The sequence below is a fragment of the Peromyscus leucopus genome, chromosome 3 (genome assembly GCF_004664715.2).
Source record: "Peromyscus leucopus breed LL Stock chromosome 3, UCI_PerLeu_2.1, whole genome shotgun sequence".
NCBI lineage: Eukaryota > Metazoa > Chordata > Mammalia > Rodentia > Cricetidae > Peromyscus > Peromyscus leucopus.
In genome coordinates, this window is record NC_051065.1 from 152,655,847 (window position 1) to 152,707,298 (window position 51,452).

The following is a 51,452-nucleotide window of genomic DNA, read 5'->3' on the forward strand; positions in this document are numbered from 1 at the left end:
ACTATGTAGTCCAGGCAGGCCTCAAGGTTAGTATTCTTCTGCCTCAGTTTCCTGAGTGCTAGGACTATAGGCAGATGCCACACACGGCTTCTGGGGTTTCTTCTCAGCAACCACTGATGTAACGGCAGATAGAGTGAGTACTCAGTCGATGTAAGCTTGGACTAAAGGTGCCAAAGCTGCCAATCTGGCATCACGATTCTTTAACATTTCAGTGAGGTGCCATTTATATTTACTCTTATTTAGTACCTTGGAGAACTTTTGTCTTATCTTGGAAATGTAGCAGTGCTGTGCACTTCATCACTTGCTAGAAGTTTCCATGCTCCAAGTCTCCTAGGAGGGAACTCTATTGCATCTTTACACTCATACTCCTGAGCTGGGTGCTCACACTTGTGTGATAAATAGCATGACAAATCCATGTACTAGAGACACTTTACACAGGTAGCTAATCGTCACACAAGCACTTACCCTGCTATCTGGGAAGAGAGCTGACTAGTGGGAGGCCACATGCCTTCTGCTCAAGAAAGGTCGGTACTGAACATGGAAACGATCCCTACAGTACTAGGAGGCAAAAAGATTGGCCTCTTCAGGAAAGCATAGGCTAATGGAATCTGTGACCAGATGAGTTGTTTATCCCGGGGCCAGGCAGGAGTCAGGGGGAATCAGAACTTTGTTTACAGTTGCTCCAAAATGACATGGGGAAGAGTGAGATCTTAAAGTTGAGAAGAGACGGGGTATTCAGTCAGCAAGCCTGTCTTAGAAGTAGGTGGTCCAGACTCTTAAAGTTTTCTCTTACGGCATTTGAGGGGAACAACTGGGTTAAAGATATCTCAACAGCTGTCAGCTAATAAAGTCAGTGATTGTGATTAGGAACAAATATTCTCCCCTGGAATGCTGCTTCTATAGGATGCAACCTCACAGTCATCTCAATCATCCATCTACTAATACATTCATGAGTTACAGTAAGCATGGGTTAGTTGCCTGCTGTCTGCCAGCCATAATCCCAAACACTTCCAATGCAAAATGGCATTTAATTTAGAAATAAAAACATCATGCAGCTGGTTTAAGGAAGCCACTCAAACACTTGCCCTATCCCAAACTCCACACATCTCAGTGGACTTTAGACAGTCAGAATGGCCATTCTGAAGCTATGGAGTTGTGCTTAGGATTTTACTTTCACAAGCAAACTTTCTTTTTTCTTTCTTCTTGTGGTTCTTGCTCCTTCAATAACAAAAAGTTGAATTCACTTATCCATTATGAAAAAGGGGAAAGATTTTAAAAACCAACTATGATGGAGCTGAAACTAGGCTGGGGGGCCGGGGGGTGGAGTATATGTGTGCCTTAGATGTTCTCTTCTGTGTCTTGTGTCCCTTTGCCTTCATTCCATGTTTCTATTTTTGAATTAACTAGAATAAAGTGACTTTTTCTAATTGCATCTAATCCTCACAGTTTTAGGGAACATGTATTATTGTTATTGGCCACTAAGCAGATGAGAAAACTCAGAGTCAGAAGGGCTAAGTCCAGGGAGTCTGCCAAGGCAACCCTGTAAAGAAAACAGAACCAGAGCGGAACACACACCAGAGCTGCCTCTTGGCACCACCCCATTCTACCCAGACACCCTTGTACTGCTAGCCTCTCACCTGCTTGTGCTAGTATTCCTGGTGGACACTGCCTTGAGAATACTCCCCCAGCAATCATTTGGATAGGGGCAAGAGTTGGAGAGGTTTTGTTTTTGTTTTTTTACTCATTAAAAATCATACAATTCCAGACCTTAAAACCGCTTACCAGACTGTCTACTTAAACTCCATAATTTAACATGTAAGGGAACTTGGGTCCAGTAAAATGGAATGGCTCACCCAAATGCCATTGGCAGGCTAGGTTCGTTGACTAGGGCCCAGCTCCCCTGAGGATGCTCAGACAGCTCTGGAGACCGATTGGTCCCCATCATAGCGCCCCAGAAGAGGACCCTGCTACACATTGCTGTTCTCCAAGTCTTATGGCAGAGATCTTTACAAAGCCAATCTATATTATTTGGCTTGATACTCCGAGTCCCTGCAGGAGCTTGCTTTTCATCCTTCATCCTTTTTTGGAGGTCCACAGGCACTCGGTTTTTGTTTGTTTGTTTTTAGATGAATCCACGGTCTCAATTGTGGAGCTTTCTGTGCCAGGCATAGACCAGAAGAAGGAGGAATGGGCGTGTCCTGGCTGTAAAGGGCGAGGCCAGGCCCTGGAGGGCGGGGCCTGGCCGTGGAGGGCGGGTCCTGGCCATCGAGGGCGGGGCCTGGCCGTGGTGGGCGGGCGCGCGGTGGCGCCCCACCCTCGTTTCCCTCATTTCCTCGCACGCGCCGGAAGTGGCGGTGCTCCGCGGCGGCGCGCCGGGCCGGCCAGCGCAGGGCGCTGGCCAGGTGTGCAGTTCCCCAGGGGCGGCGGCGCTGAGCGGCGGGCGCGGTGAGTACCGCCCTCGCCTGCCGCGCCTCTGGGCGGCGGCCGGTCCCCTCCGACGAGCCCTCCGGGACGGGACGCAGCCGGGCGCGGCGCTTCCCTGACGCGCCCTCCCGAGTCTGGTCCGGTTTCAGGAGCCGGCTGCTGCCAGAGACCGTTGGTTGGCGTGTCAGTTACGGTTTTTTTTTTTTTAAACCTACTCGCCATCGTCTCGGCTGAGTGGCTAAACTTTTTACTGTGGGGTTAAAAGCGTCCTCTGGCAGCAGCCCTCCTGGCTCTGATAAAAATGACCTCCTTTAAAAGATGCTCTTGGAGTAGGAATCGGTGACCCCCCGGAGCCTGGAAAAACGGGGAATTGTCAGAATGACCGGATAGTTTGGAAAATTCCTGCATTTCTGAGCAAGTGGCTGTGTAATTTGTCAAACACCACGGCGGTGCTTGTGTCTGTGGTGATGGTATTGGCAGCATGACAGTTGGATTACAGATCCAAAGCTTTTCCCCTTAAGCTCTTGTTAAATCCTGGAGGTGTCTTTAGCCTGCTTTTGAAACGTGTGTGTGCAGTGTCTTGACAGTACGTGTCGTTGAAGGCCCCTGGGCCTTTAAGTCCTTGTAGATTAAGGCTATCTTTTAAAGGTGTATTAAAATAACACCTTTGGGCCGGGCGGTGGTGGCACACACCTTTTAATCCCAGCACTCGGGAGGCAGAACCAGGCGGATCTCTGTGAGTTCGAGGTCAGCCTGGTCTACGGAGTGAGATCCAGGACAGGCACCAAAAACTACCCGGAGAAACTCTGTCTCGAAAAAAACCAGATAGATAGATAGATAGATAGATAGATAGATAGATAGATAGATAGATAGATAAAGACACCTTCAATTTGAGAAGTGACAAAAAGTGTTTTATGGCATAAAGTTCAGGAACATCTTGTATTACTATCTGCTACCATTTGTTTAAAATTGTCTGACTAAAAGAATGCAGAAAGGATTTAGATTTCCAGTATATGTGGCTTAGAGGATTTGAATCTAAGCAATCAGCTTTAGTTTCAAGTAATTTAGAGATTACCTTTTTTCCTCCTTCACTTCTTTTGTGGAGGTACAAAATACACATGAAGTCAACAAATGCAAACATATTAACTATATAGGTCAGTGACTCCTTACATGCTTATTACCTTGTTTCCTGCTACACACATCAGATTGTAACTAAAATATTTCCATAGTACTCTGCTTCTTCCAAGTCGGGTGTAACCCAGCTTCCCCCATCTGTATTCTGACGTGTCTCCTCAGCCATTAGTTCTCTTTTGAGCTTCTTATTAGTGGAGTTAATATGTAGTATTCTCAGAATATTGCTTGTGGAAGTCATCCTTCATGTTTTTTGGTATGGTGACATTCATGTCATGGTATAGTTATTGATAGTTCTTTTGTAATGTTCCATTGTGTGGTGTGACGGTTCTTCTGTTACGAGCGTGTGTGCTTCCGGTTTCGTGTATTATTGTTTTAGATGTTAAGAACGGTATAACATTGCTTTTAAAAATGTAACAGAATCTCTTAACTAATACAACAGTAAAGGTTGGTTTTAAAGGTATAGCAATTATGAGTTAAGGCATGGTGGTGCACACCTTTAATCCCAGCACTCAGGAGGCAAAGGAAGGCGGATCTCAGTGAGTTCCAGGCCTGCCAAGGATACACCCTGACACGCTGACAATTTTCTCACAGACTCATTATGTTTCATTATCTTTTACCCACAAGTCAGTTAGAGCGGGCCATGATATGACTGTACAGTTTGATAACAGTTAGGTAAGAACTGTATTACTCAAGCTAGTGGTTGTCAGGGGAAATGTGGTAGCCACCAGAGGAAATGAAGCACTGAAAGATACAACTAAAAATGGGCTGGAGAATCATGAGATTTCAAGACAGAAAACATAATACAGTTACTGTCATGCCACACAGTACTAGGTGTAGTGTAAAACGGAATTAAATTAATTATAAGGTTAGTTTCAGATGGGAGTTTATTGCAGTAGTGTAGTTATTTCCGTAACAGAACAGAAATCACTAAACATCTGTAGGAAGTCAGATTATATAATTTAGGCAAATGCAAGAAGCAATTGAGTTGAAGACTTTTAAAAATTAGTACCCTCAGGTTTGGAAAGGTGCTTTGCTGACTGAGCACATGCGCTCGCGCGCGCAAGCGCGCGCGCGCGCGCACACACACACACACACACACAGAGAGAGAGAGAGAGAGAGAGAGAGAGAGAGAGAGAAAGATATCGAGATCCTTTAGGGGACAGAATACTGGCAAACATAGATCAAACCCTCCCTTTCTAATTTCTGGGTTTTTTTTCCTGGGGTGAAGATGATCTAAAAAATCTGAAAGTATGACCTTTCGAAGGGCTGGTGTGCCAGCAGCTCCTGATTGCTGTTCTCCAAGATACCAGATATGTATCAAGAAAATAAGGATATTTCTCAAAGCAGAAGTGTACGAGTTTAAGAATGAATTGATACACCAAAACTCTTAATATTGTTGAAGACACACTTAGATGCTGTCTAATAAAATTTATGAACTGTGCAGATGAGTATATAATTTTATAAGCTTCTAAAAACAATGTTTTGTTTATTTATAAAGGAATAGAAATCAGATTTCCAAACATTGTATGACAGTAGTGTTGTGTTCTAAAGAGTCTATGGTAACAGGGCATGGTCATGCATGTATGTAATCCCACCACATGGTAAATTGAAGATCATGAATTCAAGGTCAGTCTTGGCTACATTAGGAGATTTTTGTCCCAGAAAAGAAGTCAAACAAACAAACAAACAAACAAAAATGCCCATAGGATTATTTTGAACTTGGAACCTTATCGCTGAACAAAATCATTTCACCCACATTCAGTAGAATATACAAGATGTACTGTATCAAAATTAAAATTTTAGGAAAATATATGTATGGAATTCAAAGAAAGCAGTGAAACATTTCTTAGCTCCAAGTTATAAATACATTTAGCTAAGAAATTTAAATGTAATACTAAGGATTTTTTTAATTCTTTGTATAGCTCTGGTTGTCCTGGAACTTAAGACCAGGCTAGCCTCAACTCAGATCTACCTGCCTCTCCTTCCCAAGTGCTGAGATACAAAGATGTGCACCACCATGCCCAGGCTGAATTTTTAAGTCTTTAATAAACTGGAGAAAAATTTTAATGTGGCAGTTAGTCAGCTTGCCATTGTTGTGATAAAATACTTGAAATAAAAGGGAAAGGGTTATTTTTTCTCCAAGTTTCAGCTTGTGTTCACTCGGCCCTGTTGCTTTGGTTCTGCAGCAGCACAACATGGTAGCAGAAATGTGTGACTTACCTTGGGACCAAAAAGCTAAGAGAGTGAGGAAGGACCCAAACTTCAGTATCCTCCCCCCCACCACACACACACAAGAGCACACTCCCAGTCACCTAACTTCCTTCTGGAGCAGTGATTCTGCTACTTCCCAATGGCACCAGAGGCTTGAAGCCAAGGCTTTAAACACATGGAGCTGGGAAGGACATTCCAGATCTAGAGATAGCAGTTGGCAAGTAGAAAGTAGTTAAAGGTATACTGGAAGCTTGTCCTGGGCAAGGGACATTGTAGGAACTGATTACATTCAAGGGAATGTAGGCAGCGGTTTCATTTCAAGGATTTGTATGCTAGTGGAATGCTGTGTTCAAAGTCAGGTATATGAAAGGCAAGATGCCAAGATGCTTAATAGTGGCCAAAATTTTGGAAGGATACACAAAAATTGGGGGTTGGTAGAAGAGAGACTTTTCACTATATACCTTTAATTCATGTTTAGCTTTTTTTTTTTTTTTCTCAAGACAGGGCTTCTCTGTGTAACAGCCCTGACAGTCCTGGAACTTGCTTTGTAGACCAGGTTGGCCTTAAACTCAGATCCGCCTGCCTCTGCCTTCTGAATGCTGGGATTAAAGGAGTGTGCAACCACGCCTGGTTATGTTTTACCTTTTTTATCCTATTCATTTACTTTATGAAATTTTATAAGCATAACCCTTTCTTTTTTAAAACTGGATATGACCGAGCAGTGGTGGCGCACACCTTTAATCCCAGCACTCAGGAGGTAGAGGTAGGCAGATCTCTGTGAGTTCTAGGACAGCCAGGGCTGTTACACAGAGAAACCCAGATGTGGTAATGTACAACTGTAGTTCAGCTCTCTAGGAGGCTGAGGCAGGATGATCACTTGAGTTCACGAGTTCAAACCTATTGTGAACAACATATAGAGAGTAAGGCTTAGGGGAAAACTGAGACGTATAAAGAAAATTAAGTTTTAGAATAAGAGTTGCTATGTCCAGCTGGTTACCTGTACTAATATGACCTGTGGCCTGAGAGAGATTTTTACATTTTTAAATACTATGGGAAAGTAACACATTATGACATGAAGGGTATATAAAGTTCAGATTTCAGTGGCCCTTAAAACTCAACTTTTTCTGTAATTTCTGTATTGTCTGTGGCTGCTACAAAGGCAGAATTGACTGGCTTTGACTTAAAATCTTTGCTTACCTCTGGTTTAGAAGCCAGTTACAGAGCTCTCTACATAAAGACATTTTGTGTATGATAAAACTGACATTTCAAGGGGATGTAAAAAGAGTAATGAAACTTACTTATCTGCTTGAAAAATAAGGTGCTAATTAATTTTGTATTAATTCTTCTGGTAGAGAAACTAAAACTGAAAAGTCATGTAGGAAAAGCTTGATAGATTTTGAATGTTAAAAATATTACATAATGGAAACTAATACCTGACAGTTATTGAGTACATAATACTTGTTGGGTTTTGCTTGACTGTTATAGTAGTACCCCAAGGAAAGTTCTGTAGATGTAACTAACTGTCTTATTAAATAAGAAACACAGAACCAATGTAAAAGAGAAAGCCAAGAGGTCAGAGCTCAGAGCTAAAACCTTACCCTTCCTCCTGCGGTGCTCCTACCTCTCCAAAAGAGACCTACTTCCTGTGTGTTTGTCTTTAAATAGTCTTTCTGTTCTGCCTTCTCATTGGTTGTAAACCCAAACACGTGACTGCCTCGTCACTGCCTGTAAGTACAGCCCTCCAGGTCTTAAAGGCGTATGTCTCCAATGCTGGCTGTGTCCCTGAACACACAGAGATCTACCTAGCTCTTCTACCAAGTACTGGGATTAAAGGTGTGTGCCACCACCGCCATGCTCTTGCTATGGCTCTAATAGCTCTGACCCCCCCGGCAACTTTATTTATTAATATACAATTAAAATCACATTTCAGTACAAATAAAATACCACCATAAAGTTCTATAATTATCCCCACTTAGATGAGGAAACTAAAGCTTATAGAAATAGAGGAACTTATAAAGTAGAGCAGATATTGAAATTTTGGCTACCCATCTCTGAAGCAATTTATACAGACAAGAACTGAGAAAAATAATTTGTAATATATTCATGCCATTTTATAGGTATTATATGTGTTAGAAAGAAAGACCTGCTTCATTTAAATATTCTATTGCATAAATGTTTATAGTTTATTTCATCTTTCCTATTTTTTGTTTTTCAATAAATTACTTTTATTTCATTTTTTAAAATTAAGTATATGATATTTTGCCTGCATGCATGTCTATGGACCATTGAGGCCAGAAAAGGGCATTGGATCCCCTGGAACTGGAGTTATAGATAGTTGTGAGCTGTTATATGGGTGCTGGGAACCCAGGTCCTCTGGAAGAGCAGCAACTACTCTTAACCACTGAGCCATCTCTCCAGCCCTAATTTGCTTTTTATTTTTATTCTACTATTAAATAAATTTATCTTATGCATGTAACATTATACACTGGTATTGATAATTGTGTAGTTAAAAAAATCTTAAAAGTAGAATTACAAATTATTGAAAGAATGTATGCATTTTAATTAAATCTGTTCCACCAAAAAGGGGGTGCATGTGCATGCACACATACATACTTAGTTTATCCTTAATTAAAGGAATGATAACATCTGAGAAGGAAAATTGGGTATCTAGGGACTAGAGAGGTGGCTCAGTGATTAAAACACATCCTACTCTTGCAGAAGGCCTGAGTTTGGTTCCCAGCATCACATTGGGTAGTTCATAGCTGCTTGGAACTCCAGTTCCAGGGATTCTGCATCTCTTACCTCAGGGGCAGCTACACACACACACACACACACACACACACACACACACACACACACTCTCTCTCTCTCTCTCTCTCTCTCTCTCTCTCTCTCTCTCTCACACACACACACACACACACACACACACACACACACACACACTTAAAAGTAATAAATTTTTAAAAATTTGCTGTCCAGGAAAACTGCCTCATCTTATAGAGCAGAGAGGTTAAATTTTATGCCTAAGATTACATAACTGTTAAATAGCTGACTAGATTCTCAAACTCATTTTTATTCTACCACAGACTGGCCCATTTTGTGCCATTGTATGGCCAACATTCAAGTACTATGATTATAGTTTTCTCCAGAAACACCTTATCAAAAGGATCCATTTGGTGGTGTTCTTGGTATTAAGCATAGTACTTGGCACACAGTAGATGCTCTCAAGCATTTGTGGAATAAGTGCTGCTTTCTGATGATCAATTCCTTCATTTCTAAATGTTTAACATTTGTGAGTGCTTAAGAAATAAACAGTTGTAATCTCCTTCTTCCCAGACATAACAGTATTCTGATAGTAGTTATGTCTTCAGGTAATTCTGTGGCTTTGTTTTGCTGTGTGAAAAAAGAACTTTAAAAAAATAGCTGTGGTAGCTTGTGCATATATAATCCAGCATTTGGGAGGCTGAGGCTGGAGGATTGCTATGAGTTTGAGGCCAGCATCGTCTACATAGTGAGTTCCAGGACAATTGGGCTTTGTAGAGAGACTCTATCTTAAAAACAAACACAAAAACCTCATAAAATTGTGCTTAGTTTTTAAAACTTAGAGTAAGAAGCCAGTTATCAATGTAGTTAACATTTCCAGTGCTTTACATTGCTTTTTGTAGATCTGTTGTCCTTTTTTGGTTTTTTTTTTTTTTTTTTTTTTGTTTTTTTGTTTTTTTGTTTTTTTTTTTCGAGACAGGGTTTCTCTGCGTAGTTTTGCGCCTTTCCTGGAGCTCACTTGGTAGCCCAGGCTGGCCTCGAACTCACAGCGATCCGCCTGGCTCTGCCTCCCGAGTGCTGGGATTAAAGGCGTGCGCCACCACCGCCCGGCCTGTTGTCCTTTTTATAGCACAAGCATGATGGTGATGAATTCTTTCATCTTATTTTTATGTCTGAATAAAAATATTTTACCTTTGTTTTTCAAAGATTATCTTGATGAATCCTCAGTTGGTAGAGTGGAGAACTGTAGTGAACATTCTCAAAAGTTATTTTTTGCTGGGCATGGAATTCTAGTTTGGTTTATTTTTTTGAATATTTAAAATGGTTTTAAACTTATTTTTTTATATGTATGAGTGTTTTACTTGCATGTAGGTATGTGCACCATGCGTGTGTGATGCCCCCAGAAGTCAGAAGAGGGCATGGATCTCCTGGAACTGGAGTTATAGGTGATTGTGAGCCACAAAGTAGGTGCTGGGAACAGAATCCAGGTCCTCTGTAAGAGCAGCAAGTGCTCTTAATTGCTGAGCCATCTCCCTAGCTCTTCCTTTGAATATTTACAAAATCACTCCACTTTTTCTCACTTGTATTGTTTCCAAGAGTTCATTTTGTTTCATTAATTTTTTGAGATTTTATTTTTATTTTCATGTTTGAATGTTGTGTCTGCATATGTCTGTGCACCACATGTGTGCAGTACCTGAAAAGAAAAGTATTGGCTCAGGAAAATGGCAGTTTATCAATGTACAAGGGGAACCCTCATGTTAGAATGAAGTGTTTAATTTTAATTGGGCAAGCCAAAGGAGGCTTTTGATGGCTGGATTTCAGTACTTTGATGATAGCTGGACCTTGGTGGTCAGCCTCAGGAGGAGGAAGTAGCCAAATAAGGGAACAGACCTTGGAGGCTAGCTTTAGGAATATAATCGAATGGTTTTTTAGCAAAGCAAAGGGAATAGGGTAGAAGGGCAAGGCCTACCAGAGCTATGCTCAGGAGGGCTAGTGTCCCTTCAGTACCAGAGGAGGCCAGAAAGGGTGCCGGATCCTCTAGGCTGGGCAGTTCCAGATGGCTGTAAGTCTCCATGCAAGTGCTGTGAACAGAGCTTGGCTCCTCTAGAAGACAGGCAGCCAGTGCTCTTAACCACTGAGCCGTCTCTCCAGCCCTGCAAGACTGTCACTCCTGTCTTTGTTCCTTATATGGGATGCATTTTTTGTATAGCACTTTTAAGATAGAATAATTTTTATGTGAGTGTCAGATATTATAAATTCTATTTTATAGTATGCCAAATATTTTATATTCCTATATTCTTGAAAATTATGGTACCATAGGGAAACAATTTAATTCTTTCAGGGTTTGCTTTTAATATTTGTTGGCAGGAGTTAGATGAATGTTTATAGTTAATTATTTCCCTCTACTGAGGCAAGACTTTTTTTTATTAATTTTTTAAAATTATTTTTACATACCAATAACAGTTTCCCCTCCCTCCTTGCTTTTTGTTCCCTTCTCCCACCTCCCTTCTAACCCTCCCCCGCCCCACTCCTCAGAAAGCATGAGGCCTCCCACGGGAGTCAACAAGGCATATCAAGTTGAGGCAGAACCAAGCTCCTCCCCGCTGCATCAAGGCTGAGCGAGGCATCCCACTATAGGGAATAGGCTCCAAAAAACTAGCTTGTGCACCAGGGACAGATCCTGGTCCCACTGTTAGGGGCCCCACAAACAGACATAGCTACACAAGTGTCACACACATGCAGAGGTCTTAGGTCAGTTCCATGCAGACTCCCTAGCTGTTGTTGGTCTAGAGTCTGTGAGCTCCCATGAGCTTGGGTCAGCTGTCTCTGTGGGTTTCCCCGTCATGATCTTGACCCCTCTTGCTTATATAATCCCCCCTCCCTCCCTTCAGCTGGACTCCTGGAACTTGGCCCAGTGCTTGGCTGTGGATCTCTTCTTCTGTTTCCATCAGTCACTGGATGTAGGTTCTATGAAGACAATTAGGGTAGTCACCAATCTGATTACAGGAGATGGCCAGTTCAGGCACCCTCTCCACTATTGCTGGTAGTCTTAGCTGGGGTCATCCTTGTGGATTCCTGGGAGTTTCTCTGGCACCAGGTTTCTCCCTAACCCCATAATGGCCCCCTCTATCAAGATATCTCTTTCATTGTTCTCCCTCTCTGTACTTCCTCCAACTCGACCATCCCGATCCCTCATGTTCCCACCCCCCAACCTCTTCCCTCTCCCCACCCCACCCCCAGTTTACCCAGGAGATCTCATCTGTTTCCCCTTCCCAGGGCGATCCCTGCATCCCTCTTAGGGTCCTCCTTGTTACCTAGTTTCTCTAGGGCTGTGGATTGTTCTTTCAAGGTCTGTGAAGAATTGTGTTGGGATTTTGGTGGGGGATTGCATTGAATCTGTAGATTGCTTTTGGTAAGATTGTCATTTTTTACTTTGTTAATCCTACCTACCCATGAGCATGGAAGATCTTTCCATCTTCTGATATCTCCTTCAATTTAGTTCTTCAAAGATTTACGTTCTTGTCATACAGGTCTTTTGCTTGTTTGGTTAGAGTTACCCCAAAATATTTTATATTTTTGTGGCTATTTTAAAGGGTGTTGTTTCTCTGATTTCTTTCTCAGCCCGTTTATCATTTGTATATAGGAGGCCTACTGATTTTTTATTTTTATTTTTATTTTTGGTTAATCTTGTATCCCGCCATGTGTAATCCCATGTTACTGAAGGTGTTTATCAGCTGTAGGAGTTCCCTGGTAGAATTTTGGGGGTCACTTATGTATACTATCATATCATCTACAAAGAGTGAAAGTTTGACTTCTTCCGTTCTAATTTGTATCCCCTTGATCTCCTTTTGTTGTCTTATTGCTCTAGCTAGAACTTCAAGTACTATATTGAATAGATATGAGGAGTGGACAGCCTTGACTTGTCCCTGATTTTAGTGGAATTGCTTTGAGTTTCTCTCCATTTAAGTTAATGTTGGCTGTTGCCTTGCTGTAAATTGCTTTTATTATGTTTAGAAATGTTCCTTGTATCCCTGATCTCTCCAAGACCTTTATCATGAAGGGGTGTTGGATTTTGTCAAAGGCTTTTTCAGCATCTAATGAGATGATCATGTGTGGTTTTTTTTTTTTTTTTTTTTGTTTCTTTCAGTTTGTTTTTATGGTGGATTACACTGACAGATTTTTGTATGTTGAACCGCCCCTGCATCTCTGGGATGAAGCCTACTTGATCATGGTGGATGGGTTTTTGTTTTTTTTTTAATGTATTCTTGGATTTGGTTTGCCGGTATTTTATTGAGTACTTTTGTATCAATGTTCATGAAGGAGATTGGTCTATAATTGTCTTTCTTTGTTGCATCTTTGTGTGGTTTGGGTATCAGGGTAATTGTAGCCTCATAAAAGTTTGGCAACATTCCTTCTGTTTCTATTGTGTAGAACAATTTGAGAAGTATTGGTATTAGCTCTTCTTTGAAATTCTGCACTGAAACCATCTGGCCCTGGGATTTTTGGAGGTTGGGAGACTTTAATGACTGCTTCTGTTCCCTTAGGGCTTATAGGTCTATTTAAATTGTTTATCTAGTCTTGATTTAATTTTGGTATTTGGTACCTATCCAGAAGATTGTCCATTTCTTCTAGATTTTTCAATGTTGTGGAGTAGAGGTTTTTGAAGTATGACCTAATGATTCTCTGGATTTCCTCAGTGTCTGTTGTTATGTCCCCCTTTTCATTTCTGATTTTGTTAATTTGGATAGTCTCTCTCTGCCTTTTGGTTAGTTTGGATAAGGGTTTGTTTATCTCAAAAAAAAAAAAAAAAAAAAAAAAACCCAACAACCAACTCTTTGTTTCATTGATTCTTTGTATTGTTCTCTTTGTTTCTATTTTATTGATTTCAGCCCTCAATTTGGTTATTTCCTATTGTATACTCCTTCTGGGTGAGTTTGTTTCTTTTTGTTCTATAGCTTTCAGGTGTGCTGTTAAGTCGCTGGTGTGAGATTTCTCCAACTTCTTTATGTGGGCACTTAGAGCTGTGAACTTTCCTCTTAGCACTGCTTTCATAGTGTCCCATAAGTTTGGGTATGTTGTACATTCATTATCATTGAATTCTAGGAAGTCTTTAATTTCTTTCTTTATTTCTTCCTTGACCCAGTGGTGATTCAGTTGAGCATTGTTCAGTTTCCATGAGTTTGTAGGCTTTCTGTAATTTGTGTTGTTGTTGAATTTTAACTTTAAGCCATTGTAATCTGATAAGATACAGAGGGTTATTCCAATTTTTTTTTTTTGTATCTGTTGAGATTTACTTTGTGACCAAGTATATGGTCAATTTTGGAGAAAGTTTCATGAGGTAATGAGAAGAAGGTATATTCTTTTGTATTTGGGTGAAATGTTCTACAGATGTCTGTTAAGTCCATTTAAGTCATAACATCTGTTAGTTCCCTTATTTCTCTGTTAAGTTTCTGTCTGGTAGACCTGTTCATTGGTGAGAGTGAGATGTTGAAGTCTCCCACTATTAGTGTGTGGGGTTTGATGTGTGATTTAAGCTTTAATAATGTTTCTTTTACAAATATGGGTGCCCTTGTATTTGAGGCATAAATGTTCAGAATTGAGACTTCATCTTGATGGATTTTTCCTGTGATGAATATGAAATGCCCTTCTCCATCTCTTTTGATTAATTTTAATTTAAAGTCTATTTTGTTAGATATTAGGATAGCTACACCAGTTTCTTGGGTCCATTTGATTGGAAAATCTTTTCCCAACCCTTTACTCTGAGTTAATGTCTGTCTTTGAAGTTGTGTGTTTCTTGTATGCAGTAGAAGAATGGATCCTGTTTTCATATCCATTCTGTTAGCCTGTGTCTTTTTATAGGTGAATTGAGCCTATTGATATTGAGAGATGTTAATGACCAATGATTGTTAATTCATGTTTTTTTTTTCCTTTGGTTTTGGGGGGAGTTTGGTGGTGGTGGTAGTGTGTGTGTGTGTGTGTGTGTGTGTGTGTGTGTGTGTGTGTGTGTGTGTGTTTCCCTTTTTTGGGATTTTCTAGTGAGAGATTATCTATTACCTATGTTTTTATGGGTACAACTAACACCCTTGGGTTGGAGTTTTCCTTCTAGTACTTTCTGTAGGGCTGGATTTGTGTATAGGTATTGTTTAAATCTGGTTTTGTCATGGAATATGTTTTCTCTGTCTATGGTGATTGAAAGTTTTTCTGGGTATAGTAGTCTGGGCTGGCATCCATGATCTCTTAGTGTCTGCAAAATGTCTGTCCAGGACCTTCTGACTTTCAGAGTTTCCATTGAGAAGTCAGGTGTAATTCTGATAGGTCTAACTTTATATGATACTTGGCCTTTTTTCTATGCAGCTCTTAATATTCTTTCTTTATTCTGTATATTTAATGTTTTGATTATTATATGGTGAGGGGACTTTTTTTTTTGTCCAGTCTATTTGGTGTTCTGTAAGCTTGTTGTATCTTCATAGGCATATTCTTCTTTACATTGGGAAAGATTGATTGATTGATTGATTGATTGATTATGCATACAGTGTTCTGCCTGTATGTATGCCGCCTGCAAGCCAGAAGAGGGCACCAGATCTCATTACAGATGATTGTGAACCCACCATGTGGGTGCTAGGCATTGAACTCAGAACCTTTGGAAGAGCATCCAGTGCTCTTAACCGCTGAGCCATCTCTCCAGCCCCGGGAAAGTTTTCTTCTATGATTTTGTTGAATATATTTCCTGTGCCTTTGAGCTGAAATTCTTTTTCTTCTATCCCTATTATTCTTAGGTTTGGTCTTTTCATGGTGTCTCAGATTTCCTGGATGTTTTCTGTTAAGAATTGGTTGGATTTAACATTTTCTTTGACTGATGAATCTATTTCCTCTATTGTATCTTCAACATCTGAGATTCTGTCTTCCATCTCTTGTATTCTGTTGGTTATGCTTGCATCTATAGTTCCTGTTCGTTTACCCAGATTTTCCATTTCCAGAATTCTCTCAGTTTTTGTTTTCTTTTTTGCCTCTATTTCAATTTTCAAGTCTTGAACTGTTTCCTTCACCTGTTTGATTGTTTTTCTTGGCTTTCTTTAAGGTATTTATTGATTTCTTCTTGTTTTTTTGTTTGTCTTTTCCTCGATTTCTTTAAGGGAATTTTTCATTCCCTCTTTAAGAGCCTTTATCATCTTCATAAAATTATTTTTAGGGTCGTTTTCTTCTGCTTCATCTGCACTGGGATGTTCAGGTCTTGCTGTTTTAGAACCACCAGGTTCTGGTGGTGCCATATTGCTCTTTATGTTGTTGAATGTATTCTTACACTACTGTTTACATATCTGAAATATTATAGGAACAGGTGTTGATTTTTGTGATGTCTTTGTTTGGGTGGGTCTTTTGTTCCTTTTTTGTCTTTTTGCCTGAACGGCCAAAGTTCTGGTGGTTGGCTGGTTGTCAGGTCGAGTAGGGTTGTCTCAGCTGAAGTTTGTGGGGGTTTGGGTGCCTAGGTCCAGCATATCATCCAGTTCTTCTGGCTGGTGTGGACTTTCCTTGTGCCTATGAGGTCTGTTCTTCCATCGGGTGTAGATTTTGCCTGTGCCTGTCCTTTCAGCTGATGTGGTGGCCCTTGTGTCTCTAGCGTCTGCTGATGTTGCTGGGGGGGGCGCTGTTCATGGGGAGGCTGCTCTTCTTCCAGCTGGTGCAGCTGGTGCTTGTGCTCTAGGGGCTGCTGATGTTGTAAGGAATGGTTGGTCAGGGGGGAGGATGATGGGTTCCGTGGGTTGGGGTCTTGTAGGTTACAGAGTCTAATGGGTAGTGGCAACAGTGGAGTAGCCTGCCTACAGGACTCTTGCCCGCTGGCTGACTGCTGGGGCTGAGATCGAGGCAAGACTTTTTTGAATACCCAGTGCCCCATGAAGTTTAAGTTTTCCAGTCTGTCTGCTAGGAGCATATACTATTCTTGGTCCTATATAAATGTTGGAGTTTGTGTCCTCTAGTTTCTTATAGTCCTTTCCTTGGCTTTTTTCTTCAAAAGCCTGCACTAATGAGCAATCACTCTGCTGAATACCCAAAGGATACCCTCTTTAGGTCTCTGGAGTTGTAGCCTTTGAACCCTTACTGCCTTGGTCTTTTCAGAGTGTCAGGTCCATCCTGTCAACTCGGGAAACCTGCTGGACTTTGCTTAGGCATGCCTTCCTGAGTTATACATACAAATTATATTTAATATCAGAAACAGCTTCAGTAAGATATGTAATGACTTGTTTCTCATTTCTCCAAGGATCACTTTAATACCTGATGTTCAACATCTGGAAAACTGTTGTTTCATATTTTGCAGTGTTTGCAGGAGGTGGGCTGTAAGATTTTGGTTGTTTGAAACATAAAGGTAAATCTGGTCGCTGTTATTCCATTTTAGGATGAAGTCTCTTAGTCTCTTTTTGAGTTAGAATTGATAACTTTTTAAAATTCTTTGAACTAACTCTAAAAATATTTGATTTTGTCTTATATATTTTTAATTTCTCATTTTCCTGTCACTACAATATTCTTTATCTCTTCAGACACTTCACTGTGTTTAGAGGTTGGTTGAATTAACTCTGAGCTGTGAGTGAATGTCATATCTATAACACATAAACAGTGCACAAAAGATGGATTTAAGGTGTAATAGCAGAAAGGTGTGTGTGTACATGTGTGTGTACATACGTAGGGGGGGGAATGGGGGAGTGCTGAACCTAGGACCTCAAGCATACTTGCAGATACTCCGCCACTGAACTGTAACTCTAGTCCTTCTAAGATTCTTATTAGCTTAGAACCATTATAATCTGGCCCTGTGATATGTGGCCAGAGTTCCTTTTAGGAACTAGGCAAGTAAGATTTAATAACTACCATAGAGCTGTGCAAATATTATAACAGCATTTCTTTCATTTCAGTGGAAAACAATCAACTGCAACATTAAATCACACATGGATATTATAAAATCTATATTTTTATAAAATGGGAGAAAGAGCACCTTTGTTTTAATGCTTCCATTTAATGGTTATATAACCTTATTCAAATCTGTTTATTTCTGAGCAATTTTTTTCTACAAAATGAGGCTAATACTAGCACTGTCCTGAAAGGATTGTATGGAATATGTGAAAAACGGGTCTTAAATTAGAGTCTTTTAGGATTTTTTTTAATCACAACCCAATTACATGGAAGTCTCATATATACACACACAATTTAATTTGATCACAATGCAAAACTTACTGCTACTCATATTTTCTCTTTCATTGAAAAGTAAACCTTTAGTAGTGACTCGTTATGAATTATAGGTCATTGTATAAAATATATCATATACATAAAAGAAAAGACTATGAAGTGACCTATTAATAAAAGGTTGTGGTACACAGAACATATGTTACTTTATGATTACACTTAAGTTACACTCAAAATCATTTGAGTATATTGTATGGTTAAGTATGTCAATCTTTATTAACAGTTTTTGTTGTTGATGTTATTTTTTTGAGGTAGAGTCTCACTATGTAGCCCTGGCTATCCTAGAACTCACTATGTAGACCAGGCTGGCCTTGGATTCACAGGGATCTACCTGCCTCTGCCTGCTGAGTCCTGGGATTACCACCACCGGTTTATTAACAGTTTATGAAAGATTATGTTTCTACACTTTGAACTGTAGCCTTTCTTTTCCCTAACAAGTAGGCTAGTAATAACTTTGGTCAAAGATTATGTTTCTAAGCAATGGTAAATCCTTAGAACTAATATTAGCTTCGCATTGTCGTTTAATTAGCTTGTTAAAACTTAAATTTTCCCCTATTTTTCTCCAACATTTAAATAAGATTTATAATCATATTGTAAATGTTTTCATAATAAAAGATATTGCCATAGCAAAAGACACTTAGTGAATTAAATTTTTCAGGATACTTGGTTGTCATTTGATTTACTAAGATAACAAATGGCTTAGGGAAGTTAAGCCTATTATTTGTGGTCTACTGTCATAAAAAGTTTTAATCTTGCCTACATTTTAAGGCAAATTGCCACAAAAAAGTACACGATGCAGAATTTTCTGCAGCAGGCACCCAGGTTTTCCTAGTGACTAAGAAAGCAGGTAACTAGGACTGATGTCCTCACTGATCAGCTTCCTGGCTTGTGCCGCACTAAAGAAAGCATCCCTGTGAAATGTCCCCTGGCATGTCACTTTATCCTACTCAGAAACACTTGATTGGATGAAAGTTCTATTTGCAGCAGAGGACTTCTTGCCTCCTCTTGCCCGAGTTTAATCTCTTCTATTTCTAGAGTCAGTAATCCTTAGTTTAGAATTAGCTGGAAGAACCCACACGACTGGGTGGAACATGAAAGCTAGCATAGACTTTTGTAAATTTACCGTTTTTCTCAGGGCAGACAATTAATTAAATCTTTTGTGTTTTTTCTTTATATCGACTCCAAATCTTCCAGAATTATAAGGAATCTCTTGCTGTGTCATCCACTGGAAAATGACTTTTCCAGAGGACTTTTGGATATAAAAATGTTTTTAATGTGTTTTCCAGATGTCTGTGACCTTTTGAAATTGTGCCCACCCTGCTTGATTTTTTGCTCCCTAGATTGGTTGAGTTGAACAATAAATTAGTGAGCTAGAGTGAGTATAACTGGAAGAACTTTGTCATGCAGTAAATCATTATTGCTATAATAAAAACTACATACTGCCGGGCGTTGGTGGCGCACGCCTTTAATCCCAGCACTCGGGAGGCAGAGGCAGGCGGATCTCTGTGAGTTCGAGGCCAGCCTGGGCTACCAAGTGAGCTCCAGGAAAGGCGCAAAGCTACACAGAGAAACCCTGTCTCGAAAAAACCAAAAATAAATAAATAAATAAATAAAATAAAAATAAAAACTACATACAGAAGTCCAATTCCCACATATTACATGCTCTAGTTAGAAAGTGGTGTGTTAATAAAGAGTTATAAGGAGCATGATTTTAAAATGATTTCATTAGAACCTGTGTAAAAAAAACCTGAACATAATTTTGATGTTTCTTTGATCCAGGAGGTGTAATGAGTCTATAAACAAATGGGTTGAAAGTTTTAGACACAATCTTTTTTTTGTTTTGTTTCGTTTTTCAAGACAAGATTTCTCTGTGTAACAGTCTTGGCTGTCCTGGAACTCTCTTTGTAGACCAGGCTGGACTCAAACTCACTGAGAACCTCCTGCCTCTGCCTCCCAAGTACTGGGATTAAAGGCCTGCGCCACCACCACCTGGTAATATTTTAATGTTTTATGTAGTATTTTTCTGAATATTTTCTCCCAGTGCTTAGCAATTATTTTGAACTGTGTTAGCAGCTTCCTGGAACTCTACATACAGTAGTAACTTAGCTGCCAACAATTTGATATACTTACAGAAACAAAATTCTGATTGACTCTGATCTGTTTCTTTCAGAAAAGTCACCACCCATATAATGGATTTTATAGATCAGATTGCTTAGTGTGGATATCATGGTAACAATACAGGACATACACTTAATTTCTCACTTCTGCAAGTAGTCATGACTATTGAAGAAAGAATCTTTTTAAACTACAACTGAGTTCACTTGGGTACCTTTTATGGAAATCCTAATTTTGTTTTTAACTCCTGGTAATTTTTCGCTAAAGTTATGAACAAGCAGAGAGCTTGTCTGGTTAGGCAAACACACAGTGGTGAGGATGTCTAGAAGAGGACCGATTCTTCACAGCCGGACCCAGTGGCTGCTCTTGGGCCTTGCTTTGTTCTTCAGCTTAGTATTATTTATGTACCTCCTGGAATGTGCCCCCCAGACTGATGGAAATGCATCTCTTCCTGGTGTTGGTAGAGAAAATTATGGTAAAGAATATTACCAGGCCCTCCTGCAGGAGCAAGAAGAACATTACCAAACCAGGGCAACCAGTCTGAAACGCCAGATTGCCCAGCTAAAGCAAGAATTACAAGAAATGAGTGAGAAGATGAGATCATTGCAAGAGAAAAAGCATGTAGGGGCTAATGGCATAGGCTATCAAGGCAACAGAGAGCAGACACCTAGTGATCTCTTAGAGTTTCTTCATTCCCAGATCGACAGAGCTGAAGTTAGCATAGGAGCCAAACTACCCAGTGAGTACGGAGTCGTTCCCTTTGAAAGTTTCACTTTAATGAAAGTGTTTCAGTTGGAAATGGGTCTCACTCGCCATCCTGAAGAAAAGCCAGTTAGAAAAGACAAACGAGATGAATTGGTAGAAGTTATTGAAGCTGGCTTGGAGGTCATTAATAATCCTGATGAAGATGATGAACAGGAAGATGAGGAGGGCCCCCTTGGAGAGAAACTGATATTTAATGAAAATGACTTCATAGAAGGTAATATGAAAAATATGTTGGTAAGATCCATGCAAGTTGTCATCTGACCTCCACCCACATGCTGTGGCACGTGTGCATGTGCATACAGACACACACAAATATAAAAACAATTTTAATAGCTTGATAAAGTCTTACGTTAGTATGACAGAATGCTAGTAGCATATGCTAATGTATCAATTATTACCCCAGTACTAAAGCATTTACATTTTTATCCATTTTATTTCACTAAAAATTTGAAATAGCTTTTGGAAAAAGTTAAAATGAGATCATAATAAAAACAAGAATAAGAGTTGGGAAAACAGAGTAAATCTAAGCCTAAATACAAGACTATTAAGCTGAAGGACTCTTGTAGGCCATGTGATTTGCATTCCTCTCTTATCTGGTGTTGATGTTCCTCTTATGTTTTTAAAAACGTATGAACTAAGATTCAAAATTTGAAAACCATTTGATAAGGAATGAGAAAATCTAATACAGTAGGTTAATGGTATTTTTCCATTTTGAGAGAAGCAAATGGTCGCAGCATCAAAGGGAATACATAGTTTTACATTTGGAAACATAAGGAAGTAGCACATTTTCATAATACAAACTGTGAAAAGGGTATGGGCTTTCCTTTATTTTTATGTGTGGGGTGTTTTTGTCTGCATGTATAATGCACCTCGTGTGTGCGTGGCTTGCAGAGACCAGAAGAAGGTGTCGGATCCCTTGGGACTGGAGTTACAGACGGTTATGCTGCCGTATGGGTGCTGGGAGTCAGACTCGGGTCCTCTAGGAGAGCAGCCAGTGCACCTAACCTCTGCGCTGTCTCCAGACTCAGGATATGGTTTTTAAGATGGTGTATAGCTTAAAGGTCATGTACATTTTAGATATTTGTTAGCTGTTCTAAAAGAAATAATTGTACACCCCTCCCTACCTGTGTCCATATTAGTGCCCACTGCTAGATATTGAATTGCAAAGAACACCCTTTTGGATATAAGTGTTTTTAAAAGTTCTTTTTGCTTTGTTCTATAAATGTCCTACCACATAAGCATTTTGTTTGACTCCAGATTGTCATGGCTGTCGCTTGTGTGGCTTCTGAGGACTGTTGGGCAAGGCGCTGTGCTTTGCTGGGGCCTTTTAGCTACCTTCTTCCTATGGCTGCCTCCGTCCTCCCCCCGCTGTTAAGTCATGCCAATTTTTTACTAGTTGTTTCTCTCAAAATTCTCCCAATTTTCTGGAAAGCTTAGGGGTTTTTTTGGGGTTTTTTTTGTTTTGTTTTTATTTTTGTTTTTTTGTATTTCATGGCAGAACTGAAAGCTGCAGAGGAAATAGGATAGTTAAGTAGCATATGACATGTCCTTATACCTGCTCTGAACATGACAGTTGTATGTCCTGCAGCCTCTGCTTATAGTTCTCCTTAGTGCCTGTCACCTTGCTGGAATATAGTCTGTCTTTTACTTTTCCTCCACTGTGCCATGGCTGTCTTTCTCCTAAATTAATTCCTGGCAACCACTAAGCAACGTCTGTTCCTCTTCCCGGCCTTGGTGTAAATGCCATTCCTTCCAGGAAGTGGCCTCTAACCTCAAGCCTAAAATAGTGATGTTTTCTGTGTGCTCTTGTCAACTCTATAATGCATCCTCTGTCACAGAACTTGCTGCATTATGTGGTGTTGCCTGTATCCTGGTAGTGGTTCTTTTTAGACTGTAAGCCTTAGGAGGGTTGGGGTAAGGCTAACCTTTTTACTCCTGAGTGTTACACTTATAACTCATATTGCCTAGTTAGTCTCCTAAACACATCTCAAATCATTGTATTAAAATCTATACTAATATTTCTTTGTCTGGCTTATATGTATATGTTTGTGTATGTGTATATATGTATATCTATATGTATATGCATGTGTGTCTATACATATGTGTATATACATACATACACATATTACACATTATATTGTTACTGTTTATTTTTCTGTCTTCCTCACTAGACTGGCCCTCCCTCATAACTGAGACCACATGGTCTCTGTATCCTCTATGACTAACATGAAGGTATTTGATTAATTTTTGTTGAGTTGAACCAAGTAATAAAAGTTTTGACTCTTGGGCTCAGAATTCAATATTACAGAAGTACTTGTTTGGCACTGTGGCAGTAGGGTCTGGTATTAAGGGGGGAAAGTCGTATGTAAAAAGGAATAATTACCATTGGATGTTATTTTGTGGATTGAATAATGTACCAGAGCAAAAAACTTCTTTTGTGAAACTTTTCTTCCAAAGAGTAGTTGTTTCTGGCTGTACGTAGTAGGTATTTTCACAGATAGATGAAGTCCCCACAGTCTGGTTTAATGCTTTCGATCCTTGCCTGAGTGAAGTCTGTATTCCTGCTGTATTGAACTTTGACATGAACTTGTTTTTGTTCCAAACTCCTTCCTTTAGGCTATTATCGTACTGAGAGAGATAAAGGCACACAGTATGAACTCTTTTTTAAGAAAGCAGACCTTATGGAATACAGACATGTGACCCTCTTCCGCCCTTTTGGGCCACTCATGAAAGTGAAGAATGAGATGATTGACATTACGAGATCAATTATCAATATCATTGTGCCACTTGCTGAAAGGACTGAAGCATTTTCACAGTTTATGCAGAACTTCAGGTAACTCTGAACTTGCAGACGTGGCTAAGTTCTTTAAATACCATATTTTGTACAGATTTACTTAATCTTCACCCAATACGATTACTTAGAACTATAGAATAATTTTATAGGCTTTAATGGATATTTCTTAGATTTCTCTTTTTCTTAAAGCATATATAGTGCATTATATTTCTTGACAGTTTGAGCTATGAAATAAATTTGAAGGTGGCAACTACTTGGAAACTCAATTTGACTTTGTGTTGAATTTAAGATAAGCTGAACTTTTATTAAAAGATTTATTTTACATGTCTGAGTGTTTACCTTCATGTATATATGTACACCACATGTGTACAGTGCCCATGGAGGCCAGAAAAAGGCATCAGGTCCCCTGGAACTGGAGTTCAAGATGGTTATGAACCTCCATGTGGCCTGGGAACCGAATCAGGGTCCTATGCTAGAGCATCCAGGGATCTTAACCACTGAACCATCTCTCCAACCCCAATAAGTTAAACTTTTAAAAGCCAACTATATTGAAGCCTAATTTATGTACAATAAAAATCCATATAGTCTAAAGATAATGTAAAAGATATTTTAAGATTAAGTCATATTTTCATGACTTTTGAGGAATGTGTAAACTCACAAACCACCAAAACATTTCCCTCTCCCAGTAAAATCTCTTGAAAGCAATTTGAATTTTAAGATTGAAATCAACTTAAAAATGTAAACATTCAACTAAAAGTAAGAGAACATTCCATCTTAAGAAGCAGAGTACTTATTGTGTTCTTTTGAAATGCTAAATGTTAAAGTGTGTTAGAAGAAGCATTTAAGGAAAAGGCTGCTTTTTTTGTTTCAATTTAACAATTGTCATGTTTTAATATACCAGTTTTAGTTCTTTATGAGTCCAATCTTTCTTTTCATATATAAAAATTAGTTAACTCTATTCTGTGATAGGATATCCAAAAGTCACACTTCCATCTGAGTTTTGCCTGTTTGAAATAGCTCCCATGAGATATGATTTTCTACAGCTTTTTAAAATTGCCTTTCTTGGCATTGCTTTAAGAGGCTACATTATCCTCTTTACTGAGTAACCTCCATCATGGCAGCTATTCTTGATGATAGGTGTAATCAGCATTGTGCCAGCAGCACTGGCTAATCTTTTGAGTTGTTCCATTCGAGAACAGTCTCTTGATCTGAGACATTTATTTATTTGGTTCTGAACTGATAGGATGTACTTCCTCAGATAGTTTTTAATTTGCTACTGAAAGCAATCCCATTGCAAATGTTCCAAAATATTTTGAAATATGACAGTAAAGTAGTCATGGTCTTTATTGTACTCACTGACACACAGACCTTGTTCCTTCGCTGTAATACCTTCAACAATTGGACAGGATCCTCACTTTTATATTTGCTTAATGTTGCATGTGATTTCATTCTGTATTGATTGATAGTGTCTTACTCATTTTCCTGCCAAGTGTCATGTGATTACTTTCTGAATGAGTTGTGCCTTGTATGTTTTCTTGACAAACTTTATCTTTCAATTCTCTTAGAGATGTTTGTATTCATCAAGACAAGAGGATTCATCTCACAGTTGTGTATTTTGGGAAAGAAGGACTATCTAAAGTCAAGTCTATCCTGGAATCTGTCTCAAGGTTGGTGAGCCACAAACATGCCAAGTGTTAACGTGTGTAAGAAGGATGAGAATTCGGGTGCTTAGTGATTTTAAATAGCTACGTTTGAAAGTCTTGGCTGAGGGCGGAGCAGATGAGTCGGTCAGTAAAGCCCTGCTGTGCAGTGTGAGGACCCGAGCCCAGTCCTCAGAACCCATGTGAAGCTGAGCTTGGCAGCATGCATCTGTAATCCCATGGTTCCTATGCAAGGTGGGAGGCAGAGGCAGGAGAATATCCAGAAGTTCACAGACCAGCTGACGTGAGCAGTGACAACACAGAGTCCCTGTCTTAATATAGAAGGCAAAGTAACACCCAAGATTGTTCCCTGACATTCGCTTGCACACACACACAAATGTGCACACACATGTACATGCATATACATATCATACATATACACACAACATCACGTACACAAAGTTGTCCTTACATGTGTACATGGGTGGGTGGTAATGATAGTAAGTTCTTCATTTCACTTGTGACTGACTCTACAAGCCCATCTTCCCTAATTGCTTAGCAGGTAGCCAGGGATGACCAGGATGTCCTATGATCTGCCCACTTGCTGCATCTTGCAGGTTCTGTCCCCTTTTCTAAATCTAATCTCTACTTGGATACTGTCTGAACTTACCTCACCTTCTTCCCGTCTATACCCATGCTTCCATCCCCTCCTCAAAGTGGCACTTAGATCTCTGTCTTTACAACCCCCCACCTGATGCTGCCGTACACAGTAGACACTGCTTTCTTTCTTTCTTTTCCAGCCAAACTTCATGGAAAAGTAGTTCTGTAACTAAGCAGCTCGTGTAATACTGGCACATAGTAGATGCTCAAAGGTTTGAATGAATGGATTAGTAATTCCTTAATAATTTTTCACTCTTTAAAATGAAAAATTTATCTCCAAATCGTGGGCCCAAATGTAAGACTCAATTGCCAAATTCAGCCTTTTTCTTGATGGTTCTTTTACAGGTGATAGCCAATCCTTCCTTCTTTAAAATTGTTCTTGTGTGTGATTTTTAATTTTTTTTTTTTTTTTTTGGTTTTTCGAGACAGGGTTTCTCTGTGTAGCTTTGCGCCTTTTCTGGGACTCACTTGGTAGCCCAGGCTGGCCTCGAACTCACAGAGATCCACCTGGCTCTGCCTCCCGAGTGCTGGGATTAAAGGCGTGCGCCACCACCGCCCGGCTGTGATTTTTAATTTTTAATGTAAATATGCTGTATACTGTTAGGTTGGTTGTCTACTTTTACTACACCATAAACTGCATATCTTTCATGGCTTTTATGTTTCTGCTGGTTGTGAGCAGCCATTTTTCTTGAGTTATTCAGCTAGCATCTGTTGAGTCCCACAACCTATGTCCCTGTCCTGTAAGGATTCTCAGCCTTGATGGACAAAAATATGACTTGCCATCTTTCCCTCTTCACATCATGGTGGCCCTCTTTCAGCTCAGAATGAGACTATTTTCACAGGCCCTGGCCTAATATCTGCGGGCAGAGTCTTTACTTCTAGTGGTCTCCGGGGAGGTACTTTCTATCGGGCTCTTCTCTGCCCCTCCCTTGCTGCTGCCCCTGGTCCTAAGCCCAGCTCTCACTTCCTTCGTGCCCCACTTCCCTCTTTCCTGCCTTCGGCCACCTCCCAAGCACCAGTCACTGACCCTGGTGTATTACTGAAACCACCTCCCTGTGTGTCAGGATCTTCTGTAGAAAATGGAGAAACCTTGAGCCTGCTTAAGGAGAATATAGGCAACACTGAAGAATCTTGGATACTTCCCCGAAATGACAGGATTATTGCAAATAAATTTGGAGAAGAAAGTAATCAGAATAACTTTGGGACCTGAAGGACTGGAACCAGCCCTTAAATACCATGAAGATTTCCTTGTGGTCTTGTCTGTTTTCTGCATGTCGACTCCATCCTCCAGCTGCAGATTGGCTTCTTCCACTTGGGGAGGGATTTGGCTATTGGCAGTTCTCGGCTTACATCCTTGTCATCTGAGAGATTCAGGAGAGAAAATCCCAGGGAAGAACGGCTCACCCACCCTGGAACTACTCAGTCATTAAGGCTGAGTCGGGTGGAGGCTTTGCAGTTGGCCACCTATGAGCCTAGGCCCCCCCTAGGAAATGACAGTCGTTATTAGGGTAGGCAGAGTGAGGGATAGTCTGTGATCAGAGCATCCAGGCTGGCAGTGGGCAGTTTCTCAAAACAAAGGAGAGATTTTTACACCGTAAGATGAAGAGAAGAGTCTGGGTACCCAGACTCCTGGTCAGTGGTTCTCTAGCGTTAGTGCCAGCAGCACCTCGTGGACTATTAAAGCATAGACGCTAACTCCACCCCCTGCTCCTGAGTCAGCGCCTCTGAGGTGTAGCTCCAGAACTACCATCTGATTGGTGCCTTGCCAGGAGGCATCAGGTTTGAGGACTTCGCTGTAAGAACCACTGTCCTAGAAGAAAATCCTGCTGACTCCTCCTTCCTTTTGGCCTGGGATGGATGATGCCCCTCAGTCTAGCTTTCCTCTCATTCTTCCTCTTTTACAGGTCATTGGTGTGACCCTCTCCTCATTGTTTCTGTATGGATAATCTGACCCAGCTACTTTCTTTGCTTCTGAGGATTATTTGAAAGTATTTTACTTGCCACTTACTTTGGGATCCTATCAAGGTGTAATTCAAGTTTCCCATCTGACATTCAGCTACTACAGGCACAAGCAATCTCTTCCCAGAACCACTGTTCGTTCATTCATTCAGCAAATATTATTTAACTACTACTCTGTGAGGGGCACTGTGTCACAGTCATGAACACAAAAATCTATTTTGATGGAGTGGGAAGATAACCAAACATGTCCCATGATACTAAGGGAAACAGCTGAAAAGGAGGATGGAGATTAAAGAACCTCCTTCCTGTTTGGTATCAGGGAGGAGCTTCTGACCAAGGAGCATTTGTTCTGGGGACCTGAAAGAGGCTAGAAGAGCGTTCTGTGTGTATTATTCATATAGAATGCATTATTAGTTACCAGAAACTATGGCTATTTTTCCACGTATATATGTTTCTTTCACAGTACATTTCTAAGATCTCAAAAGGCAGTGCCCCTTTTAAATATCATACCATTAGCATTTTACTTCAAATGTGGACATTTGGTGAATATCTCTTCCTGATAATGAACAAACACATGAAGCTAAAGATTTCCTTACCCTGTGTGAATATATAACCAACATAATAAGTTATTTGAAATATAAAATATATTTTGTAAGTTCTGTTGACGGAAGGACATTGTAAAACTTTAAATGGAACTTATTGGCTCTTGTATGTGCTTTCCTCATAGTGAGTCTAACTTTCACAATTACACCTTGGTCTCACTGAATGAAGAATTTAATCGTGGACGAGGACTAAATGTGGGTGCCCAAGCTTGGGACAAGGGAGAGGTCTTGATGTTTTTCTGTGATGTTGATATATATTTCTCAGCCGAGTTCCTTAACAGCTGCCGGTTAAATGCTGAGCCAGGTGCGTAAAACACTGTTGAATGAGGCCACGCTGGGAGCTTAGGGGAATGTCAGCTCATTCCAGTGTTAGTCACATGATTTGAGGGAAAACAAGTTTCTATTAAACCTTAGGATGTTTTTAAAAGCTATATTAGGCATGATTTAACTGAGACAATAAATAGTACATTGAAATGTTGAGCCTCTGATGTTCAAATCCTTTGTCTCCTTGGAGTCAAATTCCAGCAGTTCTTTCCAAAGGGAAGTAAAGAAATGCAGAGGCTTGGTTGGGGTGATCTCAGTGGTGGAATGCTTGCCTAGTATGTGTAGAGCCCTAAAGTGGGTGTGGAGGCATGGAGAGGAAGGAAATACAAAGGAAGGTAAGTCTGGGAGCTGATAAAAAGGAAGCAGTTCAGGCCAGAAAGAGTCACACAGGTGATGTAGAGGGGAGAGTTAGAAGTTCTTAGTCTCAGGAAGATAATGTGTACACACACGCGCGTGCGCGCGCGCATGCACGCACGCACCTACGCGTACACATACTCATGCACACGCCTTACAGAAGCATGCAGAGGTCTGTGTACAAGTAGTGTTTGGTCTCTAGGTCATGCATTTTAAAGTGATTTACAGTACATTGCTTTATACATTGTAGATACAAAAGAAATTTGTAAATTTATAAGTATAAAAAATAAAGAGGCCGATGTGTAACAGGTTCCTTGACCATTACTAGGTAATTGATGCTAGAATATCTGTCTGAAGCCAGTCATGGCAAGGGTTCCTCTACTGAGGCGAAATGGCTTAGTTAGCTGGTAAAGTTCTTGAGTGCCATCAGTTTAAATGACAAGGTCTTCTCGTCTTTCTCAGATCTTAGTTTAAATCTGTCTGCAGTTCTAATTTATTATTCTTTATATATCTATGCACTGCATAGTATTCTAAGTATTTACTGTTTTTATTGACTCTGTTTGAAAAGGGAAGAGAAGAAATATCTGAATTCCTTGGTGCTTGTCAGAGGTTCCTATACATCTGTTAGTGCTGAGGAGGTGAGAACACAGAGTAATGACCTGGCTTACCTCCTGCGGACCTGAGAGAACGCCTCTGCATCCTCCACATAGTAGAAAGGAATAAGCATGCAACACCCTTTAATATGTTTTCTTCTGTTGGTTTGCAGCTACAGTTTCATAGTTTGACCTGTTATAAAATAGACAATGATACCCTGTAACTTTAGTATTGATAAAATTATCACTATAAAAGATAAAAATATAGTAATAAGAGTCTTTCATTTATAACCTCTTTATGTGAAATACGCATATATTTTATTTCTAGGTAAAAAGGTGTTTTATCCTGTGGTGTTCAGTCTTTACAATCCCGCCATTGTTTATGCCAACCAGGATGTGCCACCCCCTGTGGAGCAGCAGCTGGTGAGACCTTATGTCTTTGGTTATGAAAGGCTCGATGGTTTTTTTTCTAGTTTCCTTTATGTTTGTTGTACAAGTAGAAATAAAGTTTCAATTGAAAAATTAGCTGTTTCGCGTACAGTTCACAGCCTCTTTTGCCTCTTACCCCAGCAAAAGGCTTTTATTTCTCTTCCTTTAGAATGAAGTGATAGTGGCAGGACAAAACATTTAACCACAGAGAAACCCTCATGTTCTAGAAGGTAGCAACTTACCTTTTGTTACAGCCACATTTCTGCCAATTTATTTTTGTAAATTTAAACTAAAATTAATTTTTAAATTCCACTAACTGGAAATTAAAAACTGCTTTGCTGAACAACTTTGAGGGAATAATACACTATAGGAGATTATGTAGGAAGTCTTGAAAGGCAAATGCCATGCATCAAGGCCTTACTTATTGCCTAAACTATACTTAAATAAGCTTCTTTATTAATGTTAAATAAGCCTACTGTTTGAAATGATGTGGTTTACAGAGACATTATAAAGCTAGGAGATAGTGTTCCTGTACTTTCTTCACCTGTTTTCCAGGGTTAGCACCTTGTGCACCATGGTACAGAGCAAGCGTGAGCACACACACACACACAATTCCCATTACCTATGGATAGGCCAGTATTGTTTAGGAGTACATATACAAATAGGACCAAAGTGGTAAGTGGATCACTCACATCCACCTAATCACATATCCCAAATCTTTTAGAAATGAATGACTAGGGAGGGACAGGCATCTTCTTCAGTAGTATAGCCACTGATAGGGTGCCTATGCTCCTATACATAACCTCTCGTCTACAGTCCTATAAGCAACCTTAGTGAAACTTACTGGATTACAGAAGGGAAAAAAAGGATGAGCAGATGGTGGGGAGAGGGTAATTATTGCTGGTTGTTTTGCTCTTTGGGGGGCCCACCATCCAGCTCCCAAATAAATCACACACAAAGGCTTATTCTTAATTATAAATGCCCAGCCTTCCTTGGCTTGTTTCTTGCCAGATTTTCTTAACTTAAATTATCCCTTCTATCTTTTGCTCTGAGCTTTCCTCTTTCTCTATTCCTGTATACCATTTCTTTCCTTCTTACTCTGTGGCTGGCTGTGTAGCTGGGTAGCTGGGTGACTGGCCCCTCAAGTCCTCCTCTCCTTGTTCTCTTACTCTTTTTCCTTCTCCTCCCAGATTCCTTCTCATATTTTTTCTCTTTGCCTGCGAGCCCCACCTATCCTTTCTCCTGCCTGGCTATTGGCTGTTCATCTCTTTATTAGACCATCAGGTGTTTTATACAGGCAAAATAACACAGCTTCACAGTTAAACAAATGCAACATAAAAGAATGCACATATCTTTGCATCATTAAAACAAACGTTCCACAGTATAAACAAATGTAACACATCTTCAAAAAATATTCTGCTACAGATAATAGGGGTGAATATGATCAAAACAAATTATATACATGTGAGAAAAATGTCATACTGAAGCCTGTTACTGTGTATAATTAATATATTGTGAATAAGAATATTTAAATTAATAATTAAAATGGACATATGAGTATTGCAAAATGAGATAAAGTTAGCAGACATGTTTTAAGACGTTTACATAAGATGACATAAGGTTGCTCTTGGTGGATGGGTGAGCTCATTAGCAGGTAAAAGCACTTGCTGTGCAAGCCTTGCAACCCAGGTTCCAGCCCTGGAACCCATAACAGAAGGAGATGATGACGGATAGCATCATCAGCAATCTCATGTATCCCGGATGTGTGTGATACAAGAAACAGGGCACCTGCCCTACACTCTCAATATAACCACTAGAAAAGGTTTCTGACAAACTGATCCTGGGGGGCATCCTGCAAAATACCTGACCATAACTTAAACTTCAGTGTTATTAAAAACTCTGAACTTTAGTCTCTTCATTTGAGACAGAAACTTGATCTACTTGACATTTAAAATGATACTACAAATGAACAGTAACCACATATAATAGAAAAATGAGTTGATAATAATTCACAAATATAATTAGTCAACTTTACTAGGAATAAAAGAGCTTTGTGAAATTACTTCTTTTAAAAATCACAGCCATGCAAGTGAGGCTAGTGGGAATGTAGGCCAGCTCTCTGGATTCAGGTTGGAACAGTTCATCTCTGCTATCAGTAATATCTACTCCTGGGATCTCTGCTGAGCTGATAATCAGAGCCTAGAATAGCAGTATGCATAAATTGACAACATTAAACACAAGCAAAACTTTAATAAGAAATTTAATAGTACTTACTATAGTGAGTGTTATATACCAAGAGGAGGGCATGAAATGTAAATAAAGTAAATACCAAAGTGTAAGTATGGAGGAAATGGAACACTAAAAACTGAGATGTGTAGCCAGGCGGGCGGCCTTTAATCCCAGCACTCAGGAGGCAGAGGCAGGTGGATCTCTGTAAGTTTAAGGTTAGCCTAGTCTAAAAAGTAAGGACAGTCAGGGAAGTTACACAGAGAAACCCTGTCTCAAAAAACAAACAAACAAAAACCCACAAGACACTGACATGGGTAGATTTCCAGATGACTTTTTTTTTTTTTTTTTTTTTTTTTTTTTTTTTTTGAGACAGGGTTTCTCTGTGTAGCTTTGTGCCTTTCCTAGATCTCACTTGGTAGCCCAGGCTGGCCTCGAACTCACAGAGATCCGCCTGGCTCTGCCTCCCGAGTGCTGGGATTAAAGGCGTGCGCCACCACCGCCCGGCTCCAGATGACTTTTTATTATTGTTGATCTGAATTTTTTTCCTTCCTTCCTTCCTTCCTTCCTTCCTTCCTTCCTTCCTTCCTTCCTTCCTTCCTTCCTTCCTTCCTTCCTTCCTTCCTTCCTTCCTTCCTCCCTTCCTCCCTTTCTTCCCTTTTGAGACAAGGTCTTACTATATAGCCTAAGGTTGGCCTTGAACTTACTGTCTAACGCAGGCTGGACTCAGACTTAAGCCTCAGTCTTTCAAGTACTGGCCATCATAAAAATGTGACACCATGCCCAAACAGGAGATGTTGTAATAACAGCTAATGTTGCTGTACCCTTTCCTGTGTGTATGGAACTGCTCCGTTTGGCCTGTGTGTTAGCCCCTCTAACCCCCCTGACAACCTTTGTGATGGATGCTTTCATGACGCCCTGTGACAGATGAGAGAGCACAGCTGTGCTGCTGTTGTGTCTGGTAAGCTGACCAGACTGGGGCCCAGGTAGTGTGCTGCATGCTTACTCTGAGGCACCACACAGCCTGCCTCTGTTATAGTAAGTCATCTAATCGTATGGGACTGTTCCTTGCCAAGCACTGTATTTCACTGAGAACCCTACCATGCTCACAAGGATCTTTATTCTGGAAGAAGACAAAAATAAAGTCAGATAATAAACATGATTAAAACAAACCAAGTTGTAAAAACCAATGAGGTGATTTCTGTGCTGTGTTCAGTCAAAAGGGCATTTCAGGGATGAGGCTATTGACAGCCATGGAATGGCTGGAAGGAAGCAGCTAAGCTCCAGTGGTTGGAGCACAGCTGGCCTGGTGCAGGCACAGTGCTGGGCCAGGTCCCATAGAACTGGTGGAACCCCTAGAAGGAGTCCGCACTGTATGGTGCAGGTGCTAGCATTTAGAGAGAAGGACTGTAACTCTGGCAAGAGGCAGTCAGTAGGACTTGCAGTAGATGGAAGTAGGGGTGTGGTTATAGCTGTGCAAAAGATGTTAACTGCACAGATATTTAGATATTATCTGGAAACAACTGATAGCTGCTTGTTGGACCAGATGTAGAAACTGAGGAAAAGAAAGGAATAAAAATAAGAAAGATCAGGACTTAGCTGTAGCCATGGTAGATGTGTGTTACTATATACATTCAAGGAGGGTTCCGTGTTGCTAGCTACCTTTGTGAACCTGGCATTCCTGGAGGATAGGATGGTGGGGGCTAGATATTTAGGTTATGGTTAGCCTGCCTGCTTCATGTAGCAATATAGCAGTGCAGTAAGTATTAACAACTGGGATTAAAAATCCAAATAAGGAGCCGGGCGGTGGTGGCGCACGCCTTTAATCCCAGCACTCGGGAGGCAGAGCCAGGCGGATCTCTGTGAGTTCGAGGCCAGCCTGGGCTACCAAGTGAGTTCCAGGAAAGGCGCAAAGCTACACAGAGAAACCCTGTCTCAAAAAACCAAAAAAAAAAAAAAAAAAAAAAAAAAATCCAAATAAGTTTCAAAATGAAACAGAGCTAATTAATCCTTTTCTCTAGACTGATAACATCTGAAGAGTTTTCATAGAAACTAAATTTAAAGAACATGTTCCCTTCACAGTCATAGTATGTATAGAATCAGAGTTAGGATGGGGTAGAGATGTTAAAATAGGTAGTTTGCTTTCTTTAATATTCTACATTGTTGTATTTTGACTAAAGAGATATTAGACTTTAAGCCAGGCATGGTGATGCATTCCTCTAGTTTCAGTACTTGACAGGCTGAGACTAGAGGCTCTCAAGTTCCAGGCCAGCCTGGGCTACATAAGAAATGTTCATACTAGCCTCAGCTATTCTAGTCAAACTCTTGGTTCAGTCTTGAGCACCATTTCAAAAGAAAAAGAATATTGAAAATATTCTGTCAGTAAAACTATACTTATAAATTCATTTATTTATTCATTAAGCATATAAATTGAATGTTAACCATATGCATGGCATTGATCTGTGTGCTAATTATACTGTAGGAATGATCAGAATTTGTGAAAGTCCTGCTGTAAGAGAACTTTATATTTTAGAGGGGGAAAACATGCCCGCTTCAAGGAAGTGGAACTAAAAAGTTAGTCTGCATCTGTCAGTTTCCAGCTAAGCAGAGCCCTCAGGGCTGCCTGGCTCATTCTGTTTCCTGATCTTCTCTCCTGTTTCGTACAGCAGCATTTTCAGACCGTCTACACCCTTGTTACATCTGTCAGTCTCTGCAAAGCTCTCTGTGTTCACAAGTGGCTCCTGCTTCAATGGCTTGAGCCCAACTCCACATTGTGCTTCTCTGGGTCAGCCCTTCCCCTGGGTTCCATCTGAGAGGATGGCACATCATTGACCCCTCATTCAAGACGCAGCCTGTGACATCTGGCATTAGTCCTCACTGCCACCCATTCAGTCACTTGGACTTAGGTCCATTCCCTGAGTCTTTTCCACTTCCATCCACTTCACTTCTCTCTGCTCTGTGTACACCGCTGCTGTGGGATGGTCTGTATGTCAGATCTGTTGCTCTGATTGGTTAATAAATAAAATGCTGATTGGCCAGTGGCCAGGCAGGAGGAAGTATAGGCGAGACAAGGAGGAGAAGAATTCTGGGAAGTGGAAGGCTGAGGCAGAGTCACTGCCAGCTGCCGCCATGACAAGCACTATGTGAAGACTCTGGTAAGCCACAAGCCACGTGGCAAGGTATAGATTTATAGAAATGGATTAATTTAAGCTATAAGAACAGTTAGCAAGAAGCCTGCCACGGCCATACAGTTTGTAAGCAATATAAGTCTATATTTACTTGGTTGGGTCTGAGCGGCTGTGGGACTGGTGGGTGACAAAGATTTGTCCTGACTGTGGGCAAGGCAGGAAAACTCTAGCTACACACCGCCAGCTTTACATCCTTACCTATAATTATTGCTTCATAAGTGCCTCTGATCTTGGCTTTTCCAACCTACTCTCTTTAATCTAGCAAGTGATTTTCAAAAACATCCGTATTATTCCTACAACTCTTCAGAGAAGTTCTACTGCTTTTAGGATAAAGGCAAAACCATATGACCAAACACACTGGACTAGTAACATGGCCCTGCTTATCCTAGGCCAGAGGTCAGAGGCCAGCAGCTGTGGTTTGTGGTTAAATTTTATCCTTCTTTAATTAATGTGAACTGATTTTTTTTTTAAGACAAGGTATCACTATGCAGTTCAAGCCAGGCCCTGGAACTCACTCTGTAGCCCAGGCTGGCCTTAAACTCACAGAGATCCCCCTGCCTCTGCCTCCCAAGTGCTGGGATCAGAGGTGTGCCCCACCACGCCTGCTGTCTTCCTTACTTTATATAGCCCACAGATTGGGGTTTATATGTAAAATGTTAATGGTTTTTAAATTAATATTTTATCACACATGACAATTATATGAAGTTAAAATCCTAGTGTCCATAATAAAGTTTACTGGAGCACAGCCTCCTCATTTGATTATTTATGTCAATGACTGTTTTCACAATACAAGAACTGTGACAGACTATATGTTCCTTAGACCTGAAAATACTTACTCCACAGCTTTCTACAAGATAAGTTTGTAGACTGTTGGCTACAATACCTCTCCTTGTCTTACTCCCTAATCCCTGCTGATCTTACCTGCAGGCCTTGGTGAACTATCGTTTGGTCTGAACTCCTCCCCCAGGACATCTTTACCTTGGTTCCCTTGTCAGTCAGATTCCAACTCCAGCTTGGTTTCTGCAGGAAGCTGTCTCAGTGCTCAGTTTGCATGAGGTACCTTGCTTTAGCCCTCCTTACCTTCATGTCCTGACCCAGGCCAGACTCAGTGGGCCCGAGTGGCCCTGGGTACTTTGCTGTGTACTCTCCTTCTTTGTCTGCTGTTCTCTACAGTGCTATCTTACAGAATCCCAACCTTTTTAAGGATGACTGTCACCCAGGCCCAGGGAGGTAGACCGCAGTCCTCTCCACACACATTCTACCTTAGATGTCTGAGTCCAGGCCTCGGCTCCTGGGCTGCCTTGGAGCCTTGCACCCTACTTCTTATCACTCTTTGTCCTTGGGATCATGCTGATCCCTGCCCCTCCCAGAAGCCTTCACCTTCAGCTTACTTTGTTTCTATTTCACTTATCTTTTATAAGCATCCAGATCTTCATTCTCCTCTCAAGAGCTCTGTCTGCCTGCTGCCCCAGCCTCTGCCATTCCCAGTGGAAGAGCTGCCCCATAGGACTGAAGACAGACAACTTCCTGGGCCCAGCCTGCCCTTCCGTGGTGACTAGAGCTCATCCATCCCCCTTGACAAGGACTCCTTCAGCCGTCCTCCCTCGCTCTCATCCTAGCATTTTACCTCTTCTGGATCGCCTTAGGGTCTCACTTACTGTATTCTTACCACGGTTGCTCCTTCCTTTGTTGAACAGTCTTTAGACAAAGCTCTAAGGATGCTCCCTCCTGGCTTTCACTGTCTTCCAGATATTTGCATGGCTTCTCCTCTCCTTTCATTCAGGTCCCGGCTCAAAGTTTTACCTGCTCAGAGTGTTCTGTAAGAAACTCTGACACAGACTAGGCTGTTCCTCTGTTCTGCCTTCCCCTGGTCTTGGCATGTGGCGTGGCCTTTTTGAAATGAATATATCTTGGTTTGCTACTTTCCTACAAATCCCTAATTTTGTGTTTCTCTACTAGGACTTCAACAGCAACAATTTTAATATTGGCTTTCCTCATGGCAAAAAAGGATTTGGTAGTTTCAAACTTCTTTTGTACCCTTTACCAATTGTTGGCAAACTCTGTAAAGAGCTGATGGGAGATATTTTAGGCTTTCTAGGCCAAATGGTCCAGTCGTAACTGTGCGGCTCTCTCTCCCTGTATTGGGAAAACTTTGTCATGATAAAGTTATTTATAAAGCAGGTGGCAGGCAAGAGTTAGCCCTGGGCTGTAGTTTGTTGACCCCTTGCTTATGCTGCATAAAAAGAACAAACTTTCTCCTAAGAGTAAAGGATCTAATGTGCCCAACACCCCTCCCTTTTTAGCTTGTTGGTTTGAATTCTGTCTCAGTACCTGTTAGCAATCAACTTGAACGAAGTGGGGTGAAACTTTCTCACAGGTACAAAGCCTGGTTCAGAAGCTACAGGTGACAGGAGTTTCCTAAAACCAAATAATTACCAGAACAAAACTGTTCCAAAGGAGCTGGGGAATGGGTGCTGATAAACACCCAGATAAGGTGTGTGTACAGGTGATCGTGGCACATTGTGGTACACATCCATGTAGCTCTTGTCCTCTCAGGAGTCCCCTGACGTCAGGACTGTGCTGTCTTGTTATTAGTAACTCAGCCTGGACTCTGCACGGGGCTGAGTTCAGTTCACTTCCAAGCGACAGGAAGCCTGTGCTCCTGCAGATTGGAGTCTTTGTTTGTTTGTTTGTAAGGTTTTAACAGAATAAGTTCATATGATCCCTTGTCAGTCACAGAAATGACAGCACAAACAGCTTTTGTAAAATGGTTTAATTATTGATTAAAACTTCTAGTTATTAAAGATTAAATTGAATTTTTTTCTTCTTTAACATAAGGTTCATAAAAAGGATTCTGGTTTTTGGAGAGATTTTGGCTTCGGGATGACTTGTCAATATCAGTCAGATTTCCTGACCATTGGTACGTATACATTACACCTAAGGATAGAACTTGATGTCTTTAGTCTAGGCCTTACGACATTTTTCCAGAAGGTATCAGATTTGAGTACTTTTGGTTAAATTGTAAGGGTTATATCTGAAATATGAAAGGTAAAGTGAAGTTTATAATTAATGTTTTAGATTAGTACAAGTTGGGTTATAAAGGTAAAAACTAAATTTACTAGTTTCTTTACAAACAAAAACACTCCACGTTAAGGAAACACGGACTGCATGTTACTGTGCTGCAGTTGTTTGGAGTACTCTTCTAGAGCTCGATACAACTTTACTATTGTGTCAGTAGGTATCACAGCTCAAGAAATCGTGGAGTATCTAGTTAAAGGGCTTCTTCTTTTTCATTTAGAGATGACGCCCTTTTTAGTTTTCTGTTTAAGTACTGTGCAGAATCCCAGAGTGAAGACAGAGGGGGAAGAGGCCATCTCTGAAGTGGGAGCTGGAGACGTTGTCTACCCCTGGCCCAAAGAAGTGGTGAAAGGTCTGACTTAGTTTCCCTCTTCCCCTCAGTTTTAGTCACAGTCACAAAAAAGTAAAGTGTCAGAGAGTGTTTGGTAAGTGAATCCTATGACTCCAGGTTATTTAGTGTCTCCATTTCCATAATGCAGTGGAAGCCATAGGATATTTCTTGTGATATTCTTAATCCATAATAAATTCACTTTTATAGTTAGCCATTTATTTAAGTCCTTCCACTCTGTCTCTTTATCATTATAATACTTGAATAATGGAAAAACAAGAAGTAATGATAAAGCAAATGGCATTTCCCTAATTTTTTTAATATAGTAAAATAGTAAGCACTCACTATCTTTCAAAAACAGATTTTGTACGCTGTAACAATATTGTAATGTTTTGAGTACTACATTGACTTACAGATCACTTGTGAAATTTACCAGCTTGAAATGTACAGTTACCTAAGTTGTATAGTTATCACCAATCAATTTAGACTGTTACCACCCTTAAAAGAAACCATGTACCCAGTAGTAATTATTCTCCATTGCCCACCAATTCCCTCACTCCCAGACCCATTAATCTACTTCCTATTGGTTTGCCCCTTCTGAGCACTTAACATAATTGCAGTTGCACATCCCATGGTCTTTTATTACTGATTTCTTTCACTCATCATGATGTTTTCAAAGTTTAGCTGTGTGCCATGTATTGGTTACTTTATTCCTTTTTTTAGCCAAATAATGTTCCACTATATGGTTATACCACATTTTTCTGTCTGTAGATAGATACTTGGATTCTGTTTTTAGGCTATTATGAGTATTTCTGTTATGAACATTTGAATATTAGTGTATACACTTTTGTGGAGATATGTTGTTCATTCTCCTTCCTATAGTAGGGTTATATGGTGTGATGGTTCATCTTGAATATCAACTTGAAGGGATTTAGAACCACCAAGGAAACAAAACTCTGGTCATGTCTGTGAGGGATTTCTGAATTAATTCAGATGGGAAGGCCCATGTTAAATGTGGGCCATCCCATTCCATGTGCTAGGGTCCTAAACGAAATATATAAAAAAAAAAAAAAAAAAAAAAAAAAAAAAAGCAATCTAACTGCACGATTCATAACTCTCTGATCCTGGCTGGGAAGAAAATGTGACCAACTTCTCACACTCCTGCAGCCATGCCTGCTGTGATGGACCCTTGAACTGTGAGCTGAAATAATTTTTCCTTAAATTGTTTCATGTCAGGTATTAGTCACAGCAGGGAGAAAAGTAATCCATCAGGTAACTGTGGTTAACCTTTTCAGGAATTACCATGGTGCTTTCCAAAAGGCCTCTGTCTGTTTACATTCTCCCAGCAGAATATGATAGTTCCAATGTCTCTGCAGCCTCATAGTTTGTATTGTTATCTTCTTTCTAAGATTGGTTTATATATTTTATGTATATGAGTGCTGTGTTTGCATGTACACCTGTGCTCCAGAAGAGGGCATCCCATTGCAGGTGGTTGTGAGCCACCATGTGGGTACTGGGAACTGAACTCAGGACCTCTGGAAGAGCAACTAGTGCTCCTAACCACTGAGGCATCTCTTCAGCCCTGTTAGCTTTTTTTTTTTTTTTTTTTTTAAATTTCAGCTGTTATGGAGTGTGTGTGAAGTAATATCTTATTGGGGGTTTTGTTATGAGTTGTTGTTTAGGTCTCAGGGTTTTAGTAAACTTGTGACCTGCACTGAGAACTTGGTGCATCCTTCTTCCCTCTGTTCTGTCTGAACAAAATTGTGTTTTTAAGACTGTTTTCTAACTGTTCAAAAAACTTCAAGTACTTTTTTGTTTTCCTTGCTTCTTTAAAAAGTCAGTTGTTGGGGCTGAAGAGATGGCTCAGTGGTTAAGAGCATTGGCTGCTCTTCCAGAGGTCCTGAGTACGAGTCCCAGCACCAACAACCACCTGGTGGGATCTGATGTCCTCTTGTGGCATGCAGACAGATTGCTCATTAGTTAATTAACTTTTTAAAAGTCAGTTGTTTAGCTTGAACCCAGTTTTAAAAGTATCTCCATCTCGCCGGGCGGTGGTGGCGCACGCCTTTAATCCCAGCACTCGGGAGGCAGAGCCAGGGGGATCTCTGTGAGTTCGAGGCCAGCCTGGGCTACCAAGTGAGTTCCAGGAAAGGCGCAAAGCTACACAGAGAAACCCTGTCTCAGAAAACCAAAAAAAAAAAAAAAAAGTATCTCCATCTCATTGCCACCCACTACAGTTAGCCTCTGCTTTTACTACTCATCAGAATTTTACTAATAAGATTATAACAGTTATGCTGCCAGGACCACTGTCACGCTCTCTTTCTTTTTTAAATTTATTCAGTATGGAGACTGGACCCAGCTGCACCCCATGCACAGCCTTTAGTAGCTCAGACTGTCCTCAAACTTAAGATGTCCCTGCCTCTACCTCCTGAGTGTTGGTATTACAGGTGTGTACCACCATGCTCAGTGTTCTTCAATTATTTTTCTGTTTCTTTTTTCTTTCTTATTTTTAAGTCCCTAATTGAGTAACACACCACTGGCAACTTATTCCTTGAATACTTTCTTCAGTTGGCTACTATCATGGTGCCTTTTCCAGAGTTTTCTCCCTTGCCTGAATTGACTTCTCAGCCTCTTGCTGATTTGCCTTTTTCTGCCTATGTTTAACCTCTAAAACTTGGCATTTCTTAGTATTTAAACCTAGGCCTTATCTTTATTCTGAACTCCTTCAGCAACCCAGTTCATTCCTATGGCTTCAAACCATCTGTTGCTAAAATCCCTTCCCTAAAGAAGATGTAAGTAATGTTTACTCTTCCTCTAAAGACCCCAAGGAGACAGCAAGGTACAGTCTAGCACTTTTCTCCATTGAATCCATTAGACTTACTTACAGACCAGTAAGTTACAGGCTGGAGCGTAGGGGATTTTAAAGCAGCCACACTGGAAAGCCTGCACTCAGCATAGATAAAGATTCTCCCATGGCCAGATGGATTGCACCCCCTCCCTAGGCCTTCCTACACTGTTTACTGTCCTCCCAGAGGCCACTTTCAATTAGGGCAGATTGTATATCCCTGGTTGGGAGACAGGGCTGGATACTGCAGTCAGGGTCCCACGACCCTCCCTGCTCCTGTGAGAAAGGTCAGTAGTCAAAAAGTCAGTCTCTGGTGATCTTTTGCAAACAGGCTGAGTGAACTCATGAAGATGGTGGCAGTGTAGTCCAGAGAACAGGCCTGTGTGACACCATCTGTGCACCCAGTCTGAAACTTCTGTCTCCAGCTTGGTCCATTTCTTGTGTTTTCCCTATGGAAAGTTTTCTATAACCTAGAAAATCCTGTTTCTTGAGGGACAGAGAAAAGTATTAATGGTGGGGGTGTGACTGTATTTCCTTCTCCTTTGACGTCTGTAGAACTTAGTGTTCTTAAATACTTACTGTGATGGTGATGTTCTCAGCAGCTGATGTTGAACCTGTGTAGTCTAACTGTCAGCTGTTAATGGGATTTCCAAACCAGGAAGTTATCCTACTATCCTGTCGTCCCTGTGCTGGCCCAGGCCATCTCCCTGAAGCAGAACATTCACTGTTAGGATGCTTGTTTATGCTCTGGCTGTCAGACACTTGAAGTGTCCGTTTTGTTCCTGCAGGTGGATTCGACATGGAAGTAAAAGGCTGGGGTGGAGAGGATGTTCATCTTTACCGGAAATACTTACATGGTGATCTCATTGTGATTCGGACTCCAGTTCCTGGTCTTTTCCACCTCTGGCATGAGAAACACTGTGCAGATGAGCTGACGCCTGAGCAGTACCGGATGTGCATCCAATCCAAAGCCATGAATGAGGCTTCTCATTCCCACCTGGGAATGATGGTCTTCAGGGAGGAAATAGAGATGCATCTTCGCAAACAGGCATACAGAACAAACAGTGATGCTGCTGGTTGACGGCCATCAACACAGTCAAGTCTGAACCACAAACCAGCACTGCTTATTCAGCCTTAATTCCAACCCGAGATTCTGTGCCTCTTCCAGAGAAAAACTGGTTTTCATGTTCTTTCTGAATGTGTTTTGTAGTTCAGATTGATGTAAGAAGCAAACACAGGCGTTTTGATGCAAAGCCTATTTTGTGAGAGTACTATAATATGAAACAGTTGACAAAATGAAATTTGATATTTGTTCCCAAAATAGTTTGAAATCGATTCTGCCTGGTCCCTGTGTTCTGATTGGTCCAGGTGTGCTAGGCTGACATTGGGTTGGTCAGCACATTCCTACAGGGAACAGAAAATTGGTTGTCATTGTCTATAGGCAGATATCACCTGCTAACCTCTAAGTCAATCATTCAACTTCAGTTTTAAATGAGAGCTTTTGCTGATCACATGCAGAATATTTTTTCACAGAATAATTAAATGGCATATCTGAAATCTCCAGCCCATCATAAAGGCAGAAAGCAAAGTCCCTTAACTTCTTGTTGCTTTACCTCTAAATATCTGTTTTTAAGCCAATGGATACAGCAGACATAGTTTAGAATCTATGGTTTGTTTATAAATATATCCTTATGTTACCATCATGTTCAAAATGCATAGTCAAAGCTGCAGTAGATTGTTTTGAACAAACAAGTAAATGCAGAGCTTTTAAACAAAGCATTTTATTATATTGGAATGCAGGAAAATAACTATGTTTGGGAACATCTTTTTCTATAAGCCAGATGCATCAGAACCTTCCTGAAGAGGCATAGAAGGTATGAACATTATAGCATGGTTTTGTATGGCTTTTGTTTTGCACTGTCTTATTTAGCATGGGTACATATATATTTATTTTCTAATATGTTAATATTTGCCACAACTGTGTTTGCATTTGTATTATACTTTCAGTTGAAGGAGTTTCATTAAAAAAAAAAGCTATTTAATGCATTATATAATAAAGTCACTCTGGTTTGAGAAAAGGGAAAGAAGGAAAGTAATCTGATAGAAATATGAATTATGGAGTACTTTAAAAAATTATGTACAGATTGAATGTTATTTTAATTGAAGTGTAAATTATATTGAGACAAGATGAATAAGAAATTATATTCTAATAGGACTGTACTATAATATTTATCACACATGGATATTTTATCATTGGGCCATTTACTAGATAAAGTAAAAGGCATGCATAATTTTTTTAACCCTTGACTTTTAAAAGGGACCTACTATTTGTATATAACCCATGAAAACCCAGGAAAAGTCATTTTTGTTCAGTAAGTCATACACTCTCAAATGTTACAAATGCCAAATTTCTAGGTGCTAAAGTGAATCCAGTTTCATAATAACTAATTGTTGAGGGGTCTAGCTGGGGTAGTGTTTAGGTGTTTTTTTTAAGATGCATAAGTGCTTTCTGCAGAGTAAGAAAAGCCAGCATCTCCTTTATACACTTTTATTGTGAAGACCGTGAACATGGTATTTAAAATTAGGGAACTTGATTATTTGCAAAGGTGGATTTTGACTTGGTTTTGAGATAATCAGATGATTTTTACTTTAACTCCTATTTTTTTAAAACTAGCATTTATTTAAAGATAGAAGCTGAACAATGAAAGAATTACTATATTTTTTACATTAAGTGGTACCAATAAAGTATTTTGTTACCAAAAGTTAAATGAAAATGTGGTAAAGTAATTTCTTTCTCATTTAAAATGTCCTAAGTTCAATAAGGTACACGGTGTGCGGTTGTGACATTGAAGGATAATAGAGCAGACACAGTGCACAGCGCTGCCTCAAGCACCGGGACTAGCCCTCTGTGCCTTTCTAGTACATCCGTCCTCACTCTTCCTGTCAGTCACAACCTGATTTCTGTGATAATTTGTCACTTGTTTTTCTTCATAGGTTTCCCAACTCTGTATATCTCTGTTTAATTTTGTCTGGTTTTGAATTCATGTTATTATTTCAGTATATGTTTTCTAACTTTTATAAGGTATTATGTTCCTAAAGTTCATCCATGTTAATATCCAAATTGATTCATTTTTATTATTGAGTAATATTTCATGAATATACGATGATATTGAATTTATTGATAATATTTGTGGTGCTTCCAAGGTTTTTTTTTTGTTAATATTATTGGTAGCTTTTGGTTGTTTATACTTTTTACTGTTTTCTTTTGCTGTGACCGAACATGTCTCTTTTAAGTGTGCCAGAATTTCTGTAGGAGTAAAATTCCTGTATCATTAGTTGTATATATATTGAACTACTTTCTAAAGTAGACCACCTTGCAGCACTGGGTGGAGTTTACTTTATGTCCTTGGTCGTACTTAATTGTATCAGACCTGAAAACAATACTCCTGAAATTCATCTGTAAAATAGAAAAGGAAGAATCTTTTTGGAATTCTTTGTACAAAGCCATATTACCTTGATACCCAGGCCAAACAAAGACCCTTAAAAAAAAAAAAAAGAATGAAATGAAGGAAGAAAGAGAAAGAAAAGAAAGAAAGAGAGAGAGAGAGAGAGGGAGGGAGGGAGGGAGAGAGAGAGAAGAGAAAGAAAAGAAAGAAAGAAAGAAAGAAAGAAAGAAAGAAAGAAAGAAAGAAAGAAAGAAAGAAAGAAAGAAAGAAAGAAAGAAAGGAAGGAAGGAAGGAAAGATTAAAGAATTATAGGACAATCTCTCCTAGGTCAGCAGTTCTCAACCTGTGGGCCATGACACTTTTGGGGTCCAATGGCCCTTTAATGGGGGTTGCCTAAGACCATCCTGCATATCAAATATTTATATTATTCATAACAGTGGCAAAATTACGGCTATGAAGTGTCAGTGAAATAAATTATGGTTGGGGGGGTCACTACAACATGAGAGACTGTATTAAAGGTCAAAGCATTAAGAAGGTTGAGAACCATTGTCCTAGATGAACATGGGTATAAATTTTCTCAATAAAAGACTTGCAAACTAATTTAAAAAGATCATCCAAAATGGCTAAGTCAACCTTATCCTAGAGGTGCAGAGGCGGTTCATCATACATAAATCAATAAATGTAATCCACCACATAAATATACTCAAAAGACAGAAACCAAGTGATTGTCTCATTAAATGCAGAAAAGGCCTTGACAGAATTCAATATCCTTTCATGGCAAAAGTCCTGGAGAATCTAAAGACACAGGAAATATATCTCAACACAATAAAGGCAGCAGCAATATACAACAAGCCCACAGTCAACACTAGACTAAATGGAGAAAAATTTGATCTGCTTCCATTGAACAAGACAAGGATGTCTATTCTCTGCACTCTTGTTCAACAATAGGCCTTGAAGCCTTAGCATAATAAGACAACAGAATGAGATAGATGAGGATACAAATAGAAAAGGGAAGCATAAGTATGTATGTTTGCAGATGGTAAGATTCTATACATAAAAACTCCTGAAGACGCAACAAAAAAAAAAAAAAAAAAAAAAAAAAAAAAAAAAAAAAAAACACCTGCAGCTGATAAACATATTCATGGAAGTAGCAGGATACAAAGTTAACACAAAAATTAGTAGCCTTCCTGTATGCCAACAACAAACATACTGAGGAAAAAGTAAGAAAACAACCCCATTCACAATAACCTCAAAAACATCTTGGAATTAGCCCAACCAAAGAAGTGAAAGACTTCTACCATGAAAACTTTTAAGACACTGAAGAAAGAAATTGAAGGTTCCAGAAGGCGGAAATACCATCCATGCTCATGGATTGGCTGGGTAATAATGGAGATAACTTCCAGCCAAAGGCAATCCACAGATTCGATGCTATACTAATCAGAATTCCAATACAATACCCATAGAAACTAAGAGAAGAATCTTAAAGTTCATATGGAATCACAAAAGACCCCAAATAGCCAAAACAGTCCTGAAAATAAAAATAATGCCAGAGTTATCACCAAACCTGATTTCAAGTTATGCCACAAATACCTAGAAATAAAAACAGCATGCCATGGGCTGGAGAGATGGCTCAGAGGTTAAGAGCACTGGCTGTTCTTCCAAAGGTCCTGAGTTCAATTGCCAGCAACCACATGATGGCTTATAACCACCTGTAATGTAATCTGGTGCCCTCTTCTGGCCTGCAGGGATGCAGGCAGAACACTATATGCATAATAAATAAATAAACAAATAAATAAATAAATAGATATTTGCCAGGTGGTGGTGGCTCATGCCTTTATTAAAATAAAAATAAATAAATAAAAAAACCAGCATGCCACTAGCACATAAAAATCACTGATAATGAAAACAAAAGGAGACCCAGCTATAGTCTGTGCACCTACAGCCACCTGATTTTTGATAAAGATGCTAAAACACTGTGTTGAGAAAAGACAGCATCTTAACAATCGTATTGGGAAAACTGGATATCTGTGTGTAGAAGAGTGAAACTTTTTTTCTCTCTCATCCTTCACACAAACCAATTCCAAATGGGTCAAAAATCTCAATGTTAGACCTGAAACTGTGGAAAGAAAGACTCGTGGGTCCACTTCAGGGTGTAGCTCAGGTAAGGCCTTTCTGAGTAGGACTTTGGAAGTCCAGGAAGTAAGACCAGCAGTCAACAAGTGTGAGTTCGTGGAATGAAAAGACCTCTGTACTGCAAAGGAAACAATTTGACTGACAAGGCAGTCAATGGAATGGGGAAGATTCTTTCCATATAACAGAGCATCGGCGTCTATAATGTACAGGGAACCTCAAAAACAAAACACCAGTGAAACAACCCAGTTTTTAACTTGGGCTATGAAACTAAACAGTTCTCAGAAGAAAAGTACAAATGGCTAAGAAATATTTCTAAACTATACCCATCCTTAGCTGTCAGAGAAATCCAAATTAAAATTACTTTGAAATCTTTTATCCCAGTCAAAACGGCTGAGACTAAGGAACCAAAGGGACACATGCTGGGGAGGTTGTGGAGAGGGTTGACTCCTCGTGCGCTGTTGGTGGGAGGGAAAGTTTTGATTAGCTGCTGTGGGAATCAGTGTAGCATTTCCTCAGAAAACTAGAAATAGATCTACCTTAGGACCCAACTATACCACTCCTGGGCATATCCCCCAAGACTATTTCCTGCTATAGAGACTCATGGCCATCCATGTTTATAGCTGTTCTACCCACAATAGCTAGAACATGAAAACAACCTAGATGCCCATGAATTGATGAATGATAATGAAGTGTGGCACCTCTATACAATAGAAATTTTATTCAACCATAAAGAAAAATGAAATCAAGAAATTTGCAGGTAAACCGGTGAAGCTGGAAAACATACTGAGTGAGCCAACACAGACACAGAAAGACAAACATATTCTCACTAATATGTGGACCTTAATGTTGAAGCTTTGGGGGGGTGGGGTATGCACATGTGCATGCATGCTTAATTCTGAATACCTGTAAAATCCATAAAACTAGAAAGAGATCATTGGTGGAGAGGGGAAAGAAAGATCTTAAGTGAGGGGGGAATAGTATAACATAGGTAGTATGAAGGAGAAAATGGAAATACTGGGGAGGAAATTTGAATTGGGAAGAGGAATGGGAGGGTCGGGCAGAGAAGGAGGTTGAGGAAAGGGTAAGTAATTTCTAAGGATGTTTGAAAAAGCCACGTGGAAACTCATTTTTTATCAGCAGAGCAAGTGCCCATGGGCACTGTGATGGCTAATGGTGGTTGTCAATTTTATTGCATCTGTAATCAACTGAAACTTAAGCATTCCTATGAGGAATTTTTTATTCAGAATATTTGAAACAAGATCCATTGTAAATCTGGGTCACACCTTCCGTGGCTGCCTACATAGAAGCACATGGACGAAGGAAACTTTGCCTGCTTGCCCTCACTCTTGTTAGCAAATACATCTATCTGTTGTTACTATGTTCCTTCACCAATATGAGAAGCGACTTCTTTGGGATTCCAACCTAGACTGAAGTCCAGCAGCTTTCCAGGAGTCCTCCAAGCTTTCAGCATCGGATTGTGACTGCTGAGACATCCAGCCTCGTGGACTAAACAACAACCATATGTCTCCCCTCTCCAGTGTGAGACAGCCACACTGTACTACCTGGACCACATGTTGTAATCCAGTCTAAGACATCCCCATAATCTATTCATATCTATTCTAACAGTTCTATCCTGTTAGAGAACTGACTAGTGTAGGCACAATAGTGGCATGCTATTATGGGGATAACCAGCCACTTTCCAAGTGGGTTTAAGGCCTACTCCACAGGAGGAGACACATGCCTAGTACTGAAAAGCCAGCCAAGAACCCTTTGCTGGGGAGCTCACAAACCTCAAGGGTGAAACTAATAGTATTGTTTTGCTAAATACAGTATCAAACTGCCCTCTAAATTTGTATATCTCTGCACACAGATTAGTACAGATTCCATCAGAGAAATGTTTTCATGCCGTGAATGGTAGGTAGTTAATGCACTAACTTACAACTGGTCCAAGGGAAGAGAAACTCCAAGGGAGTACTCAGCCACATGTGGGACATCTTTATCACACCCCCTCCTCAAGGAACCATTATGGAAGAGGAGGGTAGAAAGATTCTAAGGGCCAGATGTTAGGGATGACTGGAGCAAAACTGTTGTCTTATGGACATGTGCACTTGTGAACTGAGACAGCTGAAGTTGACTGTACAAGGGCAAGCCAGTCTACATTCTAGCATGGGATGGGAAGGAATTCATGAGCCCATACCCCTAGCTAAGGAGCTGTGAATGGTCGATGGCTTCTGGGGAAGGAATAGTCAGTTTTCTTTAGGGCTGTGGTGCCTAGTAGGTTGACCATGCTCCAGGGGATGGCCTCAAAGTCTAGAAGTATATGGACAGGACCACTGGAATCAATGGGTTGTTGAACTTCTAAAGTGGAGCAGGGAGGTAAGTGGGGTGGATCTAGAAGTTAGGGGGAAAGAATCGGTGTGAATATGATCAAATACATTGTAGGAAAATCTCAAAATATTAATAAAAGTACTTATTTTATAAACAACTGAGCTACCCTGGGGACCTGACCTTAAGGAACAACCACAAGTCAGAGAGGGGGTTGTGGAGAGCAGAAGATCCAGACACTGAGCAGCTAAAGGCACAGGCAGTAAGAGACTCAGCCCCATGCACATAAACAGATAGATACACAAGGAAAGCTACCCCTCTCCCTGATGGCTGGGGTCCGATCTCATCAGCTAAGAATCATCCTGACGTTTGGTAGTGCTGAGCCTGAGGCCAGGCAGTGGACCCGCCACTGCTGTGGAACTGCTTAAGTTCCAGGAATGTACTTGATACACCACAGCCCCATTCCTTCAGCCAGCGACTAACACTCAAGAGCTCTTGAAAGCAAGAAGACAGGTCCTCTGCCTGATCCCAGTCCTCTGCTTTCCACACTCACAGTGGCCTTGGGAGACACGCTTCCCAAAGCTAAATCATGATGAGACCCTGGGGGTCCCTATCTGAGGAGTCTCAGGAGGGTGAGAACCGTGGACGCGCGCACACACACACACACACACACACACACACACACACACACACACACCCGGCCAATCCACCGACTGCAAACTTCAGTGTGGCCAGCAGAGGCCTCTAGTATGCAAAGAGAGGAAGCTGGAGGAAAAGACAGTGGCAGCAGCAGCAGCGACACCAAACACTTGTCCAGGGCAGACTGGCTGGGCCAAGGCATAGACTGGGATCTCAAGGTCATCCTCATATGCACAGCAAATTGGAGACTAGCCTGGAATATATGAGAGAGACCTACCTTCAAACAAATGAACAAGAAGTCAGATCTCAAATACCCAACGAGACACTTCAAGGTCTTAGCAGAAGAAAGGAAGGAAAGAGGGAGGGAGGGAGGGAGATAGGAGGAAGGAAGGGAGGAAGGAAGGAAGGAAGGAAGGAAGGAAGGAAGGAAGGAAGGAAGGAAGGAAGGAAGGAAGGAAGGAAGGAGGAAAAAAGAAAGAAAGGAGGAGAGGAGGGAGGGAGGAAGGAGGAAGATCAGGGAAGAAATGAATGAAATGGAGATTAAAAGAACAACACATATACTCAAGCAAACAAAGACCCCAAAGACTCCACAAAAAACCTCTTAGAACTGATTATTTTTCCTTTTTATTGAAAAAAATTTCATGCAATATGTTCTGATCAGTTTCTCCTCCCTCTGCTCCTCAAAGATCCTCCCCACCTCCCCAACCACCCAACTCCATGCCCTTTCTTTTTCTCTCTCTCTCTTTAGAAAACAGGCAGACAAACACAAAACAGAATTTTTAAAATGAAAAAAAAAACACAAGAAACACAAACAAACAAAACCCACAAAAACACAAAATGACCATTTTCAGCAAAGTGGTAAAATACAAAAATTTCCTACAAAGATCCACAGCTTTTCTATATGACAGTAAGAAGCCTTCATAAAAAGAATTTGGTGGGGGGAAATTCTATTCAAATAGCTTAAAAGGAAAAACCTAGGAATAACCCTAATAAAAGGGTGGAAGTCTTCTAAATGAAAACTGGTAGATACTGAAGAAAGAAATTAGAAAGGACATGGCAGACAGCAAGCCCTCACACGCTCATGGATTGGGAGAATTAAAACTATTAAAATGGCTGTGTTACCAAAAGTCAGTACAGATTTAACATTTCCTCGTCAAAATGGCAATGGCATTCTTTACAGAATAAAAAAAGGGGGGGCCTAAAGCTCCTACGAAAACACCAAAGTCCCCCAAACAGCCAGTGCAGTTCT

General features: G+C 40.3%; 1 protein-coding gene across 3 annotated transcripts; it reads left to right on the forward strand.

Moving 5' to 3' along the window:
• Positions 1–2,332: 2,332 nt before the first annotated feature.
• On the forward strand, positions 2,333–44,995 carry Csgalnact2 (chondroitin sulfate N-acetylgalactosaminyltransferase 2). Of its 3 annotated transcripts, XM_028864066.2 has the most exons (8): positions 2,333–2,445; positions 19,931–20,854; positions 23,257–23,473; positions 25,000–25,101; positions 28,421–28,599; positions 29,895–29,989; positions 38,248–38,329; positions 42,449–44,995. In XM_028864066.2, exons 2-8 carry the CDS (start codon positions 20,194–20,196, stop codon positions 42,739–42,741), a joined length of 1,629 nt encoding a protein of 542 aa, XP_028719899.1. In that variant the 5' UTR covers positions 2,333–2,445; positions 19,931–20,193; the 3' UTR covers positions 42,742–44,995. The 3 variants fall into 3 exon arrangements, with proteins under 3 accessions (XP_028719899.1, XP_037060124.1, XP_028719900.1); XM_028864067.2 differs by lacking the exon at positions 2,333–2,445 and having other exon boundaries at positions 19,774–20,854; XM_037204229.1 differs by lacking the exons at positions 28,421–28,599; positions 29,895–29,989 and having other exon boundaries at positions 42,449–42,536.
• Positions 44,996–51,452: the final 6,457 nt, after the last annotated feature.

Bases quoted from the DNA above. Each gene is read 5' to 3' on its own strand.
- Csgalnact2 (XM_028864066.2), top strand. From the start codon at position 20,194: ATGTCTAGAAGAGGACCGATTCTTCACAGCCGGACCCAGTGGCTGCTC. The intron at 20,855-23,256 runs GTAATATGAAAA...TCCTTCCTTTAG, and splicing joins TGAAAATGACTTCATAGAAG to GCTATTATCGTACTGAGAGA. The intron at 25,102-28,420 runs GTTGGTGAGCCA...CTTTCCTCATAG, and splicing joins ATCCTGGAATCTGTCTCAAG to TGAGTCTAACTTTCACAATT.